The sequence below is a fragment of the Onychostoma macrolepis genome, chromosome 07 (assembly GCF_012432095.1).
Source record: "Onychostoma macrolepis isolate SWU-2019 chromosome 07, ASM1243209v1, whole genome shotgun sequence".
NCBI lineage: Eukaryota > Metazoa > Chordata > Actinopteri > Cypriniformes > Cyprinidae > Onychostoma > Onychostoma macrolepis.
This window is the reverse complement of record NC_081161.1, coordinates 39083183-39155271: the sequence shown is the minus strand read 5'-3', so window position 1 is coordinate 39155271 and position 72089 is coordinate 39083183. Positions and strand designations below refer to the sequence as shown.

The window sequence follows — 72089 nt, the reverse complement described above, 5'->3', positions numbered from 1 at the left end:
TTGTTTGTGTCGAGTGTTAAATTTCCATAATATGATCCTCCACCGATCAAGACGTGCTTGTTGGTTTTGGGTGGCTGAATGTGTGCTTGCTTGTTGATGGGAACTTTCATGGTTGTGCACTATGAATCCAAGCCCTAATCCAAGGCGTTACATTTGACAAGTGTTGCAGAATATAATAAGATATGTGTGCATGGGGGCAAGAAGAAAAACAGAATGCTAAACTGATTTTGTATTAAATATTCTGTCAGTTAGTGTTTAAGCATGATGTTTGTGAATATTTTGTGAATATAAGACAAACTATGAAATTACGGTAATATCTGGTGTGACATCTCACTTTCTGAACAGAATTTGATTAATTTGATGGTTTGGTGATTCATCCATTATGACCTTTGTATTATCCGTGTCCTGTTTATTTATTTTCTGCTTTGCTTCACTCATCCTTGCCTTGAGCCTTACAATTCCTCAGTCGCCGCCCCCTGTCTTTCACGTCCAGCACTGCAGATAATATAAACATGTTATATTTGTTGTGACTGTGTATATTTAAATGTATGCTCTGAGTTAAAAATAAGTTCAAAATGATTACCTCAGACAATAATTTTGACTTGCAGTTTTAGATTGCAATTTGATAGATAGATAGATAGATAGATAGATAGACTGATTGATTGATTGATTGATTGATTGATTGATTGATATAAAGTCTTTAAGATTTAAAATCTATTTTTCTATACAAAAACTTTCCTGTTTCCCTTTTCTCTATATGTTCTCTACTGTAAAAAATACATTTTATTTAGCAACCTAAGAAACAACTTCTGCAAAAGTATTCAATAAAATTAGTATATGGTTAAAATATTTTTTATGGTAGATGACAGCTTGGCTTCTAATTGGCTTAGCAACAATTTTCACTTAGAAACTGCTTGTCAATTTCACAAATAATTACAAAGAAATGGCAAGTACCACAATGAATTAAAGATGAAATTTTGAAGTTGAAAGAATGAAATATTTTCACATTAAATTAATTGACATTTTGAAGTAGTAAGACTGTCATAATATCTTCTTGAAAAACGTTCTGTAATAGTCTGTTTTATTTACATTTTGTTTTTTTTTTTTTGTTTTTTATAGTAAATAAAGATAATATAATATTCTATAGTATTTAATATTTACCTAGATTTCTAGAGGGGAAAAAAATGGAAAGATTGTATTTGTGACAATTTTGACAAAATTAAACATTTTCGTAGAGTAATTTAAATGTCAAATGGAAAATCCACCAAATAAGACTCCCTCCCCTTCACACATTGAGTTGTCCTGGAAATGCTAAGGAAAAGAGCAGCTGTGCAAGTGTGTGTGTGAGAGTCTCATGATAAGACCAAGAGGCCAAACACACCCTAGGCTCTCGCTCTGAGGTTTGTCGTTGACAGGAGAGAGTTATTGCTCAATGACATTAGATGTTTTCCTTCAGTTTCATGTTGGATTGATTTCTCTGATTTTTCTGAAATACCTCCAGAGCCCCTGAGCACTGTGATTGCCATTACTGAAACAAAACAGTGACAAGGACAGAAAGATGGGGGATGAAGATGACAGAACAGAGGGGAAGATAAGGTAACAGACATATAGAAGAATTTACAGTGCATCTTCAGAAAATGTAAAAATCTAGTTCATAGTTTACCATAGTTCTTCAAAATGTTGTTTATAGTGCTCCATTTCTTGTTTATTTTTAAAAAACTGAGCCCAACCGCTGTTTGCCGCTGTATTACTCAATTATCCTTTTGCATCTCCTGGCGTTTAATTCAATTTCACAATAACACTCACTCTACGACTCATTAGCAGCTCGTGTTAAATCACAAGGTTCAAGTTGCAATGTGACACAAAGTCCCAGATTCCTACCTCTTGCTCCAGATGTGCTACTACTATGAGCCAGAATAATCGCTTAACAATGTGCATTGTGTGAATGCACACCTTGACTAACACACCCTGTTCTCGGATCAGAAATGTATTCTGCACAGCTGAAGCAAATCATGTTGAGTTTAATCAGAGGATCTCGGCCTGATTTACATGCTCTGCTTGTAATGTGTCATGGCGTGGAAGTGAAAAAGCAATTCATTTACATGAGAGCAAACAATACATGAGCTCTGAGACAAAGGATGGAGTTAAAGTGTCAAACAACAGCAATAACATTAACGACAAGTCTCTAATGTGCCTCACTATGGCCTGGCATTCATTTAGATATTAAGAGGTGGCACTGAAGAAGACGTGATAAGACAAAGTAGACACTGTGATCATGCAGAAAGTAATCTTGAACCTCAATGAAGCTTAATAAATTGACAAGTGCCTAAAAAGAAGAAGAAGAAAAAAAAAAGAGAGAAACATTTGCCAGCTTGATGTTGTTTTGGGTATTAATGTCAAATAAAGAGGTTTAGGTTAGGTGTTTTTCCCCTATGGTTGTTTAGTTCAGTAATTAATAATACCAATAAAACAAATTCAAATGGCTATGTTTCAGCACTGTTATATCAAGTTTCTTCAACTAAAATAAATCCTAACACACGTTTCATACTCACTCACTAGTTTCTCTATTTGTCTGCTAACAGTATCCAACACATACATGCATCACAGGATGTTTGAATTTCCACCACAGAGTCATTTGTGACAAATAATGTAGTCATTATTCTGTCTGAAAATGTGTTTAACAGCATTCTGTGATGAAAATGACAGCGGTGGAAATCAGTCATGGCCAAAAATATCGGCACCCTTGGGAAATATGATCAAAGAAGGCTGTGAAAATTAATCTGCATTGTTAATCCTTTTGATCTTTTATTACAAAAATTTACAAACATCTAACCTTTCATTGAATAATAAGAATTTAAAATGGGGGGAAATGTCATTATGAAATAAAGGTTTTTCTCAAATACACATTGGACACAATTATTGGCACCCCTAGAAATTCTTATGAGTAAAATATCTCTGAAGTATATTCCCATTCATATTCACAAATTTGAGCACTCCAGGGTGATTATGAACATGAAATTATCCAGCCATGGCTTCCTGTTTCACAGAAATATAAATAGGAGGGAAAACAAAGCCCAAATTCCCTTAATCATCCATCACAATGAGAAAAACCAAAGAATATAATTCTGATGTGCAGCAAAAGATAATTGAGCTTCACAAAGTGGTGAAGTGGCTTTAAGAAAAGAGCTAGAGCAGTGAAAATTCCCATTTCCACCATCAGGGCAATAATTAAGAATTTCCAATCAACATAAAATGTTACGAAACTGCCTGGAAGAGGATGTGTGTCTATATCGTCCTAATGCACGGTGAGAAGGAGAGTTTGAGTGGCTAAAGACTTTCCAAGGACCACAGCTGGAGAATTGCAGAAAATAGTTGAGTTTCGGGGAAAAATTCTCCTCGCTCATCCAAAAACAAACTCCAGCATATTCAGTTATCAGACATGACTCTAACTTCAAATGGGACTGGCTTCTATGGTCAGATGAAATTAAAAAATGAGCTTTTTAGCAGCAAACACTCAAGATGGGTTTGGTGAACACAGGGATAAAAAGTACCCCATGTGTACAATGAAATATACTGCTGTATTTTTGATGTTGTGGGCCTATATTTCTGCTGGAGGTCCTGGACATCTCGTTTAGACACATGGCATCATGGATTCTATCAAATACCAACAGATAAAAAATCAATAAGTGACTGACTCTCTTATAATGGGCCATGTTTGGATCTTCCAACCGTACAATAATCCAAACACAAACCTCAAAAACAACACAAAATGGGTCACTGAGCACAAAACCAAGCTTCTGCTGGCCATTCCAGTCCTCTGACCTGAACCCTGTAGAAAATGAGTGGGTGAACTGAAGAGAAGAAGCACCAACATGGAGCTGTGAATCTAAAGGGTCTGGAGTGATTCTGGATGAGGGAATGGTCTCTGATCTCTTGTCAGGTGTTCTCTAACCTCATCAGGCATTATAGGAGAAAATTTAGAGCTGTTAAACTGGCAAATGGAGGTTTCAAAAAGTATTGAATAAAAGGGTGCCATTAATTGTGGCCAATGTTTATTAGAGAAAAACATTTATTTCATAATGATATTTCCCCCCATTTTAAATTCTTATTATCCAATGAAAGGTTAGATTTTTGTGAATTTTTAACAGTGCAGATTCATTTTCACAACCTTCTTTGATCATATTTACAAAGGGTGATATTCATATTCAACTCAAATTGTGAAACTCGTGTTTTAAATAAATTCAGTGCACACAGACTGAAGTAGTTTAAGTCTTTGGTTCTTTTAATTGTGATGATGACGAGACGAGACGAGATTTTTACACTATTTTTAAGAAATCCCCGATGAAATATATGAATGGAAAATAGTCTTTTATTCAACTGAAAATCACAAAATGCAAAACAATTTAGGTGCATTTTGAAATCAACTTGTAATGAATGTTATTTTACTTCTATTTTAATGAATTCTATGCAGTAATGATCATGCAAACACTGCAAAATGTTTTGCAATAAACTCTACCGACTGGCTTCTCCCTGTACAGTTTCACATGAGAAATCTAACTCCTTTCCACAGATCAAACATAAAAAAATTATAAACAGTATAAATAAAATCAATATATAAATAACAGAAATAACACTTTAAATGCAAACAGAAAGTGTATCCATAATCAAAGCACTGCTCTCTCAAAACTAAAAGTGCAAACAGAAACAAATCTTTTCTTCAAGCAAGAAAAACAGATAAATGAACTACACAGAACAGCCTAAGATATGGCCATGTTCTTTTTCAAGAATATAAGCATGTCGACAATTTCTGGCAGCAGTTGAGACCTTTGGGCAGTAACTATGTCTCCTGCAGTTGAAAAAACAAGCTCACTTGAACAGAGGTAGCAGGGATGGAAAGGTATGCTTTGGCAAGTGGAGATAGCAAAGGATATTTAGAGCTGTTTTCTCTCCACCACTTCAGAGGGCAGCAACTGAGTGGGATAGAGGCCTCTCTTCTGTAGAGATCAATTTCCTTCTCAATCCCTCTGCTGGACTTTTATGTCTTAGAGAAAGAGTCCCCTAGTAGATTCTCAAGCGCTGTCTTCTTGGAAGCAGGTTCTGTCTCTTCTGACTCGACTCCCAGAGCCCCCTCTCCCCCATGTGTGGAACAGTGAGCTTCTTCCTCTTCTCTCCTCTCTGTACTCTTCTCACCTGTGGTCTTTAAACAGCAGAAATACTGGCTTTAACCTTAAGCAGCAAAGTAGTTCCCCCTCTCTCTCTTAACACAAACACACCCACTCTAATGCTGTCATGTTTCTAACACACACACACACTTTGCATTAATCCATTAAACATTTTCAGTTGGTACTGGGAACATAAATTTAGTAGGAAGAAAAATTCACACATACACTTTCACACTTACAAAAGGAGTAAAGCAATTCAAATTGATTTATACCTGATTTTGCTGCAATTGTTCCGCCTTTTTCTGCACGCTCAGGAAGACAGACTCGTGTTGGTTATCGTCTAGCTGCGATAGAGTCTGGAATCTTGGGTCCAGCGCAGTGCTCTCTAACAGAAGGTTGTATGCATCTCCGCTGTATCTCCCTGAAATATTACTGAGGATTGCTCTCTTTGTGTCGGCCACGGTGGGGGAATCGCTGTCATTTGGTGCCATGTTTGTTCAATCATGCTCTTCAGTGGCACAGTGAGAGACAATGTGGGGCTCTTCTCCTCACATAAGACTGTGGTGGCTGTCTTCAAAGGATTCAGCAGCTTCACAAGGTCTTCGGCATTCAAGATATCGCTGCTGTCCAGTGTATCAATGTTATGGGCGTTTTGTCTCATCTCAGGGCTGGTGAGAGCTGCTGATATGGCAGCTTGCTGCTCCAGGTAACGAACCACCATATCTAAAGTGCTATTCCATCGCGTGGTAACGTCCATGATTAATTTGTGTGGTGGCAGTTGTAGCAGCTTCTGCTTGGACATGAATAACGCAGCAGCCGTTGAACTCCGGTGAAAAAAGGCTGTTACTTGTCTCACCCGCCCAAGCAACCGAGTGACACGTGCAACACCGAGGCCAGCCTGGGTAGCAAGGTTTATCGTGTGTGCAAAGCACTTGATGTGCGGCTACAATCCCGCCTCACGCACGGCCACTTCCATATTACGCGCATTGTCAGTCACAATTGCCATGCCATGGTTTGGTTTTTTAATCTCCCGGGCAGTGAGAGCTGCTTGTAAAACTTCAGCTATGTTTGCCCCTGTATGGGACTCAAAAAATTTAACAAAATTTACCATTTCCCAGTCACTGTTGATTATGTGGGCTGTAATTGTGATATAGCCCTGCTTACATCTAGAAGTCCAACCATCAGTAGTAATGGCGATGCTTTCTGCCTCTTTAAGAGTCGGTACAACCTTGGCCTTGGCTTCTTTGTAGAGGGTTGGGACCACCGTGCGAGTAAAATGCGCGCGTGATGGGATGGTGTACCTCGGTTCCAGTGTGTGGAGGAGTCGCCGAAATCCCAGATTTTCCACCACAGAAAATGGCCTCATATCAGCTGCAATGAAAACGCCAATGTCTCTCGTTATTGCCGTGGCTCTTGCACTTGACGGTGGAAGAGATGCAAAGAAATTTAGAGTTGTTTGCCCTTTTAATGTTTTCGTCACAGGTGTGGCTGGTTTTAGTAGAGAGCTGTGGTTGTTCTGTATGTGTCTTTGCATAGTGCTCGTGTTAGCCGAGGTGTACGGTATTGTTTTCTTACAATGTTTACATATTGTGTTTGTGTTGTCTGTCACTCTTTCGCTGTTTCTTATTTCTTATTCGTAACACGAGATCTCGTCACACCTCTAATATATAGTCACAGTGTGTCTGTGCAGGAAGAACGCAGGAGCCACGAAATAGCTCAAACAGTCTTTAATGACAAAACACGGGATAATCCAACATAGGAGATGAACAAGCACACGAACGCAATGAGTAGACCCAACAAAGGAAGACTGAACAAACAGGAACTTAAATACAAGGGGTAATTACAAAACAGGGGTGCAAGGAATCATGATTAAACTAAACGAGGAAAGGAACATGACCAAATAAGGAAACACAGGAAGAACTACGGGAGCAAAACGGGTCCAAAAATCTGACATACTGTATATATATATATATATATATATACAGTATCTCACAGAAGTGAGTACACCCCTCACATTTTTGTAAATATTTTATTATATCTTTTCATGTGACAACACTGAAGAAATGACACTTTGCTATGAAAAAGTAGTATGTGTACAGCTTGTATAACAACGTAAATTTGCTGTCCCCTCAAAATAACTCAACACACAGCCATTAATGTCTAAACCGCTGGCCACAAAAGTGAGTACACCCCTAAGTGAAAATGTCCAAATTGGGCCCAAAGTGTCAATATTTTGTGTGGCCACCATTATTTTCCAGCACTGCCTTAACCCTCTTGGGTATGGAGTTCACCAGAGCTTCACAGGTTGCCACTGGAGTCCATTTCCACTCCTCCATGACGATATCACGGAGCTGGTGGATGTTAGAGACCTTGCGCTCCTCCACCTTCCATTTGAGGATGCCCCACAGATGCTCAATAGGGTTTAGGTCTGGAGACATGCTTGGCCAGTCCATCACCTTTACCCTCAGCTTTTTTTAGGAAGGCAGTGGTCGTCTTGGAGGTGTGTTTGGGGTCGTTATCATGTTGGAATACTGCCCTGCGGCCCAGTCTCCGAAGGGAGGGGATCATGCTCTGCTTCAGTTTGTCACAGTACATGTTGGCATTCATGGTTCCCTCAATGAACTGTAGCTCCCCAGTGCCGGCAGCACTCATGCAGCCCCAGACCATGACACTCCCACCACCATGCTTGACTGTAGGCAAGACACACTTGTCTTTGTACTCCTCACCTGGTTGCCGCCACACAAGCTTGACACCATCTGAACCAAATAAGTTTATCTTGGTCTCATCAGACCACAGGACATGGTTCCAGTAATTCTTGTGCATCATCTTTAGAAGAGGCTTCCTTCTGGGATGACAGCCATGCAGATCAATTTGATGCAGTGTGCGGCGTATGGTCTGACCACTGACAGGCTGACACCTCCAACCCTTCAACCTCTGCAGCAATGCTGGCAGCACTCAAAGTCTATTTCCCAAACACAACCTCTGGATATGACGCTGAGCACGTGCACTCAACTTCTTTGGTCGACCATGGCGAGGCCTGTTCTGAGTGGAACCTGTCCTGTTAAACCACTGTATGATCTTGGCCACCGTGCTGCAGCTCAGTTTCAGGGTCTTGACAATCTTCTTATAGCCTACGCCATCTTTATGTAGAGCAACAATTCTTTTTTTCAGATCCTCAGAGAGTTCTTTGCCATGAGGTGCCATGTTGAACTTCCAGTGACCAGTATGAGAGAGTGAGAGCGATAACACCAAGTTTAACACACCTGCTCCCCATTCACACCTGAGACCTTGTAACACTAACGAGTCACATGACACCGGGGAGAGAAAATGGCTAATTGGGCCCAATTTGGACATTTTCACTTAGGGGTGTACTCACTTTTGTGGCCAGCGGTTTAGACATTAATGGCTGTGTGTTGAGTTATTTTGAGGGGACAGCAAATTTACACTGTTATACAAGCTGTACACTCACTACTTTACATTGTAGCAAAGTGTCATTTCTTCAGTGTTGTCACATGAAAATATATAATAAAATATTTACAAATATGTGAGGGGTGTACTCACTTCTGTGAGATACTGTATATAATATATATATTTACAAGTTATTGTGATTTTTTGTTTTTAGTTTAATTTATGCATTCAAGTTTTCACATGTCTTTTACTGTATGTATTTGGGAAAAAAACTTTCTCTGAGTTTGGGTTAAACTTTTTTTTGTCCATATGGTTCTTTTGTTTGGTAATCAGTAATAATTCATTGTATCCATATATATTGTTATTGTTGTTATTACTATATATTGTTCCAAACTCACACTTTCATCTTGTCTGAAAGAAATATAATGATTGAAATATCATTTATTATAAAGACATTAATTATTACAACCTTGATGGTCTACAGTAAACAGTGAAATAAACAAAGAAAGTAAAAATGTAGTATTTAATTTATACATCAGATGACTTTTATACCAAGCTTTTTATCTCATGTTCTGACACTTTTTTTTCTCTGTGGAAATAAAATAACTAACTTTTGACAGAAAGTTTTAAATTATTGTGTTAGAAATGACATAATGTGTAATTTTGTGCAGTTTTCTCAAAATAAATATCAAAATAGTATAATAATTTCTCTGCGTTTAGATCAAATATTTTTATAATTGACATTTAAAATTGATACGATTGACAGTCTGAGTTTGGGACAAATTATATCTTTACATAAAAACCATGAAAAAAAAAAAGAAAGAAATCCATGGAACATAAAAATGCACAATATTGATATGCTGATGAAATACCTATATATGGTGAACATTCAGCATACAGGCAAATTTAGTAGCCTAATTAGTGTAAGGCAATCTGTAATCTAGGGTTGTCCAAAGTCGGTCCAACTTGCCTCAACACACCTGCCTAGAAGTTTCTAGTATGCCTAGCGAGATCTTGATTAGCTGGTTCATGTGTGTTTAATTGGGGTTGGAGCTAAAATCTACAGGACAGTGGCCATCCAGGAGCAGGACTGGACACCCCTGCTGCAATCTAAATATGGATCAAAACAGACTGGATATTAGATTGTTAATGTAAATGAGATTGAAAAAGTTTGCATTAGTCTTGAGTTTTTTGACTGAACTTGTGTGTGTCACTGTGTTTTAGACATATTTTGGCCTTTGTGATTGGAAACAGTTTGTGACAAAGATATCAGGAGGACAATATGTTGTTTTAATGCAGGCGGGGTGACGGTCTTACAGTTAGGTGGGGTGTATGTGTGATGCCCTGGGGTGGCTTGGCCCAGCGGTGTGCAGTGACCTGGCTTGTCGCTCACTGACCTGTGAGACGGACATAATGAAGTGTGAGTGGCCGTCACCTTAACCGTCTGTGACAAGCCATCCCAGCCCGGAGCACATCTGTGTCAGGCAGCTCCGCCATCAGAGCCGGGCTCTCACTGGCGACTCCGCATCCGTCCACACTGCGCTCCTGGGATGGCCCCGGCACCCCACTGCTACAATATGGCCCTGTTATCCAGCGAGGTCACGGGGGAAGGAGGAGGCAGAGCCAAAGACCAGCTGTCACACACCAGAGCCAGAGGTCCAGAGATTTTCCCCCCTACTTCTACTCAACTACTGTAACTATACCTACACTTGTACACTCGTAAAAATAAAGGTTCCAAATGGCGGATGATGCTAAAAGAAAAAATTTTGGTTCCCCAAAGAACCTTTTAGTGAACCGTTCTTAAAAGAACCAGTTTTTTAAAAAAAAAAAAAAAAAGAAAGAAAAATAAATAAATAAATGAAAAGATTCATGTGTAAAATACATGCATTTTAGAAATATTTTATAAATCTCAATTATGTCTTTTTTTTTTTATACATGTACATCACTTCCAACCTATATACTTTAGGTTGAAGATTAGCCAAAATGATATCAATACATTTATGCATTCAGCAGATGTTTTTGCTCAAAGTAACTCACAAGATTTATATATTGCTTGAGAACTGAACCCATGACCTTGACTTGCTTGATGTTTTGAGCTATAGGAATATAGTAATAATAGGTATTCATACACATACATGTTTGCATAGACACTTAAACTAAAATGTTTTTAGTGTATGTATAGTGTAATATTAAGAAATTATTGTTTTTGTAAAGTTGACCTGCTCGCTGTACATTTATCTACTGATTACTCTTTTTTATATTGTTGTGAAGTGGTTAGGGTTAGAGTAGCAGTGGAGTTAGGGGGAAACCAAAATAAAACATAAACAAATCTATAAAATATAATATAATATAATATAATTATTTTTTTATAACAGAAAAATATTAAATATACATACATATATATTTAGCCTATGAAATATAAATAAAAATAAGTATTTTAATATATACTTTCAAAACATTTATAATATAAATAAATATGAAGGATTCAAAATTATGTTTACATCCTTCTAAAGTTGTTAATAAATGCTTTTCAGTTTTAGATGCTGTCAAAATGTGTATATTGCACAAAAATATGGATTAGGATTAAATATGGAAAAATATGGGTTGGATTAACTGATTCTGTGTTTTAAATACATGCTTTGAACCGTTCTCTGTAGATCCCACATTCTCATACACCACGATTGGTTACAATGTCTGCATGCTCTTGGTCAAACTAATTTTTAGTTATTAGCTTTAGCAAGTTTGAAAACAATAGGGAAACAAATCCGAAATCTGGACATTTTAGGCAATTTAGAAAACTTCAGCCAGAACATGCCCAGGAAAACAGGATGTATGGTCACTCTGCTGTGCCTACCATTATGGTGTGGTTTCATTTGGCTATAAAGGGCTTGAATCAATGGTAATGGGCAGGTGGAGGTGTCACTGTCACATGTGAGCTTTTGGTGTACACTTAAGAATTGCATAAAGCGTTTTATGGCGATGAACAGAGACAAAAGTACAGAAACTCACACATCTTTTCCCAGTCAGTTGCCATGGAATTCAGCAAAACCAGTGAAGCACATCACATGCTCAGTGGCATTTTCTCAAGTCAGAGCTTCTCTGAATGTCCACCTGGACGCCATTCATGTCGAGGCTTTGACCTCATGTACATGAAGAGATTACTCCATACTTCTGCCTCATCTTTAATTGAAAATAAAGACAAGAAAAGCTTGGCTGCCTTATTTGTGACCCTGGACCACAAAACGAGTCTGAAGTGTCAATTTATGAAAATTGAGATTTATTTGTCATCTGAACGCTGAATAAATAAGCTTTCCATTGATGTATGGTTTGTTAGGATCTGACAATATTTGGGCCGAGATACAACTATTAGAAAATCTGGAATCTGAGAGACAAAATATCTTCATGGAACATGATCTTTACTTAATATACTAATGATTTTTGGCATAAAAGAAAAATTGACCCATACAGTGTATTGTTGGTTATTGCTACAAATATACCCCAGTGACTTAAGACTGGTTTTGTGGTCCAGGGTCACATTTATGTTCAATAAACCATCGGATCTCTCTTCTTCACCAAATCTGTCAAATCTGTATTTTGGAAGGCACATTATCAAATTATTAGTATCTGAGTGATACTGTAAATTTATACTGCAGTAAAATAGTTTTATGTGAAACTAACTTCATTAAAGTTCATCAGTAACTTCATCATAACTTCACCATTAATACCAACACATACTTCTAAGTGAAAATGTCACTTTAATAACAGTGTTACACCTGAAAGATGACTTATAATGACAATAATCAATAAATGCAAACCATTAATTATACTGATTTAAATTATTAAACCTTTAGATTTAGGACTACATTATTAAACTTCAGCTAGTCTGTTTTTGTTATCCCATATTAAAAAGCTCTGTGCTTGCCTTTTTACCTCAATTAAATATGCATCTTCTACAGACAATGTGTTTCTCAAATATATAATTTATGTTCATGAAACTGTAAAACTTTAATTACTTAAAGTTGATTTAATCGTTAATCTACTAGCATTACTAGTAAAAAATTAAGTAAAATAATTGCACAGATATTCATTACTGTACATCTAAAAACAGAAGACTGAAAACTTAATAATTTTGACTTTTTTGTATGGGAACATGATATAAACGTCATGGGAAATAGCATTAGAAATGTCAAATAATTTGGACAACTGATAATAAAATATGCATTTTATGAATTCATAGTTCAGTAAGTTTTTTTCAAACCTATATGAATAAATATTTATTTTATATTTATAATTTAGCATTTAACCTCTTTATGGAAAATAGTGATTGTGATATATTAAATCTAATGCTGTAATCATGTAATGATGTAATCATACATCTAATGCTCTTCTATTTAGCATGCACACACTTCTCTGTTGTAACACAGCTGTATAACAATAATTCTTGTGTCAGGAACAGTCTGTTAGAGATTTGTCTGTCTCTCTCACTCAGTGTCAGCATGGCTGGACCTTCTGTGTTGCCCACAGAGACAGAGTCTTCCTCTCCTGTCACAGGATATTTTGCTTTATGGTATGTGTGTGTGTGTGTGTGTGTGTGTGGGACAGGACCCTGGGGCAGGACAGCCACATCTCTGTTTGTCAATAGCCAGAACAGAGAAGACACAGTGACAGAGGAGATGAGATGAGTCAAGCAGATGGTACTCTTAACCTGCACATAGATACTGTGTTTAGGAAAAAAGATTATATAGCAGTGAAGTGCTCATATTATGGCCTACTTAGATATTGCAGAACTGCATAGTGAAAGCTTAACATAGATGTAAGTAACTGTAAGTTCAGCAGTTAAATTTTGAGATTCATTAAAAATCCTGTTTTATTATTTTCTGTATGATTTCCAAAAAGTGTTTTTGTAATAAGATCAACACAGCCGTAAGGCACACATACATTAGTCCTGAAGTGTAACCTTTTCTTTTTTAATATTAATTAATGGAAAAGGACCTTTTATGGCTAATTTATTCATAAATCAAAGACACATTTTAAAACTGCATTCAGTCTCTATATGGCAGAATTTCTCCAAATTATCAAACAGATAATCAAAACTAAACATATTTAAATATATATTTGCATCTGGATAATATATATATATATATATATATATATACAGTGAATACGGAAAGTATTCAGACCCCCTTAAATTTTTCACTCTTTGTTATATTGCAGCCATTTGCTAAAATCATTTAAGTTCATTTTTTTTTCCTCATTAATGTACACACAGCACCCCATATTGACAGAAAAACACAGAATTGTTGACATTTTTGCAGATTTATTAAAAAAGAAAAACTGAAATATCACATGGTCCTAAGTATTCAGACCCTTTGCTCAGTATTTAGTAGAAGCACCCTTTTGATCTAATACAGCCATGAGTCTTTTTGGGAAAGATGCAACAAGTTTTTCACACCTGGATTTGGGGATCCTCTGCCATTCCTCCTTGCAGATCCTCTCCAGTTCTGTCAAGTTGGATGGTAAACGTTGGTGGACAGCCATTTTAGGTCTCTCCAGAGATGCTCAATTGGGTTTAAGTCAGGGCTCTGGCTGGGCCATTCAAGAACAGTCACGGAGTTGTTGTGAAGCCACTCCTTCGTTATTTTAGCTGTGTGCTTAGGGTCATTGTCTTGTTGGAAGGTAAACCTTGGCCCAGTCTGAGGTCCTGAGCACTCTGGAGAAGGTTTTCATCCAGGATATCCCTGTACTTGGCCGCATTCATCTTTCCCTCGATTGCAACCAGTCGTCCTGTCCCTGCAGCTGAAAAACACCCCACAGCATGATGCTGCCACCACCATGCTTCACTGTTGGGACTGTATTGGACAGGTGATGAGCAGTGCCTGGTTTTCTCCACACATACCGCTTAGAATTAAGGCCAAAAAGTTCTATCTTGGTCTCATCAGACCAGAGAATCTTATTCAGGTGTTTTTTAGCAAACTCCATGCGGGCTTTCATGTGTCTTGCACTGAGGAGAGGCTTCCGTCGAGCCACTCTGCCATAAAGCCCCGACTGGTGGAGGGCTGCAGTGATGGTTGACTTTCTACAACTTTCTCCCATCTCCCGACTGCATCTCTGGAGCTCAGCCACAGTGGTCTTTGGGTTCTTCTTTACCTCTCTCACCAAGGCTCTTCTCCCCCGATAGCTCAGTTTGGCCGGACGGCCAGCTCTAGAAAGGGTTCTGATCGTCCCAAACGTCTTCCATTTAAGGATTATGGAGGCCACTGTGCTCTTAGGAACCTTAAGTGCAGCAGAAATTTTTTTGTAACCTTGGCCAGATCTGTTCAGGCAGTTCCTTTGACCTCATGATTCTCATTTGCTCTGACATGCACTGTGAGCTGTAAGGTCTTATATAGACAGGTGTGTGGCTTTCCTAATCAAGTCCAATCAGTATAATCAAACACAGCTGACTCAAATGAAGGTGTAGAACCATCTCAAGAATGATCAGAAGAAATGGACAGCACCTGAGTTAAATATATGAGTGTCACAGCAAAGGGTCTGAATACTTAGGACCATGTGATATTTCAGTTTTTCTTTTTTAATAAATCTGCAAAAATGTCAACAATTCTGTGTTTTTCAATATGGGGTGCTGTGTGTACATCAATGAGGAAAAAAATGAACTTAAATGATTTTAGCAAATGGCTGCAATATAACAAAGAGTGAAAAATTTCAGGGGGTCTGAATACTTTCCGTACCCACTGTGTATATATATATAAATAAATGTTCTGTAACATTTGCGACTTGCAACAATGGCTGATTTGCAAAACAAATGAAAAAAGTTAATATAATTAATGCAAACACAAACACTAATACAAGCACAAATGCCTTAAAATGATGATAAGGAGAGCAGCAGCAAATCCATGTAATGTCTATTACAATAACTATTTTTTTTTTACTGCTTAATTTCATATCTGGGGTGTCAATTAATTCATTTGTAATTAACAGGTGCAATGATCAGTGGGGCATGGGCTAAGTAAAGGATAGAGTTTTTCAGTGAAAGACTGACCAGTGAAAGAGTAGATACGAGATCTAGACTTCACATCATAGAAGGAGACCACCCTCCTCATAATCCACAAACACCCCCACCTTCTGCGGCTTCACTCTCAAAGAGAGATTAACACAGGGATCAGCACAAGCCCAATATTCAGCCCAGAATCCATCCTGAGGACTCACTCTGATCTTTCCCTTCCTGTTAATAGATTCTCCGGCCACTCCTAAATCCCACTAACTCTTTCCCTTAAGCTGCACTTCAAAATAAAATCTCCCTGAGGAGAATCCATCTTTTCCCAGGACACCAGAATAGTGATCAAACCTCTCTGGATTGTTTGGAAGCTCTTGTTTAATGTCCCTGTGACTCACTTGTTTCTTATCATCAGATAGGATGAGAATTGGATGAGCTGTATCAGGAACCAGAGTCACATCCACTGAGAGAGAGAGATCAGAGAATATGAATCACATCTTCACAATATAAAGATATTCACCAGACCTACCAGTTTGACTGAGTTTCTCATCTAGAGTTTCCTGCAGCTCTCCTCAGAGTCTCCACACTCACATCAGTGTTCATACTGATCTCAGGCCAGTTCCTGGTGTGTAGAGGACTGCACAGGGATGGATCAATCTACAGCAGGAGAGAGGAGAAATCCCTCAGCATGAGGAGTGTGAGTGTTGTCCTGTGATGTGAGCAGACAGAGAGACACTGACCTGTAGGAGCTGGAGGTGATCCTCGGTGTGTAAGAGATGATCCAGCTCAGTGTTTCTCATCTTGAGCTCAGTGATTTCCTGCTGCAGCTCTTGAATGAGCTTTTCATCCTGTTTCTCTGCTGCTTTCTGCTTCTCCTCCATCATCTCCAGCAGCTCAGCCTGACATCTCTCAATGGAGCGCATCAGATCGCTGAAGAGCTCAACATTGGCTGCTTTCTCTTGCTCTGTGCTTTTCTGAAAAACAGTTTTATTTCAATCATTTTTTTTTATTATTTAAAAGGCAAATCAAAACATCATCAATTGAATATTAAACATCTTCAATTCACTTTTCTGAGTTTTGCTGTGTATTTGATTTCTTGAATCTTGGTAAGTCTGTCCTGGATCATCTGCTACACATCTTTCTGTGTCCTCATCAGCTGAGTCTATAGACAGACAGGAACACACAGACGCATTTTATTACTCAACATAGATTTTGCATCTTCTAAGATCTTGTTGGAATTTTTAAAGGGGTCATCGGATGCAAAATTCACTTTTACATGTTGTTTGAACTGAAATGTGTGTTGGCGGTGTGTGTACACAACCACCCTATAATGATAAAAATCCACCCAGTGCTTTTTTAAAAATCGCCATAAATCATAAGTGTTACATGTATGTTCCTGTTTAGTTCCTGTTTGGTTTGTTTCCTGTTATCATTATTAGTTAATTACCTTCTTTGTGTTCACCTGTTATCATTTGATTATCTCATTAGTCCTCATTTAGTTTAGTACTTATAGCCCCTTGTTTTGTTAGTTCAATGTCCTGTCTTAAGGTAATGTTGTGTTGGAAGCGTTGTTTCACACTTTCCCTTTGTCATTTGGATTAAAAGACTATGGCCGTTTCTCAATATGCGTTCTTGTCTGTACTTGTGTTCTTGTGGACTTGTGAAACGTCATCAGTCGTCGCCCAAGTACTGTTCCAATTCAAAGTTCACATCGAGCCAAGTACAGTTCAAATCCCCGGATGTGTTCTTGTTCCGCCCCCTTTATCAAGGATGCATCCAGAGGTGACTTGTGCAAACTTGAGGTAGCCAGGTATCCCAGAATGCGTTTCGCACCAATCAGCGAGCGTTAATTTTATATATATAGCAAAATTTTCAAAATATTACTGTTATTGTGTCATGAAAAGCCGTTCTAAGAGTATTTCAGGCGAGAATGTAGTTGGTACACACTTTATATTAGGTGGCCTTAACTACTATGTATTTACATCAAAAAATAAGTACAATGTACTTATTGTCTTCATATTGTATTGCAAAACACTATTGCTGCTACTGAGGTGGGATACGGGTAAGGTTAGGGACAGGTTTGGTGTTATGGGTAGGTTTAAGGGTGGGTTAAGGTGTAAGGGATGGGTCGACAGTGTAATTATAAATGTAATTACAGAAATTAATTACAGATGTAATTACATATAGGTATTTTTTAAAAATATAAGTACAATGTAAAAACATGTATGTACACAATAAGTGCATTGTACCAAATTATTAATTTAAATGTAAGTACATAGTAGTTAAGGCCACCTAATATAAAGTGGGACCTGTAGTTGTTTAAAACTCAAATCTTCTGTTTATTTATAAAGATAGCGCCTATTTGAAAAATTGTTTCGCCGATTTCGGAGACGTGAGCTCCACGCGATCACTGGGCACTCAGTGCTAGTCTTTCTGACATTTGCCGCTGGCTCTGATGTCTCTGTATTGGTTAAACATGAGGTAAAATTTGTTTTGGGTAAATCTAACAGGCAATCTTTGGTCTCATGTATCTATTATTTCTTCCAGGTCATATCGTTTTGGCTGAGCACAAAGTTATGTTTCATAAATTATTTATTTATTAATCATAATACAGCGCTTACTTTGTTAATGTGACCGAATTGTTTGCTTTTGTCTTATACTTTATACTTTTATAATGGCTATTATTGTTCATTAAAACTGACATTTAATGAAAAAGGCAGAGTTGTGCTTGCCATATTTCATTTTATTATACATACAGTGAATCAGAGTATATGTGCACATATTACCTAAACCACATATTAATGTTTTATATTTTTAAAATGAAAACAAAAAAAGGATTGTTTTATATTTTGAAGAAAATGAAAAGGCAGCGGTGTGTGATATCATTTCGTTTTATTGTAATGTGTGTACGCGTTGCATGAACCACATTTTTGTGGCTATTAATATTTGAAATGAAACAGAAAAGAAGCAATGCTGTTTGATATAATATTTCGTTTGACTGTAATCAGTACCGTTTCTAGGCATAGGCAAGCTAGGCGGTCGCCTAGGGCGCCACCAGCTGAAGGGGCGCCAATGAGCGCACGTACTGGTACTACATTTTAGCAGGGTTGTGATAAAAGAGTGGCACGGTCACCCTGAAATATGACTGCCGCCCCCACTGGATTTCCAACATCATTGGGCTAGAGTACTGTCAATTTGACGATGCCTATATGCCATTGGATCAGAGCGCTGTCAATTGCTGCCTGATCGTTGCATGCTTACATTTGGAGCGCTCATCAACGCCATTAGATCAATGGGCTCTGTCAGTGCTTTGGCATGGTAACGCTTTTTTTTTTTTGCCATGCAATAAAGCTAAGTTCAAAGGCCAATTTAAAATATTGGTAAAGTAAATAAAGTGCACAAAATCAGTATTTTGTTTAGGCAGTATTTGTGGCAGTTGATAAATCGTGTTGCGAGATTTGTCCAAAAGCCAGATTTGTCCAAAAGGTGTGCATTTTTGCGCCAATGCATTGTTAAAGGATCAGCGTGTCATGTAATATTCCCATATAAACTTTAACAGCCAATTAAAAAATATTGGTATAGTAAAATTAGTTAATTCACGAGATCAATACATCCTTTATTAAACTGCTTTGTCGAGTTTAATACATCCTTATGGAGGTGTCCAAATGCTTATCAATTCATACACTTTTAACACAGCACTTAATGTGAGAAGCGTCAGACACATAGAGGGCAGAGCGTCACGTTATTTAAAGGGGACGTTCACGTGTTAATGAGTAGCAAAGGATTAAGTAGCTGTATTGATTACTTTTATGCCACTGATCAGGCTTTTATATGTAGTTTGGGGCAACAAAGGGTTTTATAGGTTTGACTGAAATAATGCAATAACTGACACTTTAAATCAATGTTTCAAGCAACAACAACAAAACAATTGAACAAAAAACAGATGAAGACAAAAAGTAGCCATTGATAGTATATAAACATGTATCCAAATCCAAATGTAATAAAATTAATTTATGTGTGATTTATGTGTAAATTATGTGCAATGTCTTAGCTACTAGGGATTGTTACATAAGGCTATACAGGCATCTAGTGGGAACACAATGATATTACAGATAATAAATTGTGCAAAATGTTTATTTTAAGTCAATTTACAAATAATGCATTCAGATTTGTGGAACTCAATCTCCACAAATTAGTATCGTTACTATGACAACCAATTTGAATGTAACAAGAAACTGGTGTCTGAAAAGAACATAGGGATTTCGCCCAGGGCGTCAAATTGGCTAGAAACGGCCCTGACTGTAATGTATGTGCGTTCCCTGAGCTACATTTTTGGGGCTATTAATATGATTACATGAAAACAAAAAGAGACAGTGGTCTTTGATATCATATTTCGTCGTATTGTAATACAGTGTAGATAACATAGGCGAGCTGACTGACGTTATCAAGTACGCTGCTGTTCCATTTGCAGAATTACCGGACTTGTGTTCTCCCATCCTTGCGAAGTCTGAATTACCGAGGACGCAAGTCCGAACTTTGCATACTTGGTATTGAGAAACGGCCTATTTCTTCATAATTCCGAGTTCGTGTGTATTCCGAAGAGACAATCCGTTCACAGATTCTTGGCAAAGTGATGTAACTTTGCCATGCCCCTCCCACATCTGTTGACGTTTCAGCATAGACCCGCCTTCAGTGAGCTGTCAACAGTCTGCCATTGTTTTGAGAATGACTCCTAAGCGATTGAGGTGTTTTGTTCTTGGATGCAATAATGGGCATAGCAGCCATCATTTACCCCAGATATCTGAGCCACTGAAGACGCAGTGGATTACTTTTGTTTTTGAAGGGAATGCGCACCCTGATCTACTTAAATGCATTTTGTTTGCGCAATTAATTTTACACCAGACTGCTTTGTAAACGAGGGCCAGTACAAAGGAGGTTTTGCTAAAAAGTTGTTTCTGAAGAATGGATCGGTAACTGTTCGTGATCTAGCTTCACCTCCACAAGTAAGTGTAAGTTTTTTTTAAGAATCTTTGCAAATCACCTTTCCTAATGTGCTAGTTAACAAGTTCCATGACCAGTGCGGCTAAAGTGGACAGTCTCACACCGTGTCCACACAGGATGCGAGCTGCGTGGGAAGACAAAATACTGTAGAACTCAGTATACTCAGTGATGCTGTCTGGATGCAGCTCGACAGACAAAACCCCGACAGTAAACTGATGTCTCACTCTATTTATAACTTAGAGACACAAAGTTCATATGGTCCACTACACTACATTAAAGGTGCACTAAACGATTTTTGCCAAACGATGTTGATATTTGAAAGCACCAAAAAAAACACGCCCATAAACCAACATGTCCTTGCCCCTGTTTTGATATCTCTGCCTCACATGTGCTTACACAACCCTGGCATAAGGAATTAAGGACAATCGCAGAAACAAGCGAAGTTGACACACAAACATATTCAAACAAAACCAACAGATAAGTTGTGTGAAATAAAGCAAAATCAACGTTACTCACCAAGTTCTCTCCACCGCTGGAAAGCTGCTCCAATATTTACGCAGGTCCTACCTCTTGCCAGATCGTAGCCCTTCTTTTTAATGTTTTGTTCCTCTGATATTTTCTATTTTATCTTTAATTTCTCTCTATCTATAGTCGATCTGCTAATGTCCGTCCTGTGCACTCAAATTGAGCACTCTCTTCTCTATCATTAAAAGACAACGCCCCTTACTGCTGATTGGCTGAAAGTGTGTTTTGGGACATAGTCTGACTGTCACGAATCCGGTCTATGAACTTCCTTTCACTCACCACCAGAGGTCACTCGCTCACCACATTGACTCTCACAGCACACATCACACTGGACTCCATTTCCCATCATCCATTGCACTGATGACACATACACAGCTGATTACACTGATTGCACATACACAGCTGAAGGCACTGATCACACAGCTATCACCAATCACACACTCTACATAAGCCATGGACTTTCTCTCGCTCACTGCCGAGTATTGTATGCACCTATCGCTGCCTTAGCTTTAGCTACTCTACAGAGCCTTTGATAGTTTTCCTACTCTTGCCTTGCCTGTTTTCCTGTGTTCTTATTCTAGCCCGTGTTCCCTGGATTAACCCTTGCCCTGCCTTTTGGATCTGTTTGCCCCAGCTCGGACCATTGCTTTGTTTACTGATTACCTCTTTTGTCTTAGCCCTCTGGATATTGTTAGCCCACGATTGAAACGATTGTTTAGGATACTTCTCTTGCCTTGCCCTTCATATATACCTGTTTGCCGTTGTTTGACCCTGCCTATTATGACCATGTCTATGCAATTGGTAAAGCTTGTAAAGCTTTGCAATTGGATCCGCACGCCTCACATCTCGTTGACCCCTTTACACTGACACTGTGGTAGAAAGCGTTTTTTCAAATATTGCTTAGCGCACCTTTAATGTTGCCTTTGTAGAGGGTTTATATTTGTTAATGACTAATAAGTCATTTACAAATATATTTTAAATTGTTTTTGAGCAGTTATAACTGACTGAATAAGAATGGTGACTTTAATGCAAGAATGGAAGAGAGGGGCGGGGTGAGCAGTAGCTCATTATCATTTAAAGGGATATGCATGGAAACAAGTCGCTGTGAACAGAGCTGTTTTTAACAAGGTAAAAAGAGAGTTGTTTTACACTACTGTAAGGATCCACCCGCTAGTCCAAACAACGGAATCCAGCGGCCTGGTCGAAGGTTTAATGCGTGTTCGGTCTTTTACTTGCGCCTCTGAGTTTATCTAGATTTAGTTTCAATTTTAGTCTAGCTCCGTGCTTGATCTGACTCCAATTTCAAGTGATCATTAAACTTAGATAATATTTATAATTAAACTGATCACAGATATCGATTGTACATTAACTTAGATATTTGATTATTCCGAAAATCCCATACTTTCAATTCTTCGTTCATTAGCGACCTAGTATCGCTTAGCAATTCACTGGCCAACTGCGAACGCACGGCACAAACTCGCCAGTTGATCTTACTCAGAGGATACAGGGTGACTATAATACCTTTAAATAGGCTGCACCCTGCTAGCACATAATAAAAAGTGTATTTTTTCTATAATCACGAAAACTGTAACTTGTTAAGTCAGTGACAGACAGAAATCAGAAGATCCCTAATGACGAGCCCCCGCTTCATTCAACATGATCTCACAGAATTCCGTGTAATGTTCACGGACTTAATTAACCTTCGAATCTGTGGTGGCATCACGGAATCGCCGAAAATTCCGTGAACATTGGTACTTAAGTATCCTGGACGCAGATTTGTGGAAACACTAGACTACAACTCTAATCTACTGGAAAAAATTATTTCAGAGGAGATCAGAATAAGTCAAATATAACAATATTTCCCTTAAATACTACCAGAACAAAAGGCCCATAAACATTTATTCTCTGTCCCAAAACAGATTAGATCTGTGTATGGGGGATGAGAAGCCTCAGTAGGAGCTGTTCTCGTGCCCCAAATGGTCACACCTGTAGAGCAATGTTTATCAGGTTTTGAAAGGAGACTGCCCACAACAGAGGTACAGAATTCACTTAAGTTTCCAGTATTTCCCATAATATAAGTGACTACTGTGAAATTGAGACCAGTTTACCCATCGAGACCTTTAAAATGATACCAAACATGAAAGGGTTAAGATCATTAATTCTTAAGATATAGTAAATATTTATGTAAGAGTAGCAACTTGAGTTCTTTCAGTGACCAGTACCATGAGCCCAGGGTGGAAGGATGGGTGAGTGGACCAAATGGTCTTTCTCTCAGATCTTCTTGTCTGATTAGAGAGTTTATTGTCTTGCGGCATGACATTTGCATTGTAAGAGTTTCTAAGTTTTGGCTTCACGAGGAGTTATTTTCATAAAGGAAATAATTTAACTCCCTACACTACCATTGAGAAATTTTAACCAAAGTATGTTATAGACTTTTCATGAAGACCTGAAAGAATCATACCAACTTGTGGAAAATGGGCATCTGGATGTCCCCATTAAAACCAGGTAATTAAAGTAAGTTTTAATGTTGTCAGTATCTGATGCTTTCTTCGCTTTACTCTCCTCCTCTAGAGAAACAGTGTTGTGAGTCTTGTGGTCTCCATCAGTGCAGAACACACACACATACGTCTGATCATCTCTACAGAACAGCTCCAGAGGTCTCTGGTGTTTCTGGCATATATAGTCCCTTTTATTCTCCACAGGGTCCATCAGTTTGTGTTTCTTGAAGTTCAATGATGAAAATATATCACTTGCTGTTCACATCTGCACTTGTTAAATAGAGCACTAATGTTCCTAAATATTATGTTAATATTAAGTAACATATATTTTAGATACAATATAGCTAGTTATTTTTCTTCTTTTGCTTTGCCAACGAAAATTGTTCTAAACAAAGCCACAGAAGAGCTGTGGCATTTGTGCTCAAAAGTAGCCTACCTCCCAAAACTGATTTCATATAGGCTTCTTGGGCAGCAGAATATTAATGATCTACAACAAAATAGAGCAAGTTTTGGTGATAACTAAACAAATATTTAATTAGTATGATACAGTACTAACTTATTGCTAGAAATAACATCAAAAGTGGAAAAAGTTGATCAAAGATGCACATTTACACTCAAACGGACAACTGCAACTTTTAGATGACATCTTTATTTTTAGCTTAACTGTCATGGAACAGCTGCCTTTTTGATGTGAAGTGAATAGACTTGTTTGAGATGCCAAATGTCTCCATTTAACATAGACAAGAGTTGGCAGCTGTAGTTACTCTTCTTGTAATAGTTTAGTAATGTACATAAGCAAAGGCAAACAGCATTTCTAAACCGTTTGTACCTTGCTGAGATCATTGGTTATCGGTTCTGCGCAGAACTTTTGCTAATGGACAAATCTGTTGACTAAACTGATGATTACTTGCTGCCACCTACTGAAAATCCCTGAAAAATCCCTAAAGACCATTATTAATGCATGGTCTTGGAATTCTGCTCAGCAAATCAAATTCAGCGACTGGAATATTTGATATATAGAGAAAATGTAATTTTTGAGTTTTCTTTGATTTTTAGGGGGTTATTGACTTACATTGAGGTATAGTCATACTCTGGATCCTGTTTGTTTGCATTGGTGGTAAAGATTCTGCCATTACTCTTCTTCCTTTTTAGAAAAATGTCAAAACATATTTAATTTCACACCATGAAATCTGCCCCCTACTTTGTTGCCCTCAGGTTTTTTTTTTTCAAATCATGTAATCAAAGCCAATCTCCTTATAATATTATATAGGCTATATAATATCCAACTACATATTTTTACTATTTATAATGAATTCAGTTAATATATTAAGGCCAGAAATTCACAAATGGCCAACATAATTAACATATTTGATTGATGGAATTTTCTTATCTAATTTAAGATGTGCAGTTTACACTATGCTCTGTCTGTAGTTATTACTTCCTGTTTCCAGAGTTTTGTGTTTTAATGATAATAAAACAAGAAACTGTGCTTGATTATCAAACTAAATAAAACACTTTCAATACATTTCTTAGTAAACAAACTAATAGCATTTAACTTGTGCTGTAATTTGGTATTGCCCAGTTCTTTTGAATTAGACATACACTCTACTAAACCAGGCAACTAATATTAGAAACACAATTTTCCATAACCAGTGAGTCAATATCAGCTGTGTTCAAATGTGTCTCAGAATGATGATGGTTATTAATATTATTATTATTATTTAGAGATAGCGTTTTTGAAGACTGTTGTTCATTAGTTGCATTTTCGCTGAAGCTCTCACTGACTTTGTAGTTTTATAGATTGTATTATTGTATGTTAGTCATTAAACAACAAAAACAAAATACCTTTTATTTGCTTACTTTTGTCACGTAGTCGTGGGAGCCAGGAAAATGCGGAGACGTAGGAGCTTCGGAGCAACAGACTTTATTAACATTACAGAAATTGCACTGACATCTACAGACATTCACATACATGACAATCGCAATGACAACATAAGACCGAACACAGGACTTAAGAATACTTGGGGAAATGAGATAATTAATAACACAGGGTTGGGGACTAATTAACCCTCTGGGGTCTGAGGGTGTTTTGGGGCCCCGGAGAAGTTTTGACATGCTCTGATATTTGTGCTTTTTTCAGTTGCTTATAAACATTTTAATGGCTAAAGTCTAAAAACACTGTATTCATCACAAACTGGGCTACAATAATATGTGAGCAGCATGTACGTACGTGATTGTGTTTTTGAGAAAACAACGTTTATGCGTGGTTAGAAAAAAACTAAAATTTTAAAGTAACTGAAATAAGGCCATAAAACACATACAGAACATTTGTTCACAAGACTTTTGAGAACTGGATCTTGTAGCCTGGAATATTTGCTTCAAAATGATCTGAAAATAATCTAACTCACTCATTCAGAGAAAACGATATATTGATTTACATTTTCTAAGTCACTTTTGAGTAGAAAGGGTCTATGCGAGAGGGCGTGAACTATCCTGGATAATGCTGTGACTCACACCTGAGAAGACAAATAATGAGCATAATGAGCTCCATAATGAGCCATTGAGTCAGGTATGTGACTGAGAGAGAAGAGTTACAAGAAAGAATGTGAGGAAAAAAGAAATGTGTATACATATAACTATCACATACAATAACTTGAGATTCACTTGCGAGTGCAGTTAAACAGTTTATTAGGAACAAACAAACAAATAAACAACAGAAGAGTCAAGACATCATGGGTGCAATATCCAAAATATCCAAAACAATGGCAGGAAACTGGAACCCAGGAAAATGGGGGACAGCAGAAACTGCATGAGAAAAGACAAAACAGACATTATATTTATTATAATATATAGGCCTACATATTGTTACTATTCAAAATAAATAAATAAAGCACCCCCACATACACACACACACAATAAAATAAAATAAATAAATTAGTGAGCATGTTGATAGGCTTATCACGAGCAACTATTATTACATTAGCAATCACCAATATTGCCCACGTGATTTTATAACATAGATGCACACATGCTTTGCATGTATTATCATACAATACAAAAACAACATTTTATAACTGAGAAACTAAATTATTGTTAAGCTTATTATAAACATGTTTGAGCAGGTGTTTGCAAACAGAGTAGGCTACTTCACAGTAAACATTGGTCTGAACTTTCTTAGACATTACTTTTATATCATTGTTTATAGAACATACAGGTGCTGGTCATATAATTAGAATATCATCAAAAAGTTACACAATCATGGGGAAGACTGCTGACTTGACAGTTGTCCAACAGACAACCATTGACACGTTGCACAAGGATGGCAACACACAAAAGGTCATTGCAAAAGAAGCTGGCTGTTCACAGAGCTCTGTGTCCAAGCACATTAATAGAGAGGTGAAGGGAAGGAAAAGATGTGGTAGAAAAAAGTGTACAAGCAATAGGGATAACCGCACCCTGGAGAAGATTGTGGAACAAAAGCCATTAAAAATGTGGGGGAGATTCACAAAGAGCGGACTGCAGCTGGAGTCAGTGCTTCAAGAACCACTACGCACAGACATATGCAAGACATGGGTTTCAGCTGTCGCATTTCTTGTGTCAAGCCACTCTTGAACAACAGACAGCATCTCGCCTGGGCTAAAGACAAAAAGGACTGGACTGCTGCTGAGTGGTCCAAAGTTATGTTCTCTGATGAAAGTAAATTTTGCATTTCCTTTGGAAATCAGGGTCCCAGAGTCTGGAGAAAGAGAGGAGAGGCACACAATCCACGTTGCTTGAGGTCCAGTGTAAAGTTTCCACAGTCAGTGATGGTTTGGGGTGCCATGTCATCTGCTGGTGTTGGTCCACTGTGTTTTCTGAGGTCCAAGGTCAACGCAGCCGTATACCAGGAAGTTTTAGAGCACTTCATGCTTCCTGCTGCTGACCAACTTTATGGAGATGCAGATTTCATTTTCCAACAGGACTTGGCACCTGCACACAGTGCCAAAGCAACCAGTATCTGGTTTAAGGACCATGGTATCCCTGTTCTTAATTGGCCAGCAAACTCACCTGACCTTAACCCCATAGAAAATCTATGGGGTATTGTGAAGAGGAAGATGCGATATGCCAGACCCAACAATGCAGAAGAGCTGAAGGCCACTATCAGAGCAACCTGGGCTCTCATAACACCTGAGCAGTGCCACAGACTGATCGACTCCATGCCACGCCGCATTGCTGCAGTAATTCAGGCAAAAGGAGCCCCAACTAAGTATTGAGTGCTGTACATGCTCATACTTTTCATGTTCATATTTCTAAAAATCCTTTCTTGGTCTTAAGTAATATTCTAATTTTCTGAGATACTGAATTTGGGATTTTCCTTAGTTGTCAGTTATAATCATCAAAATTAAAAGAAATAACCATTTGAAATATATCAGTCTTTGTGTAATGAATGAATATAATATACAAGTTTCACTTTTTGAATGGAATTAGTGAAATAAATCAACTTTTTGATGATATTCTAATTACATGACCAGCACCTGTATAACTATCCTCACGTCGTGCAACATTTAAATGCAATGAAAGGTTGCCTATCATATTTCAAAATGTTGCACTCGATTTCACACATTTTATTCTGGAGTTATAGTTTGGGACAAGTTCACTTAGTAAATGCGTTCAACTTTGTCACAACAACACATTATCGAATGCCAATAAGAAACATTACTTACTCAGTATAAAAGATCTCCTCCTCCGCCGGCTCCAGCTGCGCTCACGTTCGGTTTGTGAGGTAAACAAAGCTTTTTCCTCTCAGTGCGTCTTCTGGCGGTAAATACAAGGCTTTTTCCTCTCAGCGCGTTTCTGAGGTAAATACAAGGCTTATTCCTCACAGCGTGTTCTTCCAAAACTGAAAAGTATCCGAGATGAACGCATTGCTGCTTTGTTTACGGTGGTGTGGGCGTTTACATGCCGCATGTCGCGTGTGGAGATTTGTAATAACAATAGCGCGAGCAGTGCTTGGGCGTGACCTAATTAGAGATAATGAGACCAGATGGAAAAACTGGACATGTCCTTGGTTTCATACGGATTACTTTATCACAGAATATTTGTTTTCGGTAAAACATATTTGTTTTACTTCATTTAACAGTAGACATCTCAAGCTTTCTATAGATATATTTCTCGTGTCTCTGTGTGAAGTATTTGCTGAGTTATAGTTCATTTTAGTGACATGTTTCAAAAAGCAGTTTGCGGAGACAGAGAAGACAAAGAGCGCACCCTGTTTGTTTTCTTTATTCTTCAAAAGCACAAAGTTTAGTTGTTATTATGAGTGTATACAAATAAAAGTAGACCCCTTACAGATTCAAATGGTGTATTGCTCTTATCTGTACGATCAAAAATGGCAGAATAATTCAAGCTCATTTCGGCCTTATCAGGAAAATCTGCCTCAAAACGCATATACGCAGAGTCACGTCACAGCTGATCTGCCAGAGTCGAGTTACGTCACAGCTGATCTGCCGGAGTCACGTCATGTCACAACTGTTCATCCAGAGTCTCGACACGTCACAGCTGATCTGCCAGAGTCACGCCACGTCACAGCTGATCTGCCAGAGTCACGTCACGTCACAGCTGATTGTCCAGAGTCTCGTCACGTCACAGCTGATCGTCCAGAGTCTCGTCACGTCACACCTGATCGTCCAGAGTCCCGTCAAGTCTCATCTATTCATCCAGAGTCCTGTCACTCCCTGTCTGTTGCACCCAGATATTCAAGGTCAGTCCCTCGGTATCCCAGTCTGGTATCTAGTGTGAGGGATAGACCACTGGTGTCTGCACGCGCAGCTGGTATACCCAAACCTAATCACTCTAGTCCTCCTGCTCAGGAACTCATTCCCCTGTCTGCAGCACTTCCCATGTGGGGGGAATTCAAGAGCTTCGTTTAAAGATGGCCGCCACTCAAGAGTCTCTTTGGAAAATGGCCACCATTTGCTAGAGGTGGCGGCGCCAGCTACAACATCTCCAGAGGTGGCTGCTTATGCTGCGGAACCTCTCGAGGTAGCAGTGCCCACTGCTGTGCTCCCAGAGGCCATGGTGTCCGCTGCAGTCTCTACAGAGATGGCAGCACAGGCTGCAGAACCTCCCGAGATGGCGGTAGTTGCCTCAGTTCCTTGTGCGGTGGTAGCGCCCAGAGACGATTTCCGTGAACTGTCTGTTCCGGCCGAGAAGGCCAATAAGGAACTTTCGTCTGCTCATGTCACAGCCTATGAACTATTGTCCTGCCCTGAACCGGCCACGAAGGCCATCTATGAACTCTCGTCCTGTTTCAACATGGCCGCAGAGGCCGTTCATGAACTCACTGTCTGTCCTGTCACAGAGGCCGCTCATGAATTCACTGTCTGTCCTGTCACGGCCACGGAGGCCGTCCATGAATTGCCTGCTCTGCCTGCTTCACCATGGCTCCCTGCTCCAGGTCCTGTTCCCCTTCAAGGGCCTGGCCCTCCATCCCTCCCCCAGTTCCACCTCCGCTCCACTCCAGAAGTTGTAATCTGCTGTTGGTGAGTTAAGTCTGTTCATGTCAAGTCAAGTCAAGTCAAGTCAAGTCTGTCTTTGTTTGAATTATGTTTGGATGTTTGAATTACACTTTGTAAATAAACTGCACTTGGGTTCTCACTACGCTCGCCTTCAGTGGACTCAATCATTACAAGCAGTAATTTTTTGTCATTTATGAGTGCACTTAGTGATACAGTTATTCTGCATAAATGTATAGGACAAGCTTAAACTGAGCAAATGTTTACCTTTTTATTTTATGTAAAATTTTACAATATAATATAGATAGCTCACAGCAGATCTGCAAAGCTGCAATGGAAAAATGCAATATGACTTTTTATTATTTTACAATATTATTTAAAAAAAATATATAAAATTATATATATATATATATACACTCTTAAGATTTGTATATCTACAATTCTTCATTTTCATTGTGTATTTCATAACTTGGGTTTAAAATCATTCATTGTAATTAACAGGTGAGATGATCATCGGTGCTGAATTTTTACCTCTATCATTAGGAAATGGACTGAAGAAAGGATAGAGTTTCTCAATGAAAGACTGACCAGTGAAGGAGTAGATATGAGATTTGGACTCCACATCATAAAAAGAGACCAGACCCTCCTCATAATCCACAAACACCCCCACCTTCTGTGGTTTCACTCTCAGAGACAATTGGATACAGGGATCAGCACAGGCCCAATATTCATTCCCATTCCACAGACCCACAGTCCAGTATCCATTCTGAGGACTCACTGTGATCTTTCCCTTCCTGTTAATAGATTCTCTGGCCACTCCTAAAATCCAGCCAGTCTTTCCCATTACCTGCACCTCAAAATAAAACCTTCCTGAGGACAATCCCTCTTTTCCCAGGACACAGGCACCATTATCAAACCTCTCTGGGTTATCTGGGAAGTCATGATTAATGTCTCCATGTCTCACTTGCTTCCTATCATCAGACAGGATGAGATTTGGATAAGCTGTATCAGGATCCAGAGTCACAACCACTGTGAGAGAAATCAGAGAATATGAATCACATCTTTGCAATAGAAAAATCTTGTATGTTTATGAACAGACACATTACCTGCATGCTGCTGCATCCTCCACAAAACTGTAGAGACAAACAAGATTATTAGTTATTTACATAGCTGTGTGTACCAGAGATGTTTTCTTTGAGACGTGTTTGTCTCTGATGATGTTCTTTACTGTACCAGTTGTAGGGTATCAGAGCTAATCAGACAATTTAAGATTCGATCAGAACATTGAAACACGAGAAGCCAAATTCCACAAAGAGGCCCAAGACAACAGGATGTTCGTTAATCAGATCCTAGCGCCAGCCAGTCTGAAGCAAGCCTAACCAACCAACTCTTTTACAGAACAGCTTGCAACATTGACACAAAAGAACACTATGATAATCCCAACTCAGGAAGGAGATTGTCAATTTTAGGGCAAGTAACCAAGATTAATGGTCAAAAGAGTTGCAAAGCATGACCATCACATGTAAATCCATGATAGAAATCATGAGCTTCCTCAGATTGGTTTCCCCCACCTACAGGACAAGATCCCTGAATAAAGGCTTGAGTTTGGGTCTGTTCCTTGCAGTCGTATGGATTCTGAAGATTGGGATTACAATGCACAAATAAAATTGATTACTTTTGTAATTATGTTGCATATTTTATGGTTCTATTGTCAGTCACAGCACATCGAAGAAAACACCCTTTTGTGTCCCATGACAAAGAAAGTACATATTACATGATAAGTAATGGTTAAACCATTGCAGAAATGTTTTTCTTTTTAACGGTTTAAAGTGTAGTCTTGTTGAACATTGTATAACCTTCGAAACGAGTTGGCAGCAGAAATCACACAGATCAGAACAAAATGTTATCATTTCATACTAAGTAAATGAGTAAACTTAATTTAATAATGCAATTGAAAACATAATGTCACTGATATGACAACTGAATAATAAAACAATAATAATAAAATGAATGCCGTGATTTTAATATTCATAAGGATTCATTTGTAAGTCTGTAAAGTTGTTCATATATTTAAATAATTTACATTTTAAGTGTCATCAATACGTCAGTATTGTATGTTAAAATGCTGAAAATATGTCCATATTTATTCATTTTATACATTGTGTTATACGTTTTAGTTTCTGTAAAAAGATAAGTAAATATACGTTTTGTAGAACCACATTTTATGTAAAATACATACAAATTATCATGAGATCACATTGCACCGACCCACTATACCCGCCCACCATACCTGAGATCCACCTTCTATTGGTTAAACTTAAATGACATTGAAAAACACTGCATCATCATTGTGATGCAATCGGATGCCCTATAACTTTAGCAAAGCAGCATGTAATGCCACTCTAACATTTGGATTCCAAACATTGAAAATTGGGCTCCCCATATCTCTGGGATTGAACCATATAAGGCCTTAAAAATGAGGACTACAAAAGAAGTTTATTAAAAACTAGAATATAAAATAATATTGAGATATTTTTAATACTTCTTGAGTTACAAGCATGCAAGCTTTGGAAAAAGAATATTTATGGCACCCAGGCAGGTATGTTCTATGCAATAATTTTGATAGAGGGAAACGAGTTCTAGTTTCAACATTATTTGTTCTTCAGACACTCATCTTTAAAAGAAAAAAGTATCAGCTGAATGCAGTACAATTTAAAGATTTACTCCTGGAGCCATATTTAAATTCCAATGTCTCTGGAACTGAACCATAATAGGGCCTTAAAAATGAAGATGCCAAAAGGAAAGTTTGTTAACTAAAAGGGCATTAAGATATCTTTAATACCTCTTGAGTTACAGGCACTTGAAAGTGCTTTTTCCAATTTTTCAATGGTCACCATTGGCATATACTGCAACAAAGATTGCTACAACAGATTTTACTAATAGACATACCAATCTCTGTGTAGAAATAAAATAATGGCATTGCAATCTTTCTACAGTAATTTTTATGCCCTGTAATTTGGCTCTGAATCTCAGGTTAAAACTGTCATTTTGACCCCTCTCTACAAAATAGTGTATTACTCAGGATCTTTGACATTTAATATTTTGGCTTTCGTCACCATACATGTTGACAAAATCAAAAATTTGCGCCAGGGAAATTTCTGAAATGTAGTTGATTTGACATGGAATGACCCAAATGCATCTGGTTGTTGAGGCCACATAAGCAAATTTTACTCCTCCCAAAACAACAAAAAATAAAGATGAAAAGGGGTTATGGCTATACCACAGCACTTCTGCAATGTATTTTCACATGTTTATGTGATCAAGTGTAAATGGAATAGTTTAAGCAAATCGAATAACCGATTTAAGAATATCCAATTTTAAAATAATGCATGAAATGACAAGTGTAAATAGGCTAATACTCTAAGTACAGACTGTGAAGGAACTTTTAAATGGGCTGGACTAAAATCAATGCAACTCTTCACTGAACGAGAGACGGGTGATTTTTGAGTTTGTGATGGCTTTACAGGGTGGTGAGGATAAAACATATCAATGATGTAATGCAACGCATAAAAACTGGCCACATATTTGACATCTTGACTCTTGAGAGCTAAGAATCTTTCCGTTTTCAAGAAACACACTTCTGACAGTTTGTTTCACTTACCATATTGACTGAGTTTCTCGTCTAGAGTTTCATGCAACTGAGTCAGAGCTCTCCTCAGAGTCACCACACTCACATCAGTGTTCATACTGATCTCAGGCCAGTTCCTGGTGTGTGGAGGGCTGCACAGGGATGGATCAATCTACAGTACAGCAGGAGAGGAGAAATCCCTCAGCATGAGGAGTGTGAGTGTTGTCCTGTGATGTGAGCAGACAGAGAGACACTGACCTGTAGGAGCTGGAGGTGATCCTCGGTGTGTAAGAGATGATCCAGCTCAGTGTTTCTCATCTTGAGCTCAGTGATTTCCTGCTGCAGCTCTTGAATGAGCTTTTCATCCTGTTTCTCTGCTGCTTTCTGCTTCTCCTCCATCATCTCCAGCAGCTCAGCCTGACATCTCTCAATGGAGCGCATCAGATCACTGAAGAGTTCAACACTGGCTGCTTTCTCTCGCTCTGTGCTTTTCTGAAAAATACAGTTTTATTTTAATTAATATGCTTTATTTATGAGACAAAACATTGTCCTTCAAATATCGAACATCTTCAACTCACTTTTCTGAGTTCTGCTGAGTGATTGATGTCTTGAATCTTCCTGATTCTGTCCTGGATCATCTGCTGCACGTCTTTCTGTGGTTTCATCAGCTGAGCCTGAGACAGACAGGCACATAAACACATCAACATTGTTTTTACTTCTTCTAACAAAAGATCTTGTTGAAATATCTAAAACCATATCATTGAAGTAAGTTTATTATATTGCTTGTGCCTTCTTCTCTTCACTCTCCTCCTCTAGAGGAACAGTGTTGTGAGTCTTGTGGTCTCCATCAGTGCAAAACACACACACACGTGTCTGATCATCTCTACAGAACAGCTCCAGAGGTCTCTCGTGTTTCTGACAAATATAGTCCTTCATATTCTTCACAGGGTCCATTAGTTTGTGTTTCCTGAAGCTCAGGACTCTCTGATGAGGCTCCAGATGAGTTTCACAGTAAGAGGTCTGACACACCAGACAGGACTTCAGGGCTTTCAGCTTTCTTTCATCACAGATGTCACAGAGAACTTCAGTTTTACTCAGAGTGAGCTTTTCCTGAAAGAGTTGTACAACCTGTCTAAGTGCTGTGTTGATCTTGAGGTCGGGTCTTTTACTGAATGTTTCATTACAGAATGGACATTTGCACTCCTGACTGTTGTTCCAGCACTGGTTCAGGCAGCTCTTACAGAAGTTGTGTCCACATGGAGTGCTGACTGGATCAGTGAACACATCCAGACACACTGAACACTGAAGCTCCTCAGCCATAGAACCACTTGATAGGTCTGAAAAGAACAAACCTTGTTACAACAAACCCTTAAGCTAAGAAAGCTCTGTATTTTAAATTAATTAAGGGCTTTCCAAAAACAAAGCATTTTTGCAACCAGCTTCAGGTCTTCAAACATAACATACAAGAAATCAGGTTGCGGGGTTTTGGAGCCTATGCCAGCATCTCAGATTGCACATACAAGGAATATGGTTACATGAAATAGAAACAAAACCCTCTCACTTCCTTTATGCATTCGTTATTTTATTATTTTGACTTACTTGGAGGTTCTTCCATACTGTGTCTCCTCCTTCGTTTATGTTTCGGTGATGTTAGTAAAGATTCTGCCATTGCTCTTCTTCCTTTTCAGGATAAAGTCAGAACACATATTTCATTTCACAACATGAAATCTGTCCCCTAATTAGATGCTCTCAAGTTTCCCACAGGTGCTAAACTGGTAAAGCATGGTGCTAGCAACGGTAAGGTCATAGGTTCAGTTTCCATTTGCATAAAGGTGTCTGCCAGATGCACAGCTGTTCAAATTAAGAAACGTTTGATGGTATTATAAAACAATTCAATAGAAATGTCCGTGATGAGATGGATACGAGATGTTGCTTTATGCAAAACTGTTCAGTTCACTGCCATGTTGAGCAAATGTTAGCGAGAGCCAACTGATATACATTCAGTCTTTCTGCATCTCATGTAGTTGCCTTAAATTTATGTATTACAATGACAACACACACTAAATGACAGTACACACAAATACCATACTTTTGATAAAACTTTGGTACTGAAGTCATGCTTTAAAATGGTTTAGTCCAGCTTATCCTAAACACACCCTGCTGTACCAGACCAATAAATTAGAAATGATTTTAGGTAAATCTCAGTTACATTTCCGTCACATACCTTTTACTGAGTGTCAGCTGTGCTCACATCCATCTTTGAATGTCTCAATAAATATCCTGTTTCTTAAAGAGATTAAATAATTCCAGAATGTTGTTTATCGGGCTAGTTTTTCTTTCACAGAAGTCCACCTGCAGGTAGGCCATGCAGTAGCTCCTCCCATGTTTTCTCTTAGATATTAATCTGAACAAAGTCTGCTACATATCAGGAATGTTTGTGTATGTTGTGTGATATTATGCAACAGCATATAGCCTAGTATATGCAATTTATCCAGTGTGGATTATATTTGCAGATATGCAAATGCCTGTGCATTTATTTGTACAATAATGATATTAAAATCTGTTTTGTAACTTCAACAGCTACTAACAACCACCATAAAAGCACAGGTGGTAAAGCAAAAGACTCGAAGTTCTTCACAAGTTACCTTTCCACAAACAGGTAAATATCAATACAGTTGGAACAGGGCCGTCGCCAGAAAATCTTCAATGGGGGGGGGGCATTTCGTTTTCATAGGGGTGCACACTTTTTTATGATCTTATAAACAGACATTCACCAAAACAATAACAACCTGTATTATTACTTAAATTGATCAAGTTCTATATTAAAACATATTTAAAAAGATAGTCTGTCGATAATCTGTCGACTTTTGTGTTATATGTTATATTATGACTTATATGTAGGCTATGTTAGAATCACCGCTCAAATCGCCAGAGTTTTGTTCTGCACGCTCGCGAATCTCTATGTAAATAGAGATTCACTGGCAGTGTAGAGAGATTTGTTGATTATAACTTAACTTTGTGAGATCATGATGAACTAGATGGGTGACAGTTTTTTATTGCTATAAAGGGAGCTTTCTGTCATATATTATCCATTCAGAATTTGAATATAAGTTTTGTTTATCATGCTGCTAAGAGAACCAAATGCCACATACATTATATTCCTATTCGGAGTAACATCCACAAATGAAAGATTTAGCCAACTCTCGAAATTGCAATAGCCTATGTAATAACCATATCAATGGATCGAACAAAACGTGTCAAAAATATAGTCTGTGCATTAAGGACATGACTCGCAATTAAAGCTTTTTAAAAAAAATTCCAACAACACAATAATAATAAAACAATAACAATATAAAATTTGATTCACAATCGCATGTGCAGCTGAGCAAAGGGAGATTTTTTTAAGGGATTTAAGGGTTTTAGGCTATGTTTTAAAGTTAAGACACTATCTTATATGATTTATCTATACATCATGCTACACTATTGTCACGCCCCTGGACTGTCTTGTGTGTGTTTTGCTCCCCATGTGTGCCATGTGACCCAGTTTCTGTCTCCCCTTGATTGTTTAATTTGATTCCAGGTGTGTCTCCTTAGTTCATTGATTGTCTTGTCTCTATAAACCCCAGTCCTTTCAGTTAGTGTTTGTTGGTCTTTAAGTGTCTACCCTGCCTGTGATCTGTGTCCCTATTTTGGTATTAAACTCCCGTGTTGTGAATTCCTCGTCTCTTCGTTCCTGGTTCCCGTGCTCCCCTGTGAGCTGTGACAGAAAGACCGACCAAGAACAGTAACCTCCGTATTTTTCCCTCCGTTTTGTTTCCGTGTTTTACCCAGTGTTTTTGTTTTTTGTTGTGCCCCATGGATCCCTTCGTTCGGCCCGAATTCCTTCTCCTTCTGCTGGAGCAGGGGGAGAGATCTCTCGAGGACCACACCAGTCTATTCCTGATGAAAGCTAATGCCACCAGCTACCCGGACGGCACGCTCTGCTCATTCTACAATGCAAGTCTGAACACCTCGTGCAGAGCGCTGTCGTCCGAGGATGGTCCTCGAGAGGATTTCGCCGCCTTCGTGGAGTGGATTCTGGTGAGAAACGGATCACCCCTCACCGTCTCTTCCGAGGATGATCTCGCCAGATCCACTCCAGACCCAGAGCCCAGCCCACCAACTCCCAGCGGTACGGAGCATCAGCCCGAGCCCACCGATGACGGAGAGCCATGAGTTGGAATCAGATATTTACATATACCTTGCAGAATCTGTAAAATGTTAATTATTTTACCAAAATAAGAGGGTTCATATTTGCATGTTATTGTTTATTTAGTACTGGCCTGAATAAGATATTTCACATAAAAGATGTTTACATGTTTCTGAAGAACAGCAGGCAGTTTAACTGTTCAGGACAAACAAGGGACTCATGAACAACTATCACTAAAAAAAAATAATAAATATAAATAAAACACAGCTGTGGATCATTCGGGTAACAACACAGTATTAAAAATCAAATATATGTAAACTTTTGAATGGGATCTTTTTTTTTTTTTTTTTTTTAATTCAACTATTTTCTCTTGTGGACTATATGTAAACATCTTTTATGTGAAATATCTTATTCAGGTCAGTACTAAATAAACAATAACATGCAAATATGAACCCTCATATATTTATTTTGTTAAAATAATTAACATTTTGCGGATTCTGCAAGGTGTATGTAAACTTTTGACTCCAAGGTGCTAAGTGCCATACACCTAGATACAAAACACCATCCTGGTAATACATATGATGCTAAAATATGGCAATAAACATTACTTAAACATTAATTAAAGTTGTGACATAAACCTTAATATACATAACTCACATCCATTGTCACAAGGGGAATTCTGGGAATGTCAGTTTACAGTTTTTCCACTGTAAATGAAAAGATTACATTTTTTTAACTTCCAGAAATGGGACATTCAACAGCATTTTTACTGTAAAATTACATTAAAAATAATGTTAGATCTTTCCAAGTTTTCTGTAATAAGTTTACTTGATTTCTAAAGGAAATCTTTTCTGAAATGTCCTGCAAACTGCAGAAAACTCATTAATGGAATAATCAAAAATTATGAACATGTTACATCATATAATGTTTTTATTTAGAAATATGTAACAGATTTGCAAATCTAAAGGTAGATTCAGAATAAAAATATTATATTACTTATATACATTATCTACTTTCATCATTTGGATCAACATGGATTTGATAGTATAAATGAATTCATTTTAAATGAACAGGTGAAATTATTTATCATTAGGAAATGAGTTAAAGAATGGATAGAGTTTCTCAGTGAAAGACTGACTAGTGAAAGAGTAGATATGAGATCTGGACTCCACATCATAGAAGGAGACCAGACCCTCCTCATAATCCACAAACACCCCCACCTTCTGCGGCTTCACTCTCAGAGACAGAGAGACAGAGGGACCAACATGGGCTCGATAATCATTATCATTCCACAGAGCCACAGTCCAGAATCCACTCTGAGGACTCAGTGTGATCTTTCCCTTCCTGTTAATAGATTTTCTGACCACTCCTAAAGACCAGCCAGTCTTTCCCTTTACTTGTACCTCAAAATAAAATCTCCCTGAGGAGAATCCCTCTTTTCCCAGGGCACAGGCACACTTATCAAACCTCTCTGGGTTATCTGGGAGCGTTTGTTTAATGTCTCCATGTCTCGCTTGTTTCCTATCATTAGACAGAATGAGATATGGATGAGCTGTATCAGGATCCAGAGTCACATCCACTGAGAGAGAAATCAGATAATATGAATAACATCTTTACAATATAAAGATCTTCATGTTGTTCGGTAGATAAGTACATGATTTGTAACTATTATTGTTTGTGAATGTTTTATAGTGTGAGAGAACAGATGACACATTGTACCTGCATGCTGCTGCATTCTCCTCAACACTGTTAAGACAAATAATAACAGGTGATGAAGAGATCTTCATGTACTACAAGAGCTGTGAAGAACATGAAGAACATTCATGTACTACAAGAGCTGTGATTCTCTGCTTGATATCCGTGTCTGGTTCTATGTATTTCTTCATACACAAACACACACACATCTGAGGGGTCCTTCTTTGAAAGATTCCCAAGATATTTAGTGCAAGACAACACACATGTTGTAAGTTATATCATTAATTTGTTTTACACTACATATTCTACAGTAAAACATATATTTACATATATACAGTATTTTACTTGTTCTATAAAAAAAAATATATATATATATATATATATATTTTTTTTTTTTTTTTGGAAGATTTGGGGTTAGATTTTTACTCTCAGTGATGAACTGAACTATTTCATATACATATTTATACGTTGCACATATGTTGCACTGAGATTTAATAAACTACTTCTATTATTATTTTGATATTGTATTATATTGTCAATTTCAATATTAGATTATTCATAGATTACTCCATTTTAATGTGCACTTTAAAAAAAAAATTGTGTTTCATTACGAAACACAGTAACTGCCAAAAGAAAGTGTGTGCTTTATTTGATATTGACCTACCAGATTGACTGAGTTTCTGGTCTAGAGTTTGCTGCAGTTGAGTCAGAGCTCTCCTCAGAGTCTCCACACTCACATCAGTGTTCATACTGATCTCAGGCCAGTTCCTGGTGTGTAGAGGACTGCACAGGGATGGATCAATCTACAGCAGGAGAGAGGAGAAATCCCTCAGCATGAGGAGTGTGAGTGTTGTCCTGTGATGTGAGCAGACAGAGAGACACTGACCTGTAGGAGCTGGAAGTGATCCTCGGTGTGTAAGAGATGATCCAGCTCAGTGCTTCTCATCTTGAGCTCAGTGATTTCCTGCTGCAGCTCTTGAATGAGCTTTTCCTCCTGTTTCTCTGCTGCTTTCTGCTTCTCCTCCAGCAGCTCAGCCTGACATCTCTCAATGGAGCGCATCAGATCGCTGAAGAGCTCAACACTGGCTACTTTCTCTCGCCTCTGTGCTTTTCTGAAAAAGAGTTTTATTTTTTAATTAATCAGCTTTATCTATCACATAACCATTATTCATCAAATATTGAAAATTTTTAACTCACTTTTCTGAGTTCTGCTGAATATTTGATGCCTTGAATTTTCCTGATTCTGTCCTGGATCTTCTGCTGCACGTCTTTCTGTGTCGTCGTCAGCTGAGTCTATAGACACACAGAAACACAAAGACATATTTGATCAATAAGTAAGCATTTTCCATCTTCTGACAAAAGATCTTTTTGGAATACAACCTGAATTCCGGAAATGTTGGGACGTTTTTTAAATTTGAATAAAATGAAAACTAAAAGACTTTCAAATCACATGAGCCAATATTTCAAATTTTTCAATATTTCATTTCAAATTTGATGCCTGCTACAGGTCTCAAAAAAGTTGGCACGGGGGCAACAAAGGGCTGAAAAAGCTAGAAATTTTGAAAAGACTCAGCTGGGAGAACATCTAGCAACTAATTAAGTTAATTGACATCAGGTCTGTAACATGATTAGCTATAAAAGGGATGTCTTAGAGAGCCTCTCAGAAGTAAAGATGGGCAGAGGCTCTCCAATCTGTAAAAGAGTGCGTAAAAAGATTGTGGAATACTTTAAAAACAACATTCCTCAACGTCAAATTGCAAAGGCTTTGCAAATCTCATCATCTACAGTGCATAACATCATCAAAAGATTCAGAGAAACCGGAGAAATCTCTGTACGTCAAGTCAAGTCAAGTCACCTTTATTTATATAGCGCTTTTACAATACAGATTGTGTCAAAGCACTTAACAGTATCAAATTGGAGGACAGAGTGTCAGTAATGTATAATGATAAGATTAAACACTCAATTTTCAGTTAAAGGCATTTCATTATTGAATTCAGAGATGTCATTGTCTAGCTCAGTTTAGTTTAAATAGTATCTGTGCAATCAAATCGACGATAATCGCTAAAAATTAAGTGTCCCCAACTGAGCAAGCCAGAGGCGACAGCGGCAAGGAACCAAAACTCCCTCTGTGACAGAATGGAGAAAAAAAAACCTTGGGAGAAACCAGGCTCAGTCGGGGGGCCAGTTCTCCTCTGACCAGACGAAACCCGCAGTTCAAAAGTTTATATTTCTATTTTAATTTTGTTGCAATTTCTAACAATAGTAGTATTATGTAGTTAGGTATTTTATTATATTTTAGTTATTTTGTTATTTTTGGTACGTAAGGGATAAGGCCGAAGACTTTTGTTGGATGCCATTCTTTTGCTTTTTCATTTTGAAGATGCCTTTCTTCGGGCCCTCAGCTGACACTGCATCACTCATCGGACATGATTATGTCAATGACATTACTAAATGGGCCCAGGAATACTTCCAGGAACCACTGTCGGTAAACACAATCCGCCATGCCATATGCAGATGCCAATTAAAGCTCTATCATGCAAAAAGGAAGCCATATGTGAACATGGTCCAGAAGTGCCGTTGTGTCCTGTGGGCCAAGGCGCATTTAAAATGGACTGTTTCAAAGTGGGAAAGTGTTCTTTGGTCAGACGAGTCCAAATTTGACATTCTTGTTGGAAATCACAGACGCCGTGTCCTCCGGGTTAAAGAGGAGGGAGATATTCCAGCGTGTCATCAGCATTCAGTTCAAAAGCCAGCATCTCTGATGGTATGGGGGTGCATAAGTGTATACGGTATGTTTTGGAAGGCACTATGAATGCTGACAGGTATATAAAAGTTTTAGAGCAGCATATGCTCCCCTCCAGATGACATGTATTTCAGCAGAACAATGCAATACCACATACTGCAGCTATTACAACAGCATGGCTTCGTAGTAGAAGAGTCCAGGTGCTGCCTGCAGTCCAGATCTTTCACCTATAGAGAACATTTGGCGCATCATTATACGAAAAATATGTCAAAGACGACCACAAACTCTTCAGCAGCTGGAAACCTATATCAGGCAAGAATGGGACCAAATTCCAACACCCAAACACCAGAAACTCATAACCTCGATGCCCAGATGTCTTCAAACTTTTCTGAAAAGAAGAGGAGATGCTACACCATGATAAACATGCCCCTGTCCCAACTATTTTGAGACCCGTAGCAGGCATCAAATTTGAAATGAGCTTATTTTGTGCATTAAATTGTAAAAATGTCTCAGTTTAAACATTTGTAATGTTATCTGTGTTCTATTGTGAATAAAATATTGGCTTATGCGATTTTAAATTCTTTTAGTTTTCATTTTATTCAAATTTCAAAAAACGTCCCAACATTTCCGTAATTCGGGTTGTATTTAAAACTATGTTATGAAACTCAGTTTTAATGTTGTCAGTATCTCATACCTTCTTCTTTTTACTCTCCTTCTCTAGAGGAACAGTGTTGTGAGTCTTGTGGTCTCCATCAGTGCACAACACACACACACGTGTCTGATCATCTCTTATAGAACAGCTCCAGAGGTCTCTCGTGTTTCTGGCATATATAGTCCCTTATGTTCTCCACAGGGTCCATCAGTTTGTGTTTCTTTAAATTCAAGACTCTCTGGTGAGGCTCAAGATGAGTTTCACAGTAAGAGGTCTGACACACCAGACAGGACTTCAAGGCTTTCAGCTTTCTGTCATCACAGACATCACAGAGAACTTCAGATTTACTCAAACTGAACTGTTCCTGAAAGAGCTGCACAACCTGTCTAAGTGCTGTGTTGATCTTGAGGTCGGGTCTTTTACTGAATGTTTCTTTACACAATGGACATTTGCACTCCTGACTGTTGTTCCAGCACTGGTTCAGGCAGCTCTTACAGAAGTTGTGTCCACATGGAGTGCTGACTGGATCAGTGAACACATCCAGACACACTGAACACTGAAGCTCCTCAGCCAGAAGACCACTGGAGGATAACATAGCTGAAAACAAGAGAAAAATGGAAATATATCAACTTTAGCTCACATCTGCACATATTAAATAACAATTCGATCAATTTAGATATCAATCTGATTTAGATAAAATAATGTCCTGCTGATAAAAGTAGTACTAAGAAACCAAAACAGATTTAGATGCTACATGTCTTCAAGCAAAATACAGCAGCAATTTTGAACAGAGAAGTAGTGTTTTGAACTAACCAATTGACTGAACTACTCACTCATTAAGGCAGCCACTTGTTACCATTCACTGAAATATCAATGTAACCTATAGAAAAGGTCAGCGACACTAATAAATCAGAAAAATTCTCACTAATGCACATACTGTCTATGGAACATGAACACAGACAATCAGATTGATACAAATGATGAAAAGTCCCATTGCTTTTGGACTTTAAATCGGTACCACACGTCAACAAATCAGTAAAACTCTTTCTTGACGTTAATGAAGAAACTAACAATAAAGTTGTATCATTATTTGTTTCATTAATTCACTCTTTTGGTTATTGACTTGCATGGAGGTATATTATTCATACTCTGTCTCCTCGTTTGTCTCAGTTTTGCTGATGTTGGTAAAGATCCTGCCATTGCTCCTCTTTACACCTTGTCAGAAAAAACAATCATTTCACATAATGAAATGTGTCTTCCATACTGTTCTAAAGTTTCCCAAATCATGTCAGTGTAATGGTATTTTAAAGCTTTTCCGTAAAAATGTCTAGAGAAGACTGCTAAAGATGAGATGAACATGAGATAAATGAGCACCAGATGATTCTTTATGCAAGAATATCTATTAGTTTACTGCCATGTTGATGAATTTGTTTACCGAAAGTCAGTCTTTCCCTAATAAACACTAAAACCAGTCTACCTACAATCTTTGTTACTGTTTATTCTAAATTTGCATATTAATGTCATAATGTTATGATAATTAAACATGTTATTAAAAACATACATTGACTGTAAATGATCTAAATTGTTTTGGATTTCTAAAAGTCAGATCAGATGAATTTATGACCATATCATCGAATATATTATATAGAATTGTAATTTTCTTATCTAATCCAAGAAGACCAGTTGTCACTGTGTTCAGTAAATTCATTGACAGGCACACACTAAACTTTACTTTTATTAACCCATACACATTTGCTAAAAATCTGACAGCTTTCCAATGTACGCAACAAGACTAGTTGAGTAGTTAACTCGTGCTTTCCTGGTTTTGTACAGGTTATTCCAGGTAGATGTACACAATGCGAAACATGTTTAAGTAAATCTTTCGGTAACACTTTACTTCGACAGTCCACTTTAGACATTCTACTTACAGTAAGTAACTTTGTAACTACATGTCAACTATCATTCATTAGAGTATTAGTAGACTGTCTGCTTAATATCTTCTAACACTTTATTTTGATGGGTCCACAACATACAACATACTGACTGTAAGAATCTTTGCAAGTATATGTCAACTTATTCTACTAACCCTAAACCTACCCTACTGAGAGTTAGTAGACATGCAGTTGCAAATTAATGAGAATTAGTTGACATGTAGTTACAAAGTTACTTATAGTTAGTAGAATGTCTAAGTGGACTATCGAAATAAAGTGTAACCAAACTTTCTTACATGTCCATCACGTAACTGAGTATCAGCTCTGCTCACATTGTCTTTGAATGTTTCACAAATATTCAGTTTTTTTTTTTAAAGAGTTCAAAAGCTTCCAGGTTATTTATTTTTTTATCAGATTAGTTTCACTTTCACGGAAGCCCGCCTTCACCTGCAGTGATGTCAGAGTAGCTCCTCCCATGTTTCACTTTGATATTAAAAGAATTAAAGTGCCTCATATCAGATGGGTTTATGCCTGTGTGTTCTGTGATTTTGTGCAACATCATTTTATATAAAATTATTCTATTCATACATTAGGTATTTTCTGATCGGATTGTCACATACTGTCTACTGTTTAGATCTCGATCTGATGTTAGCCTACACTTTTACAACAGAAACACAGTCATTTCAATGTCATTTTTATTTACAATAATCACTAATAGGCTACAATTTGTCATTTTTGAACAGATTCGGCTCGAGGAAGTGATTCATTCATTCACAAATTCACGATTGGATTGTGGTCTCGATGTTATTAATGTAACGGGACCAACGAGACAAGAGGCGTTCGGATCCATTTGCAAGCTTTTTTTGAGCAGAGACATGGTCATAACAGGCAGGGTCGAACAGTGGCAAACAGGTCTATCATAGGCAAGGCAAAGAGTAATCCAAAACGGGCTTGGGCCGGTCGACAGCGAACAGTATCCAAAGGGGCTTGACGAGAGAGGAGATCTGAAAACGAAAGCAAAAGTCCAGGCAGGGGAAAACACAATCCAAAACAGGTAAGGCAAGACTAGGAAAACTATCAGGGCTCTGTAGAGTAGCTAACGCTAGGGAAGCGATAAGCCCATACAATACTCAGCAGTGAAGGAGAGAAAGTCCATGGCTTAAGTAGAGTGTGTGATTGGTGATAGCTGTGTGATCAGTGCCTTCAGCTGTGCAATCAGTTCAATGAATGATGGGAAATGCAGTCCAGTGTGAAGTATGGTGTGAGAGTCAATGTGGTGAGCGAGTGACCTCTGGTGGTGAATGAACGGAAGTGCAGGGACAGGATTCGTGACAATTAATGTAGCCTACAGAAAGATTCTTTGGAATGTAGTGAAGTAAAAGTTTCCCAAAAAAGAAAATACACACACACACACACAATTTGACTATATAATTGTTAATTCTGATAATAACAGTATAAATTGTTTCTGTAGACAACATTTTTCCTGCATGGTCACACTGTAAAAAATTTCCCCCTATTTCAACTTAAAAACTTAAGTTTTGTGGCTGCCTTAAATTTGTAAGTATAAACAAATTACAAATACATGTCATTTCAACTCACTTTGTAAAATCCTGACTGGCGCTGAACTGCTCTCTGTAAGTTGATTGGACTTTTCAGTATTAGTTGTTTCAACTAATCATGTCAAGTTAAAAAAAAAAAGTAATCACTTGTGAACCTCAACAATGGTGACCATATAAAAAAAAAAAAAAAAACAATCATGCAGCAATGCATGCTGGGATCCATGGATGAGTTTTGTACTATGCTAGTACCCAGCATGCATTGCAGCATGCATTTTCTTTTTTTTCTTGTTTTATAATGGTCACCATTGTTGAGGTTCATAAGCTGATTCTTGATGTCTGTGTGAGTCTAGTTGCTACCATAGATTAAAACTTTTTGTGGACAAACTGTTTGGAAAGTCCTTTCTATTAACTGACTGTCACAGAACCACTGGCTCTTAGAATCACTCTTACTATAATCAATACAACATCCATTTAATCAGAGATTAGACACACAATGAGATCAGTTCGCTAACAGATGATTGTCATTATAAACATATAACAACCAACTACTGATCATTTTCTCTGCATGGGCTCTTGAGTTATAACAAATATGTTTGAGGAACACATGGTTACAACAGCCAGAGAAAAAGAGGAGGGAAAAAAAAACTAAAACAGAAGTCAAGGGTCAAGAGCCCAACTAAATCTCAGACACTGATCTCTAACATGGTTACTTCAGTTGAAACAATAAATCAACATCTAAACCTTAGTTAATTCTCAATAAGATCTTCTGTAGATGTCTGTCAGAAATAAAGTCAGTCTGGTTATTAATAAGTGGAGCTGGTGATGCTGTTTGTGGGGTTGTTTACTCAGATCTTGAGAGATTTAATGTATTTTATTTCAGTTGATTTCATCTAAGGCTGTGACTAAAGTTAGTTGTTCTTGTTTTTCTTTTTCTTCAGTGATTATGTTTGTTAACAGCAAGTGTTCATCACTAATGCTCAATTAATCACTTAATTGCAATGTACATCTTATTTTAGTGAACTCAACTGAAATAAGTTCAGAGCACTCATAATTATTAGTTTTAAAAACTTAAATGGTTTAAGGCAATAAGTTTACTCAAACAGTTTGAGTTAACCTAACTTGTCGGGTTTTACAGTGCACAAAAATAAGTCGAGCAAACTTTTAAGTTGGCTCAACTTTTTTTTTTTTACAGTGTGCCAGTAAGTTAGAACTTAAAATGTTAAATTCACTGAATTAAATTGGTCTCCTTGAATTTCAATAACATTAAACTGACTTTAAAAATCAAGTTGAATCTAGCATAACTTACAAAAAAAAGAAATTGCTTAAATTATTTTTATGAGTTAAAGTAACTTTAAAACATAAGTTGTCATGACTTTTTCATCATATCATTTTTTACAGTGCATAATTATACTTTCATTATGAGTTCATAAGCAATGTCAGCATAATCCAGCTCTAGAAAGAGCTAAAGTGCTTCATTCGGATACTATTAAAATGTATTTAGTTTTTATTTACAATGCAATTTTACTAAAGAGAAAAAGGAAAAATATTTTGTGGATGTGTTCACTTTTTGCAGTCCTAGAAAAATAAACAAATTCAGAAGGAACAAATGACATTATGTCCCTGAATCTATATATTTCATCATTTTCCAAATGATGAAAATGTATAAATTCATTCATTGCTATTAAAAGAAGAGATCATCAAAGGGGCTGAATTTTTACCTTTTTCATTACGACATGGGCTGAATAAAGGATAGAGTTTCTCTGTGAAAGACTGACCAGTGAAGGAGTAGATATGAGATTTGGACTCCACATCATAAAAAGAGACCAGACCCTCCTCATAATCCACAAACACCCCCACCTTCTGTGGTTTCACTCTCAGAGACAGAAGTACATAGAAATCAGTACATGTCCAATATTCATTCTCATTCCACAGACCCACAACCCAGAATCCATCCTGAGGACTCACAGTGACCTTTCCCTTCCTGTTAATAGATTTTCTGGCCACTCCTAAATTCCACTTAGTCTTTTCATTCACCTGCACCTCAAAATAAAATCTCCCTGAGGAGAATCCATCTTTTCCCAGGACACAGGTGCAGTGATCAAACCTCTCTGGGTTATTTGGGAGCGTTTGCTTAATGTCTCCATGTCTCACTTGTTTCCCATCATTAGACAGGATGAGATTTGGATGAACTGTATCAGGATCCAGAGTCACATCCACTGAGAGAGAAATCAGAGAATATGAATCACATCTTCACAATACAATATCTTCATGTGATTGATATTTAATATTCAGTATGCATTGAAACTATTGTTTGTAAATGATTGTGAAATTATTACTGTGTGAGAGAACAGATCACACATTGTACCTGCATACTGCTGCATCCTCATCAACACTGTGAAGACAAATAATAATAACATATGATGAAGAGATCTTAACATTCATGTATTACAGGAGCTGTGTTTCTTTGACATTTATATTACTGACACTACACACTGTTAAACAAATATACATGCACACACACATTGTGTTTACGTGTTTTATGGGGACATTACATAAACAATGATTTTTATACTGTACAAACTGTCTTTTCTATACCCTTACACTAAACCTGCCTCTCACAGAAAACGTTCTGTTATTTTAGATTTTCAAAAAGATTATTCTGTATGATTGATGGGCTTGTTTCCTCATGGGGACCAAGAAATGTCCCAACAAGGTCAAAATTGACTGGTTTTACCATACTTGTAGGTTTGATCCCCATAAGACCAGATTGTTCAGATTTATTAATTGTTTGATAGGCAGATATTTTAATTTTCATTTAATTCTCAATATTGACTTCCTTGCTAAACACAGTTACTGCCAAAAGAAAGTGTGAGCTGTATTTGATATTGACCTACCAGTTTGACTGAGTTTCTGGTCTAGAGTTTCCTGCAGTCGAGTCAGAGCTCTCCTCAGAGTCTCCACACTCACATCAGTGTTCATACTGATCTCAGGCCAGTTCCTGGTGTGTGGAGGACTGCACAGGGATGGATCAATCTACAGCAGGAGAGAGGAGAAATCCCTCAGCATGAGGAGTGTGAGTGTTGTCCTGTGATGTGAGCAGACAGAGAGACACTGACCTGTAGGAGCTGGAGGTGATCCTCGGTGTGTAAGAGATGATCCATCTCAGTGCTTCTCATCTTGAGCTCAGTGATTTCCTGCTCCAGCTCGTGAATGAGCTTTTCCTCCTGTTTCTCTGCTGCTTTCTGCTTCTCCTCCATCATCTCCAGCAGCTCAGCCTGACATCTCTCAATGGAGCGCATCAGATCACTGAAGAGCTCAACATTAGCTGCTTTCTCTCGCTCTGTGCTTTTCTGAAAAACAGTTTTTTGTTTTGTTTTGTTTTTGTAACTAAAATCAACTTTGTCAAATAAGAGCATTATTCATCAAATATTGAAAGTCTGCTCACTTTTCTGAGTTTTGCTGAGTGTCTGATGTCCTGAATCTTCCTGATTCTGTCCTGGACCATCTGCTGCATGTCTTTCTGTGTCTTCACCAGCCGAGCCTATAGACAGATATGTTCAGATTTATTAATTGTTTGATAGGCAGATATTTTAATTTTCATTTAATTCTCAATATTGACTTCCTTGCTAAACACAGTTACTGCCAAAAGAAAGTGTGAGCTGTATTTGATATTGACCTACCAGTTTGACTGAGTTTCTGGTCTAGAGTTTCCTGCAGTCGAGTCAGAGCTCTCCTCAGAGTCTCCACACTCACATCAGTGTTCATACTGATCTCAGGCCAGTTCCTGGTGTGTGGAGGACTGCACAGGGATGGATCAATCTACAGCAGGAGAGAGGAGAAATCCCTCAGCATGAGGAGTGTGAGTGTTGTCCTGTGATGTGAGCAGACAGAGAGACACTGACCTGTAGGAGCTGGAGGTGATCCTCGGTGTGTAAGAGATGATCCATCTCAGTGCTTCTCATCTTGAGCTCAGTGATTTCCTGCTCCAGCTCGTGAATGAGCTTTTCCTCCTGTTTCTCTGCTGCTTTCTGCTTCTCCTCCATCATCTCCAGCAGCTCAGCCTGACATCTCTCAATGGAGCGAATCAGATCACTGAAGAGCTCAACATTAGCTGCTTTCTCTCGCTCTGTGCTTTTCTGAAAAACAGTTTTTTGTTTTGTTTTGTTTTTTGTAACTAAAATCAACTTTGTCAAATAAGAGCATTATTCATCAAATATTGAAAGTCTGCTCACTTTTCTGAGTTTTGCTGAGTGTCTGATGTCCTGAATCTTCCTGATTCTGTCCTGGACCATCTGCTGCATGTCTTTCTGTGTCTTCACCAGCCGAGCCTATAGACAGATATGAACATATTTTATATTTTATCAAGACATGCTTTATTCCATTACTGACAAAAGATATTGTTGGAATATTTAAAACCAGATTATTGAAGTAAGTTTATTGTATTGTTAGTGACTCGTGCCTTCTTTTCTTTACTCTCCTCCTCTAGAGGAACAGTGTTGTGAGTCTTGTGGTCTCCATCAGTGCAAAACACACACACACATGTCTGATCATCTCTACAGAACAGCTCCAGAGGTCTCTCGTGTTTCTGGCATATATAATCCCTTATATTTTTCACAGGGTCCGTCAGTTTGTGTTTCCTGAAGCTCAGGACTCTCTGATGAGGCTCAAGATGAGTTTCACAGTAAGAGGTCTGACACACCAGACAGGACTTCAGGGCTTTCAGCTTTCTGTCATCACAGACATCACAGAGAACATCAGTTTTACTCAGACTGAACTGTTCCTGAAAGAGCTGCACAACCTGTCTAAGTGCTGTGTTGATCTTGAGGTCGGGTCTTTTACTGAATGTTTCTTTACACAATGGACATTTGCACTCCTGACTGTTGTTCCAGCACTGGTTCAGGCAGCTCTTACAGAAGTTGTGTCCACATGGAGTGCTGACTGGATCAGTGAACACCTCCAGACACACTGAACACTGAAGCTCCTCAGCCAGAAGACCACTGGAGGATGACATAGCTGATGAGGAAATAAATAATAAAAAATGTATCACCTGCAGTTTATATCTGCACATAAAAAAAGTAAGCGATATCACACAGTCAAAGAGTATTGTTGTTCCAAATATCAGTCACAGCTGTGCTTACATTAAAACCAACGGAATCAATTTTATACAACAGATCAATAAACAGGAAATGAATATCAAGTAACTTGCATTTTAGATACAGTGTAGTCAGTTAATCTATCTATTTTGCGCCTCCCAGAGCCGCTGCCAAAGCTAGCTCTAAACCGAGCCAAAGAAGAAATGGGGGCCGTTCTCACAGAACACATTCTGTGCTAGGTCTCCATTATTTTTACTGTAAACATGCATCTTTTACAATTGCGCTCACATCTCTTGTTGCATTTCATGCACAACGTGCTAAAACAAGGAGCTCAAGTTAAAAGACATTCAATATATAACCCAGAAACTAACAATTAAAGATGTCATTGTTGCTATTATTATTATTTGCATCATTCATTCATTATCTTGGTTATTGACTTTCATGGAGGTTTATCCATACTTTTTCTCCTGGTTTGTCTTGGTAAAAATTCTGCCATTGCTCTTCTTCTCTTTGTGTCTTTGCAGGAAAAGGTCATAACACGTTTTTATTTCACAGGATGAAATCTGTTCATCACTTTTACTTCCAAGTTTCTCAAATACAGCCAATGCAATTATAATTTAAAGTATCTAACATGTCTGCAAATATTTTACACTACTATGAATTAATATAGGCCTATTAATACCAAAACTGCTACAACACAAATTTAATTATTGGATGTGAAAGAGATTCACTCTTTCTTGAGCACAGCAGTAAAATTACATTAGCTTTATGCATTTAGATTAAAAATTCAAATGATTTAGAATTTTCCCATTCAATGACATGCAGTTGTTACTGTGTTTAGTCCACTGAACTATATAATGACTATTTGAAGACTCTTAATGCCATCTAAAATGTTCTTCTAAAATGAGCATTTTTATCATGCTCCTATATTTATGTTCAGCTATTTCACTTTAATTGCATAGAAAAAGACCTATACATTGCCATTAGAGTAAAATTACTGAACCTAAACATAGGAGCCTGATAAAAATGCTCATTTTAGATTAAACTTTTAGATGGCTTTTGCATCTGAACTCTTCGTTTGTTTTTATCTGTTCTCTGTTATAGATAAGGAAATAGTTATATAGTTATATACTCATACAGATCTTTTACAGATTCAGTCAGTAGTTCACAATCTTCCTGTTCATTTAAATTACGCTTTACAATGACAGACACCCATTAAACTGTTTTACAACCCACAATCTTTTTTTGCCAAAGATCTGAGACATTTTCATAGTAGCCTACACAACTAAACTTGTTGAATAAACTAGTTTCTACAATGCTTTAACCTGATTTTGCCTAGATTTAGTTAGACATAGACATGTCGCTTCGCGTTTAAATTTCTCTTGCATGTCCATCACGTACCTGCGAGTATCAGCTGTTCACATTCGTTTTTGCACGTCTTAGAAATACACAAGCTTTTTGTTTATTAAAAACCTTAAAACCAACCCAGCTTGTTGTTCATAAGTTTAGTTTCGCTTTCACAGAAGTAGTTCCTTCTGAGTTGTAACAGGCAGTTTCAATGGCGGCGCCAGGGCGGGGCTTGACGGGGCTATAGCCATAGACATATAAATACATAGAACCTCATTGCATTACATTTATCAACCAATTTCAGTGGTTTGTGATCTACATGGAGTTAAAAATAACTCTGCCTCCAGTTATTCAGTTAGGCTTGGAAAATTAATAATTTACTTAAGAAATTATAAAAGCTCACACTCGTGTTGATTTGGCTGATTTTTTTCGGTTAACAATTCTAATATTGATGTAGTATAACTGTGACATATACATGTAATGTAATTTTAATGTACATTAAATGAAATTAAGTTGTTTCATTGCTTTCTCTGTCTTCATCCCCAACATTTGAGCTTTTCTCGTGCTTCAGGTCAAAACACAGCTCGTTCCCTTTGAGATACTGAGGGAAAAAAATCTAAATAATACATATTTAAGCACTAATAATTTACCATCATTGAGAAAATTGAATAAAACCAGCAAATACAAATCAAAAAGGGACACACTGGTAGTCTGCTTTTTATTTTCATAGCACACTATACAGATAAAAACTCCACAACAAACAATAACAAATGTAACTGATAATCCTTTATGGATCCAGTAAAACTTATAGTGGTAAACTAATATGCACTGATGCACAGCAAAAATATAGTAAATGTGATATGTAATATTAAAATGTATACGTAGTACAAGTGGTAGTAAAGTGAATAATATAAAAAGCGAGTAAAACAGCACAATAACTGATATAATAGATTTATAATAGCACAAGTTATATGTGTAATACAATAATAAATAAATGAATAACAATAGATGAATAATAGCAAGTAGAATATGTAATATCAAGGGTGGAATAATACAGAATAGACAATAATGAAGAATAAATTAATAGTAAATTATAAAGTAAATTAAATAATCATGAAAAGTACAGTTTTATAATGGTATTTGTGTAATAATTATTAAACAAAGACACAACTAATGACAAGCAAAAAAAAATTGTGGTCATGAATTCCAAATTGTGTTTAATTAATGAGCTCCTTGAGTATTTTATATATATTTTGTTGTGACGAAAAAAACCTGACTAATAAAGACTAATTCTCCACTGCTTCCCTCAAGATTTTCTAATTAGGTTTTTCAATGAATGAGTAAAATAATGTAGAGCGCCATAATTTCCTGAGATTGAACTTTTCCTCAAAGAGTTGTGCAACCTGTCTAAGTGCTGTGTTGATCTTGAGGTCTGGTCTTTTACTGAACTTTTCATTAAAAATTGGACATTTGCACTCCTGACTGTTGTTCCAGCACTGGTTCAAGCAGTTCTTACAGAAAGTGTGTCCACATGGAGTGCTGACTGGATCAGTGAACACATCCAGACACACTGAACACTGAAGCTCCTCAGCCAGAAGACCACTGGAGGATAACAGGTCTGAAAATAAGACAAATTATGAACATATATCACTTGCAGATCATGACTGCACATAATATACACTCAAAATTATGCAAGCAAAAGGAACACTTTTTCTTTAAAATTTACTTTATTCATTCATTTGGAAATTGATTTACCTCGAGTCTTATCCATACTCTGTTTCCTCGTCTTTATTAGCTTTGATTGTTATGGATTGACTCGGACACGAAGGTGAGTAGTGAATATATAGTGGTTTATTTTAACAGGTGAAGCACACTGGTGTAGATGATCGAGTGGAGAGGTGAGTAGATGATCTTGAAGGGAGTAGTTTGTGGATTGGTGATAGGATGATGATATCTCTTTCTTTTCCACAGCGTTTCTGGGAGACAAGACGGGGGGGATCCACGAGGACACTCACACACTCCAATGACAGGCACTCTAGGAGGACACAAGGAGGAAGAAACACAGGAGGTAAGGCAAACAAGGTAAGTCAATTCTCTCGGAAGGATATAGTCTTGATCGTAGGATACAGCGGTGTCAGCGTCCACGTTGAACAAACGAGATCAGACAGTGAAGTGAGTGTGTGAGGATCTTTTGTAGTGGGTGTTGATGAGGCTGTGATTAGGTGCAGGTGTGCGTGATCAGAACTCCGGTGAGGTGGAACGCTGTGATTGGTGGAGTGAAGGGCCTGACTGATCCGTGACATTGATGATGTTGGTAAAGATTCTGACATTGCTCTTCTTCTCTTTAAGCCTTTTCAGTAAAATGTCACAACACATTTAATTTCACAGCATGGAATGTAAAAAGGAAACGTCACCTGCTCCTGATATCTTTTTAAAGAAGTGTACTGATTATTATTTTTAACATGACAGTAACTGGGGGTATAAATTAACTAGCATTAGTCAAACAAATGAGCAATAAACTGCTAGACCATCAACATCCATGCAACCAAACAAATCACATACTTTTACTAAAATTAAGAATATATTATGATTTAACTTTGTTTTGCCTTAACTCACCTGTGAATGAATACCAGCTGTTAACATATTTACTAGAATGCTTCAATAAGGAGCTGTTTTTTTTAAAGACATATTAAAAGTGTTGTTCATTAGTTGCACTTTTACTGAAGCTCTCACTGACTTTCAGTTCTTAAAGATCCTCTCATATTTTCTGAACACATCAGACTTTGACCTTGTATTAGGTGTGGTTTATGATTTGAAAATAGCTATAAAGACAGCTGTTGTCACGGTCTTGCAACCAAAGATAGCCTACATTAATACTGGGACTGTCCTCTCTCTGTGTGCCAAATTTCATAACTTTCCTGCAAGTAGTTCTATAGGATTCATAACAATACAATAATTTGTAAAATACAGCATTTTACTATGAATTTCTATGGTCTACGCCCAAAGTGGCCAAAATTGGAAAATTGGGTACAGTTCGATTCCACTCTGAAAATAACGAGATTAATCTTATGGTTTTGGCCAAAATGTTCAGAAGTTACAAATAAAAATGTCAATTTTTATATCTTTTGACCAGCAGGTGGCACTGTGCTGAAACTAGAGGTCTTCACGGGTCCACTTGGATCCGAAAACCCGAGACCCAAGCGGGTTCGGGTCCCAAACTTCTACGAGTGCCTCGGACACGGGTCGGTAGCAGCCTCGGGTCTCGGGTAATTAAAATAAATGTGCTTTTCCCAAATGGACCCGATTAGACCTGAATTCTTTTAAACTTTCCCGGATGCGTAGCCTACTTGTGTGTTAATTTTTGAGAAACGCACGTAAAAAAAGAACATACGTTTGTAACCTCAGAAATTCATCTTATAAATATGAGATCCATCAGGAAACCACTCACTTCACTACGTTGCGTGTCAATGCACGGTTTTTCTTTTTTTGTGTGTGCAGAAGCCCTTCACCGGAGATGAGGTAGCTAACTTTGCAGACAAAACTAGCAAATCCATGATTCGTTAACCTATCGACTTAATTTGTATAAAACTATCACATTTGTATTTCAAATCCACTGGTTGCAATTGAAAGCCAAACTCAGAAATAGCATGTATCCATCAGGCATGCAAAAATATAAAGTAATAGGCTAATAAGTAAATAAACTGAATGAAAGTAATGGAGCAGCGGCCAAATCCATTCCGTCACTCTCCTGGTGACGGAAGCGTCGTCTTACCGCTCCGCCAACCCCAACAGTCACCCCGTTCCCCGGTCTCCTTCCCTGAGGACTGCTTCCGCCCTAGTCCTGATGGCGACGAAGCGAGCGGCCCAGGCTGTGGGTAAGGCCATGGGTTTCATGGTCGTCCTTCAGAGGCACCTATGGTTAAACCTGGCTGACCTCAAGGATGCTGACCATAAAGTGCTGCTGAATGCTCCTGTGACTCCCTCCGACCTCTTTGGTGACCAGTGTTGCCAACTATTTTTTAGGGGTAGTTGCTAAAGGAAGGTTGATTTGTTGCTAAATGATGTTATTAAGTAATCACGATAATTATTAAATTACGAAATTATTTTTCACTATTATTATTAAATTAAACAATTGCAAATAGCAGCTAACTTAATTCACGTGATGTGTGCACTAGGCATCTTTGTTTTTCTCTTTTTGTGTCATTTAAATGGTAAATGTTCCTTTTTATCATTTGAGTCCCTTATCAAATGTTGCTAAAAGTTGCCAAAAATCTTAAAAATAGCTAATTTTACTATGTTACTTTCTTCTTTTTTTTTTCTTTTTTTTACTAGGGATGTTATCAGTTACTGCTTAGCCACAAGAGAGAATGCAGAGAAGGGACAGACAGACACACAAAGGAGATGACTGGGGAAAGGATACAAGAAATGCAGTGAATAAAAGTAATACGAATGTCCACCTAGGATCACTGCTGTGAAAAGAAAGATTTACTTTGTGCACAAATGTCTTATGTGGACTTCTTGAACAAGCTTTGCAAGTTAACCAGTCAGAGTAGGCTACTATTTAATGTACAATTCACAGTTCCACCTGAAATGTTCTTTATGACACACATTCACGCTAGTTCAAATCTATTAACATTTTGTTTACTTTATTTATTGTCTATTTACTGAAATATCACTCAATACGTACTGATATAAAAATTATTAAACTTTATTTGGAGTACTACTTGTGCACGATGCACATTTCTCAATATTAAGCCTAAAATGTTTTAATGTCACTATAGATGAGAATCAGTCAGTATCGGTCTTTAAATGCAAGACATTTTAAGTGTACACAAAGTAAAACCAAGTGTAAAACCAAGTTGATGTAAGGGCTTTTTATGTGATATTTTAATTTATTGCAATGGATTGTTATTTCTTTTAAACTCATTAATGTAATGTTTTGTTCATATTGTCAGCAGATGCGCCCATGTTTTTATATACTAAACTGAATAAAACATTGGTGCCAAAAAGGTGCATTTTTTAAATAAATAAATTAAAATAATAGTTTTTTTTTTTTTCTGAATAAATGTTAAAATAGTGTTCAATAAGTATGCTGCCATCAATGTGTGTACACATTTTTATTATAAAATATTGAAATCATTACACAAAATCAGATCAAACTATGGTTTTTTTTTGTTTTGGCCCTCCTGTAAACCCTTCTGGTTCTCAGCCCTCGATATAGGGTCCGTGTACTTTTTACCTGTTTAATAACCCATCTGAAATGGAATAATGAGAAATGGGAAGATGGCTCGTATTGCTATTTCAGCATAAGAAACAAGATTTCATTGGTGATTTCAAATATGGAATTTAATCGTAACCTTGGTGAACAGTTTTAGAGAATTTGATGTTCTCCTTTCAGGGAGATAGGAGCTGCACTTGCATGCCCAAGAGGCATTTAAAAGATGGCCGCCGAGTGTAATGACTTGTCTTAAAGGGACTTTGAGAGACAGCAGACCAAGGGCCCTATTTTAACGATCTAAGCGCATGGTCTAAAGTGCAAGGCGCAGGTGCACTTAGGGTGTGTCCGAATCCACTTTTGCTAGTTTAATGACAGAAAAAACAGTCGGGGCGCCCGGTGCATGGTCTAAAAGGGTTGTCCCTATTCTCTTAATGAGTAATGGGTGTTTTTTGGGCATAACGTGCAATAAACCAATCAGAGTCTCATCTCCCATTGCCTTTAAAATTTCTGTTCATGGTATGTATACCAGTGGTGTAGGTACCTGGTAAGGCGTATACCCAATTCTTTATCAGTCTGCATTGCATACCCACTTATAAATCCCCTCTGATGCACATCATTCAGTGTCCTGCATTAGCCAAAATCATGACAGTCCAGCTAAAGATTTTTACATTAAAAAAAAAACAACAACTTAGAAGTAATAAGCTATTTTCTGTCCTGTTTTTGACCCCCCTCATCAGAACGCTCTGTTTGAATAGGCGTGGAGGATTGTAGACACTTGTGTTGTGACATTACTGTCAGATCCAATAATAGTCGGCACAGCATCGTCTTTTAATTTAAATCTTTTTGAAAATCCCGCATCGAATTGTGCCTTGTTTGTAAATGAATCTGCGGTAAAATGAAGTGAACAAAGGACCAAGTTCTTACTGACTGTTAATTCACTCTTTCCTAACGTTGGGATCAGAAGGAAGGCAATGCAAACACTCTTTTTCCACAACTTGGCACTGCAGTGTCTTGTTGTCTTCAGAGCCATCTTTATCATTTGGTTTCTGTGTAGACCTGCATGTTTGCCTCTCTCGTAATGATGTTTTATTAACAAAGTTCGGGAGGAGCACGTTCAGATAATTAACCTAATTAACCTAAAAACAAAATTTTGAGTTCTGAAACTTGCAGGATATTTCTATAGTACTATGACCTCTTATATGTCAAAACATCAAGGGAATTTTGGTTTCTCAGTTCATGACCCCTTTAATAGCAGGACCAGTGCTCATTGGTCGGTACGCCTACTGTACAGCACTTTTTCATGCATACCGGCACCGGTACTACTCTGTGTCTGGGTGATTAGATATGACACTATCCAACTCATTCTTCAACATGGAAATAAACCTATGGGCAACACTTCCGGTTCATTAGCCGCCATAGAGATGAAAAACAATGTGCAGTAAATAGTAAAACTGTTAGCACTACAAACTAGTGTGTTCATAATTAAGATACATTAAAATAATATGGTAAGACACACCAATTTATAATATCAAGCAACAAAACGAAAAATAGATGGACGCGGATGAGACCGGAAGCTAAACCCATAGACCCGTTTTATTTTAATTATTCATAAGATTGTGAATGAGCACTTACTAATGATTACGTAGAGCCTACCTCATCTGGCGCATCTACCATTTCGGTATGCGTTAACATGTAATCGCGTGTAGTTTACGCATTTACACGTAAATCGCGTGTTGACTCGTAAATATGTGTTAACGCGTTAGTACCACACGTTTTGGCCCCAACGGCCTTCCATGGGTACCTGGTACCTGGTACTTTTTTCATTACCACCTCGGTTGAGGTTCCAAGCAAACCGTACCATTACCAAAACGTGACATGTAAACTCTGCTGATCACTGATTGGCCAGAGAAATTCGTCACTGTCTGCGTCATTGAACTTGTGACACGAGACACAACAGACCCGCTAGATTTAAATCAGCACAGCCAGCGAAGGATCAAACGCAACTGTTTTGAATGAGCGCACCTTTTTTTAACAACCAAAAAATGGCTGTTTCGTTCCTCTCGTTGATAGCTGAGGAGTGGATCCAGCGAGAGCTCGATGGAGCAACGCGGAATGAAAACGTTTTTCAGGAGTCACTATGGCAAGCCGTTTTGACTTTTATTCATTCTCAGGATATGACTTCTTGATATCAACAATTACATTCTTGATATCAACAATTACATTCTTGATATCAACAATTAAATTGTTGATATCAACAATTAAATTCTTGATATCAAGAATAGACATTTTTACTAGTAAGAATTGTATTTCTGATATCAAGAATTAAATTGTTACTAGTAAGAAATTAATTCTTGATATCAACAATTGATTTTGAATGGCAGCCTATGGTGACATTTAACTAGTGAAAATACAATTACAGATATCAACAATTTAATTCTTGATATCAAGAATTAGCATTTTAACTAGTGAAAATGTAATTGCTGATATCAAGAATTAACATTGTTACTAGTGGAAATGCAATTGCTGATATCAAAAATAGCCATTGTTACTAGTGGAAATCTAATTCCTGATATCAAGAATTAACATTTTAACTAGTGAAAATGTAATTGTTGATATCAAGAAGTCATATCCTGAGAATGAATAAAAGTCAAAACGGCTTGCCATAAGTCACAGCAGTAGAGGCGGTGCAACTATAACGACGTGAATAATCCCCCCCACTCTAAAGCAGTACTAAACTGCAGTGGAAACGCGAACCGAGCCGTGCCGTACTGAGCAGTGCCAAGTCATACCACACAGTGGAAAAGCGCCAAATGTGTAATGTGAGAGCAGCATTGTCTGGCTTGTCAGACATCGCAACGGTAACTAAGGAGGGCGGGTTTTTGCAAAGGGTCCATTACATTATGTCTGAAAACAATGTTCCCAGCAACTAGGGAACACACAGCCATGTTTAGATATGGGGCTATACAGCCATCTAGTGGCTCCACCATGATATTACAGATGATAAAGGGTTAATAATTTAGAGGTACATATAGTACCATAACATATTATAGTATTTTAGTATTTCTTTCTTTTTTTCTTGGTCCCCTGTGCCAGCTCATTCAGAAAATCCAGTAGATATTGAAGCACCTCACGCGAATATTCAGTTTTCTATAACAACTTTTTCTGATGATTATTAGTGATATAGGCTAGTACAACATACAAGTTATGTGCATGTGTTTGTATTGGGTAAGCGTGTGGGTTGTCTTGGGGGTGGGGGGCCTCTAGAAATCCCTTAGCCTAGGGGCCTGTGTAGACCTTAATCTGGCCCTGATTTTAGTTATACACTCTGCTGTATCACAAATGTGTTAAAATAAATTTCTCTCACAAGTCTGTCACGTGCATGTGAGTGAGTATCTGTCTGTGAGTATCTGTGAGTGTCTGTCACGTACATGTGAGGTGTGTTCACATACATCTTTGAATGTCTCAGAAAAATAATGTTTATTAAAAAGCTTAAAAGCTTTCAGATGTTGTTCATCAGTTTAGTTTCACTTTCACAGAAAACCAGAAACCCTCACCAGTAGTGCTGTGCAAGTGTGCCGCACAAGAGCTGAAAAGTGAACCCACAACATCGCCCCCAGGTGGCTGGACCCACCCTCTGTAATCTAATGGGACATAAAACAAACTAAATCCAATTACACTTCAAATAATAATAATAAAAAAAAGATGTTTTCTGTCATTTTATGTCATGTTCAAGTGTTCGTTTTTCGTAAGTTTGCTTAGCCACACATACGGAGCTATGTGATGCAAACGTTAACATACAATAATTTACAAATCAAGCACTACGGTATGGGTTCATAACATGAAAATGAATAGATAATATGTTACTGTAATCATAGTATATGTGAAAAGAAATAAAGGTAGGTGTTTTACTTCCATTAGCATGAATTTGAGCTGTTAAGTGCAGCGAATTTTATGTTTTGGTATGTTTTTCCAATTTTTTGTTGTATAATTCCATTGAAATCGTAGGGGAGATCAGGATGGTTGTAAAACTTTTTGCTTTAACATCTATAAACTCCATATTCTTTCAGTTATATTTTAATCAGTGTACTCATGTAATCTTACTGATCCAATTATTATGCAGAAATTTACAGGACATTGTCAAACTCTGCAAACATTTACATTTTTATTTTTTGTAGAATTGTACAGATTATGCATAATAATAGTAGATTTTCAAAGCTCAAAAAAAAATCAGATAGAAAACAATATGATAGTAACATTTTCTCATTTGGCTAATAGTTGCATTCAGTACATCTGCCTTTCAGATGAATATGTATTACACCGCTTTGTTTTCATTGTTTATTTCATACAGTATCTGGGTTGTAAATTCATTCATTGTAATTAACAGGTGAGATGATCATTGGTGCTGAATCTTTACCAGTATCATCAGGAAAGGGGCAAAAATATGAATGTAGTCGATTAGTGAAAGACTGACCAGTGAAAGAGTAGATATGAGATCTGGACTCCACATCATGGAAGGAGAGCAGACCCTCCTCATAATCCACAAACACCCCCACCTTCTGTGGCTTCACTCTCAGAGAGAGATTAACACAGGGATCAGCACAAGCCCAATATTCATCCCCATTCCTCAGTGCCACAACCCAGAATCCATCCTGAGGACTCACTCTAATCTTTCCCTTCCTGTTAATAGATTCTCTGGCCACTCCTAAATCCCACTGACTCTTTCCCTTCAGCTGCACTTCAAAATAAAATCTACCTGACAAGAATCCCTCTTTTCCCAGGACACAGGCACACTTATCAAACCGCTCTAGGTAATCTGGGTGTTTATGCTTAATGTCTCCATGTCTCACTTGTTTCCCATCATTAGACAGGATGAGATATGGATGAGCTGTATCAGGATCCAGAGTCACATCCACTGAGAGAGATCAGAGAATACATTTTAACAAAGGAGTACATATTAACAAAGATCTGCATATGCTGATAAGTGTTTGCCAGAATACATGTAAACTATCACTATACTATGTACTGTATTTGACGAGTAAAAATCACACATTGTACCTGCATACTGCTGCATCCTCCTCAACACTGTAAAGTCAAACAATAATAAAAAGATTTTCTAATTTTTGTATACAAAACTGTTGTGTGTGTCTCATATGAAATTTTACAAATTCTATCAATAGCATCTAATGACCTGTGAGCTGTATTTGATATTGACCTACCAGATTGACTGAGTTTCTGGTCTAGAGTTTCCTGCAGTCGAGTCAGAGCTCTCCTCAGAGTCTCCACACTCACATCAGTGTTCATACTGATCTCAGGCCAGTTCCTGGTGTGTGGAGGACTGCACAGGGATGGATCAATCTACAGCAGGAGAGAGGAGAAATCCCTCAGCATGAGGAGTGTGAGTGTTGTCCTGTGATGTGAGCAGACAGAGAGACACTGACCTGTAGGAGCTGGAAGTGATCCTCGGTGTGTAAGAGATGATCCATCTCAGTGCTTCTCATCTTGAGCTCAGTGATTTCCTGCTGCAGCTTGTGAATGAGCTTTTCATCCTGTTTCTGTGCTGTTTTCTGCTTCTCCTCCATCATCTCCAGCAGCTCAGCCTGACATCTCTCAATGGAGCGCATCAGATCGCTGAAGAGCTCAACATTAGCTGCTTTCACTCTGCCTGTGCTTTTCTGAAAAAGTTATATTTTTAAATAATTGGCTTCATTTACATTATCAAATTATTCATTAAAGATTTAACATCTTCAGCTCACTTTTCTGAGTTCTGCAAAGTATTCAATATCTTGAATCTTCTTGATTCTGTCCAGGATCATCTGCTGCACATCTTTCTGTGTCTTCATCAGCTGAGTCTATAGACAAATGGTAACGAAGAAACATTTGATCACATCAGCAATTTCCATCTTTTGACAAAAGATCTAGTTGCATTATTTAAAATGAGGTTATTGTAATAAGTTTCAATGTTGTTAGTAACTCTTGCCTTCTTCGCTTCACTCTCCTTCTCTAGAGGAACAATGTTGTGAGTCTTGTGGTCTCCATCAGTGCAAAACACACACACACGTGTCTGATCATCTCTACAAAACAGCTCCAGAGGTCTCTCATGTTTCTGACATATGTAGTTCTTCATATTCTTCACAGGGTCAAGTAGTTTGTGTCTCTTTAAATAGATTTTGTGATGAAACTCCAAGTGAGTTTCACAGTAAGAGGCCTGACACAGCAGGCAGGATTTCAGGGCTTTATGTTTTCTTTCTTCACAGACATCACAGAGAACTTCAGATTTACTTTTTTTCTGAAAGAGCTGCACGACCTGTCTAAGTGCAGTGTTGATCTTGAGGTCGGGTCTTTTTCTGAATGTTTCCTTACAGAATGGACAGTAGCACTCCTGACTGTTGTTCCAGCACTGGTTCAGGCAGCTCTTACAGAAGTTGTGTCCACATGGAGTGCTGACTGGATCAGTGAACACATCCAGACACACTGAACACTGAAGCTCCTCAGCCAGAAGACCACTGGAGGATGACATAGCTTGAAACAAGTAAAATAATAAAAATGTATCACCTGCAGTTCATGTCTACACATGTTAGATCTTATATAAAGAATATTATTACTTGTACAGTAAAAAAAAAAAAAAAAGAAGCAGAAATTAAGTGTCACTGGATGACTTGATGCTAAGACTTTACAGTTCTTTTTATCATTTGCTTTATCCAATAAAACTTTTAACTTTTGACTTACATGGAGGGTCATCCATACTCTCTCTGTATTTTGCCATTGCTCTGCTTTTCTTTAGGCCTGGTCATGAAAAGAAAAAAAAAAAAAAAGTCACAACACATATTTCATTTCACAGCATGAAATCTCCACCCCCCAAATCCCCTCCTTTTTTGTTGCCCTCATGTTTCTCAAATCAAACCAATAAAATTGTATTTTTAAAGTTGACCCCAGAGATGACCCCAGAAGCAGAAGTATTGCAATGTCACTGAAGTAAGCGAAGGTGATTACAAGAGCTACTAGTTTCACTGACAACCACTCTCACTAAAACCACTCTATTTGTAACATTTCACCATTTAGGCTATTAAGATTTTACATATTAATAGCAGCAATTCACAAATTAAATTTATGGATGCTAAACAGATTATATTCACTCTTGTATACAGCTCTTGACTGTTATTAACATAAAGCTGAATTAAATGATTCCAAATAAGTGTTTTATATTTTTATAAGTCAGGTGAATTCATGACCACATCAAAATATTCAGTTAATTGAATTTTCTCATCTAACCCACAAAGTGCAGTTTTCAATGTGTTCAGTCCGTCTAAACTAGACTCAACAACGAACATTAGAAAAATAAGACACTATATAATAACTTACCTGTGAGTGAATATCACATATGTCTTAGAGTGCTAGAAAAAATTAGGATAAGCATATTAAGGTCTGTTGTCTATCAGTAGGCTACCATACTTTCTGGAGTAAATCAGACTTTGACCCTTTATCATGTGTCTTTTATGGAGCTTTTTTATGTATTACATAAACTGTATACAGTTCCTATGTCATTACATAAAGCATGTGAATACTGACTGTTACTATCACAGTAGGGCATTAGAATTAAAGTGCTCAACCTAAAGGTTCATTACAAATCTGCTTGTTGTTCTACACATCACTTACAGTAATGAATAATTTGGATGCCCATGTCTTTGCAGCACAGCGTCCATGTACAGAAGCTGATCAAGTTTAGTATGTTGTCTCCATCTTGTGGACAAAGAATTTCAAGGTAAAGTAACATAGAAAATTATAGACTGCACTACTGGTAATAATTAACAACAATGACTTTTATTTGCTTTATTCAATAATAAATTGTGAAATAATTTGTATTATTATATAATAATTTAGAATGTTAACTCTGGAATGTTTCCGGAATTTACTGAAAACTTTCCACCTTTTTGCAACTGTTTAAAATTAATTTATACTCCTTAATATCAAGTTTGTCAAACTCTTTGTCAGTGACTTTGAACGATCTTCACACAAGGTGCTTTTTGTTTGATGATTGCTCCACCCTCATATGTGACACTACAAAATCTGTCATAAGGGTAAATTTTTCGAAATTGAGCTTAATACATTTTCTGAAAGGTGAATAAATAAGTTTTCCATTGATGTATGGAAATTTCAATGTATGATGTATGGTATTGTTAGGATAGGACAATATTTGGCTGAGATACAACTATTCGAAAATCTGGAGATTGCAAAAAATATTTAGAAAATCACCTTTAAAGTTGTCAAAAAGGAGTTCTTAGCAATGCATATTAAAAATTTTAAAAAAAATAGGTTTTGATATATTTACAGTAGTAAATATCTTCATGGAACATCATATTTACTTAATATCCTTATGATTTTTGGCATAAAAGAAAAATAGACAATTTTGACCCATACAGTGTATTTTTGGCTATTGCTACAAATATACCCGTGCTACTTATGACTGGTTTTGTGGTCCGGGGTCACATATATGACATATACATTTGAGAGCTTTGGCTAACCCAGAGTTTCACTGGCATTCATGTATTTATGGGGGAGCTAGAAACAATTGACCTTCACAACACTTCACAATTCACCCTACTCAATATTAAGAATGCACTGCTGAATGTGAATGTATTATTTTATATGAACACACACTCAGTTCATTCATACCAACAACAACTGAACAGATCTATAATATAAGGGCTGTTCACACCGACATAAAATGAGCAGTCAACAATGCGTTGAACACCATTGGGAGTGAAACCATTTAACTTGATTCTACGCTGTACATTGTCAAAATACTATTTGCAAGTCTAATTAGTAAGTCACATTTATAAAGTCTTTGCTCTGAATAGTCTTGGTGAAATAAACTCATGCAGAGCATAGTAACAACAGCATAGAAATGTTCAGAACAGCAGTTGGAAAGAGAAAAGGCAAGTCGTGAATAAAATGGATTTAAGTTCCCGCGTCTCGCATTTTTTCAAATAAAAAACATTAGAGTGAATGGCTCCTCAGAATGCACAACATCTGATTACTGAGGCAAAACATAACACATCGTGTAATGGAGAAAATACTGTACCCTGAATTTGCTAACATTGAAATAAATGTGACAAACAACACAGGAATTCTAACCTTAACCATTGATGACATCGGAAACATGCACTGTAAAAAAAAAATCCGTAGTTTTTACAAAATAATTCTGGCAGCTGTGGTTGCCAGAATAATTTTGTTAAAAAAAAAAATACAGTAAAAAAAATGTAAACACATTTACAGAACAAAACTGTAAAATTTACAGTATAAAATTGTAATTTACAAACAGGGAAATTTGAATGTAAACCACTAAATTAAACAATACACACTGCTATTAAAATCTGTTTTGTACCTTTAACATACTGACAACCACCATAACAAAAAGAGGTGGTAAAAGAGAAAGCCACATGAAGAATCAGGTAGCTTCGCCACAAGCAGAAATACATACTAATATATAGAAGGTGCACAGGGTCATTCATGCAAACACAAAACACCATCATGGTAACACACATGATACTTGAATAATGCAATAAACTTTCATTAAACAACAGATGATGTAACATAAAGCCCAAATGTACATAACTGATAACAAAAACTATTAAAAAACATGATTATTTAAACAAAACACTTTCAAATGTGGAGTGTCAAGGAGGGAATTCTGGGAATATCAGTTTACAGTTTTTGACTGTAAATTATACATTGATTTGTTATTTTTACTTCTAAAAACTGTACAATTAACAGCATTTTACTGTAAAATTATGAAATGTCTGGTTAGATCTTTTACAGTGTTCCCCTGTATATAGTACAGGAACTCACTGTTAACATAACATATAACAGTTTTTTTCAGTAGCATTTTTAAAAAATTTTACAGTTAAAAATACACTTATTTTTTACAGTGTGTAATAGTTGCTTTAAAGCAACTACATTACCGCCTAATCTTCGTGTCGCGAAAATATACTTTGTGAGAGGTGTTTCAGTGCCTATTTGGAGGCTAAACATGCGCACATAACACTACCGATGGAAAATTTGAAATTTAGAAGGATGTTGGTGTAATTCAATTTGCCCTCTACTAGTGTAATGATTCGCCATGCTGCTGTTCTCACATAATCATCTATTTAATACCAATTTGCATCCACTTCAGTTCATGTAGACTATAGTGACTAGGATCTCATGATAACTGCACAACTTCTGTGAACCTGTGTGAGTACTGAAATTTTTCTTTTGTTTTAGGATTTAATGCTGATTGTTTGGCTTTGGTTAAATATTAAAATAATTAGATTTGGCATGATTAATAATTGCAATTAAATATTCTTCTGCCATGTAACATAGCCTAGCCAAAATGTTGCCAGACAACATATAACTTGGTGCATTCATACATAATTTCATTTATGATTTAAGTTTACAGATTTGTGTTGTATTTTTCATTCAGAAGTGGCTTATTTGCATTTTTCAAACTGGAGTTTGTTTTCTCTCACGAATGGGTGGGACCTCTGTGTTTTCCAATCATATTTGTAATAATTTCCATGCTACTGCAAATAGAACAGACACTGTATTGCAGGAATATTGGATGACTTTGTTCATGGCTTTTGAATTATGAGTATTGTACAATTATGCTCAGAAGCTTTTACGAACAGGGGCCACATTTGTTTTAGATTAGTATGAAAACTGGTAGTACCAAGTAGCCTACCAAATTTTCCATTAGAAAAATTTCATGACTTTTTACATTAGGGGTAACATTAGGCTACATTTGTAAGCTGAGAGTGTATGTTGCCTGTGGGATGTGTATAGGTTAAAAACTGCTTGGCTGACACATTTATTCTTTTAGCTGAAATAACTTTATGGCCATAGATTACCAATATGGAAAAGGCAAGCAATTCTGTCCGGTTTGAGTAACAATATACAAAAGAGAAACAAAAAAACAACAATATAAAAATAAATAAATAAATAAATATACTGTATATATATATATATATATATATATACTGTAGTGCAAAGACATCCTTTTCTTTTGTCATCTTTGACAGCAGGTGGCGCTGAAGTATTTGTTTTTTACTGTATGCAGAACTGCAAACTGACCTTTAAAGTGAACATTAGTCCTGTCTTACAGAGAAAGTCAGTGTAGAGATGTGTTTACATCTGTTTCACCCACATCATTGATTTTTTTATTTTTAATATGTACTTTTAATTCACAAAATATCTAAGATTTAAATTTTTCAAATGTCATGCATTTCAGAGATGTGAGATGCTTTCAGTTGTGCTACTGTAGTTATAATGTAATTTTTCATTAATTGTAGCCTAATCCCAGTTGAAAACATACTGTATCACAGCTGATGCACTGGTTATCCTGACAGTATATGACTACATGGCCATTTCAAACATTTTCTGACAGGAATGCCTATTAATCTGCATTTTGTCTAACCACAAGGCCTAATTTGTGTCAGGGTATCAAGTGCTTCGATACTATTGGCTGTTTACTAATGCAGTGGAAAATATGTTGGCAGCATGTGCTCATAAGGCTCTGTAAGGCTCCAGTACTTCAAATGAAGAGCACTATGCTTAACTTAGCTGAGAGTTCATCTACCATTAGAACCCTGCAACAACACACTTGCACAACACTCACACAAACAGCTATAGCAGCAGCTCACACACGCGGCTGTGCTTGAAGTGAATTAAAATAGTGAGGACACAGCATTATGTAAATGCAGGCCCATTCCCCTCTCCAGCTCTCGGAAAATTGGATGATGTGTTACAATGATACCGGAGTGAATGGAAGGGCACGGTCTCAGGTTCCCATCAGCAGCATTTCCTCCTCTTCTGCCATCTTATATCCTCTTTTCTCTTGCCCTAAGCTTTCCTTTATTAGATGTGCCTGCCAAACCCCACAACAAGTATTTGCGCTTGCACAAGAGAGAGGGCTCTGACTGAATATTTGACAAACCGAGATGCGTAAGATGTATTTTGAGGGTATGGAAAAAGCCAGGTCAGTTAGAATAAATAAATAGATTTTTTTAAGGCAATACTTAAACTAATAATAATCCTAATAGACAATGAATACTTTGTTAGAAGTATTAACAGAAGTACTAGGCACTTATGAACTTTAGCACATTTTTTGTCCCATTATGTTTTTATTATAAAAACAAATGGTACCTGAATGAATGGTAGAAACGATATAGTTTGTTAAAGAGATAGGTCACCTCAAAACTATCCCTTTATTTACTCACCCTTATGTTGTATCAAAACTGCATAACCTTTTTTCTACTGTGGAGCACGGTAACACTTGACAGCATTTATTCAACATTAATAAATGCTTTAAACTTATTATTCATTGCTAGTTCATGTTAAATAATGTAGATAACTAATGTTAATAAAGTGAAAAAAAATGTTCCACAATACAGGGTTGGAATGACAAGAGTGAGTAAATGACTTTCATTTTGAGGTGAAATATCCCTATAAGAGGTGTGCTGTTACTTTAAGTGATTAAGTGACTTATTTTCACTTGGCAGATGATCAAATAGGCCAAAAAATAGGGTACAGACAACAACATTGTCAAAACGATCCCCGTTCACATGAATCTGTCACAACTAAAATGCTGTATTATGCATGCCAGCGTAGTAGCTGGTGACGTCAGTTTGTAAAGAAACTCCATTTACCTATAGAAATTCACACTTTTGTAGATGATAATGGTTTCGGTTTCAAAAACTTGCATTTTGAGACCCGTTTTCAAAAGATTGTGTTTTCAGGCCCTCAAAATGTTGTTGTCATGTAAATGAATGGGCAAAAAATAAATAAATGCATTAAAAGTTTTATGTTTTTAAATGAAAATGGTGTTGTATAAACGGCCCCTTAGCATTCATTTGATGGAGTGTTTTGAGCTGTATCTAGTGACCAGAATATTGTGGGGACTTTGGGATACGTTGGCTTGGGCGAGTAAGCCTTTTTGCATCCTTTCAGAAGACCTGAGCAACCATCTACCAACTCCCTAAGAAGCATCCACAAGCATCTTGGCAGTGAGTATTGCATAGGCAAGCACCACTCAAATTTTCTTCAATTTCTCATTTCCTCAAATTAAAATTTTCTCTCATTTCTAGACCCTTCGTTTCAAGTTCTGTACCGTCATCCCCTTTGATCAGCCATTCAGATGCACTGAGAGCGAATGTGAGAGGAAACGCTTCTTCAAGCGTGTGCCTCACAGCACAATCCTATTGTTCTAAATTGGCTGGCTTGCTATCACGGTACACTAGGAAGGCAGTGCAATGAAGTTATGAGAGTAAGTGAGGTCACAATCCTGGCAATAAACAAGAACTTAATCCTGTTATCTATAAAGGGCAGGGTTAGAGGAAGAGTGGTACAATATAGTGGAAAGGGAGCTGCTTGCTTTTATACGAACACACACATACACACACCTGGGCTTTGTTCTGCGGTGGCCGGTCATACATCTAACAGCCCCCAGTTTCCATTTACCTCCAGATTGCTGGCGACCGCTGACCCGGCGACCCCAATCCGCAGAGGGCCCTGAGGAGGGCCCATCAATACTGGCAGCAGCTTGTTTTTGTCTGCCCTGCTGGATAAATGATGCCATTGGCTGGCACACACACTCACACACATCATCTCGACTTGATAGAGTGGGGCCTTGTGGTAAAGAGGCCTTGCATTTGGGACGTCGGCCAATTTTGCAGACCTTGCTCGAGTGCGGCGAGATGCCATAGGGGGCTCTGGAGGACAAACCCCCTCCCTTTCCGTTTCTCTCTTGCTCTCTCCTTCTCTACATGCGCTGTGCCCTCTTTTCCCTCGGCCCTCCTTGTTACAGATGCAGCAGATTTAGTTAAGGGCGCCCTGGATCTCGAACCGTACTGACCCAGGTCCCTCGTCGCTGTCAGAGTAATATATTCATCTCATCCTCCGGCCGGCCCTTGGGTCGCAGC

The 72089-nt window shown here is 37.6% G+C and overlaps 3 protein-coding genes and 2 pseudogenes across 5 annotated transcripts; all 5 read right to left on the bottom strand.

Moving 5' to 3' along the window:
* Positions 1-15541: 15541 nt before the first annotated feature.
* Positions 15542-28535, bottom strand: LOC131543874 (E3 ubiquitin-protein ligase TRIM39-like; annotated as a pseudogene).
* A 2028-nt stretch (positions 28536-30563) lies between these two features.
* On the bottom strand, positions 30564-35756 carry LOC131543813 (E3 ubiquitin-protein ligase TRIM39-like). Of its 2 annotated transcripts, XM_058781618.1 has the most exons (8): positions 35310-35756; positions 34500-35047; positions 34289-34384; positions 33969-34136; positions 33744-33882; positions 32977-32988; positions 31189-31215; positions 30564-31111 (listed from the first exon to the last, which is right to left on the bottom strand). In XM_058781618.1, the coding sequence occupies exons 1-8, from the start codon at positions 35377-35379 to the stop codon at positions 30564-30566; spliced, it is 1608 nt and encodes a 535-aa protein (XP_058637601.1). In that variant the 5' UTR covers positions 35380-35756. The 2 variants fall into 2 exon arrangements, with proteins under 2 accessions (XP_058637601.1, XP_058637600.1); XM_058781617.1 differs by lacking the exon at positions 32977-32988 and having other exon boundaries at positions 33969-34202.
* A 3222-nt stretch (positions 35757-38978) lies between these two features.
* LOC131543814 (E3 ubiquitin-protein ligase TRIM39-like) lies at positions 38979-44189 on the bottom strand (annotated as a pseudogene).
* Positions 44190-45614: 1425 nt separating this feature from the next.
* On the bottom strand, positions 45615-53112 carry LOC131543873 (zinc-binding protein A33-like). The gene is made up of 11 exons (XM_058781685.1): positions 52974-53112; positions 50939-51492; positions 50712-50807; positions 50382-50615; positions 50160-50298; positions 50114-50118; positions 49925-50020; positions 49596-49829; positions 49374-49512; positions 48845-48871; positions 45615-48695 (listed from the first exon to the last, which is right to left on the bottom strand). The coding sequence occupies exons 2-11, from the start codon at positions 51488-51490 to the stop codon at positions 48148-48150; spliced, it is 2070 nt and encodes a 689-aa protein (XP_058637668.1). The 5' UTR covers positions 51491-51492; positions 52974-53112; the 3' UTR covers positions 45615-48147.
* Positions 53113-62457: 9345 nt separating this feature from the next.
* LOC131543812 (E3 ubiquitin-protein ligase TRIM39-like) lies at positions 62458-71885 on the bottom strand. Of its 2 annotated transcripts, none has more exons than XM_058781615.1 (8): positions 71629-71885; positions 64864-64920; positions 64115-64656; positions 63891-63986; positions 63576-63809; positions 63354-63492; positions 63193-63219; positions 62458-63049 (listed from the first exon to the last, which is right to left on the bottom strand). In XM_058781615.1, the coding sequence occupies exons 1-8, from the start codon at positions 71744-71746 to the stop codon at positions 62502-62504; spliced, it is 1761 nt and encodes a 586-aa protein (XP_058637598.1). In that variant the 5' UTR covers positions 71747-71885; the 3' UTR covers positions 62458-62501. The 2 variants fall into 2 exon arrangements, with proteins under 2 accessions (XP_058637598.1, XP_058637599.1); XM_058781616.1 differs by having other exon boundaries at positions 71571-71716.
* Between the last annotated feature and the right edge of the window lie 204 nt (positions 71886-72089).

Coding starts and splice junctions, on each gene's coding strand:
- LOC131543813 (XM_058781617.1), bottom strand. CDS start 35,379: ATGGCAGAATCTTTACTAACATCACCGAAACATAAACGAAGGAGGAGA. Junction 33,883..33,968: donor ATCACCTCCAGCTCCTACAG/GTCAGTGTCTCT, acceptor GCTGTACTGTAG/ATTGATCCATCCCTGTGCAG. Junction 31,112..31,188: donor GAGGATGCAGCAGCATGCAG/GTAATGTGTCTG, acceptor TTTCTCTCACAG/TGGTTGTGACTCTGGATCCT.
- LOC131543873 (XM_058781685.1), bottom strand. CDS start 51,490: ATGTCATCCTCCAGTGGTCTTCTGGCTGAGGAGCTTCAGTGTTCAGTG. Junction 50,616..50,711: donor ACTCAGCAAAACTCAGAAAA/GTGAGCAGACTT, acceptor ACTGTTTTTCAG/AAAAGCACAGAGCGAGAGAA. Junction 48,872..49,373: donor CCAGAAACTCAGTCAAACTG/GTAGGTCAATAT, acceptor TTGTCTTCACAG/TGTTGATGAGGATGCAGCAG.
- LOC131543812 (XM_058781615.1), bottom strand. CDS start 71,746: ATGGCATCATTTATCCAGCAGGGCAGACAAAAACAAGCTGCTGCCAGT. Junction 63,987..64,114: donor AGGAGAGTGAAGCGAAGAAG/GCAAGAGTTACT, acceptor ATTTGTCTATAG/ACTCAGCTGATGAAGACACA. Junction 63,810..63,890: donor ACTTTGCAGAACTCAGAAAA/GTGAGCTGAAGA, acceptor TAACTTTTTCAG/AAAAGCACAGGCAGAGTGAA.